Source organism: Calidris pugnax, unplaced genomic scaffold (assembly GCF_001431845.1).
Source record: "Calidris pugnax isolate Ruff unplaced genomic scaffold, ASM143184v1 scaffold276, whole genome shotgun sequence".
Lineage (NCBI taxonomy): Eukaryota > Metazoa > Chordata > Aves > Charadriiformes > Scolopacidae > Calidris > Calidris pugnax.
In genome coordinates this window covers 1,663,537-1,735,625 of record NW_015091112.1, presented here as the reverse complement: position 1 = coordinate 1,735,625, position 72,089 = coordinate 1,663,537, and the positions used below count along the sequence as shown (strand labels likewise).

The following is a 72,089-nucleotide window of genomic DNA, read 5'->3' as shown; positions in this document are numbered from 1 at the left end:
CTTCCTCCCTCATGGGAGGAATTTTCCCTCATGGCAAATTTAGGTGCCCATTCTACCCCCAGTGGTGTGTAAAGTCATTGCTTAGTCACAAGGTTAAGGTGAATTGTGGCTTTTCAGGCCAAGCATAGGGATCTGGCATTTTTACCCAGAGAGGCAATCAAAATCCTGGTGAAAACAAGTAAGCATGAAGCATTTCTGAACTTCATCTTTCCTTGCTTGCTTTGCTTCCTCTCTGACATACCAATGTGCCCACAACAATATCCTCATTTTCTTCCTGCTTCCTCATTACAGAAAATAAAGTTTCCCTTTCCTGCTCCCCGAGGCTATCTTTCCTTTGCAGCTCAACTTATTTTGTACTTTAATCTTCTGTGTGTGCTCTCAACCTTTTCAAAATTTTCCTGTTTATTTCTGAAAACTCTGAGAGCATAACCCTGTTGAAATAAATGGAAGATGCTTGGATGCATCAAAGTGCAGACTCTGGTACAGAACTAGCTAATTTGTAATAGCACCCAAATAGCTAAAAACTTCCTTCAGACAGAAAATTGTAAGAAAACTCAGAAAATAATTAAGCCTAAATTTCCATTTTTCTGCAGTTTTTATTCTGTAAAGTTCTACTGTTTCTAGTTCTCTTTACTGTAGGCATTTCTTTTTTTCAGCAAGCTTTTATCACAGAAATGCATTTCTGTTTCAGAAACAAAAATAAATGGGTATTTCTTCATGCCCTCAAAAAGAAAATATTGCCCCTGCTTGGAATATTTTGTGCCAAGTTTCTGTTCAGAGCACTTTTTCCAGGCTGAGTTATACAAGCCTCTGGAAACAAGTATTCTACTGCAAATGCTAATACAGCCTTAACTAGAGAAAAATTAATGGTACCTCAACAGTGTACCTGCTTAACTTCAACCCCTCTTCATCAGCCTACTCCAGGCAGTGTTTCCAGCACAGACTGACAATGGTCTCCCCATTACTTGCAGCACCACTATTCTGGCAACCTCAGCTGTATAATTCTCCTGAACACACCTCAGAGTCTACCCTGTTTATGTACTAAAATCATGAAGAGATTAACACAGCTTTTTCTGAAGAAGGGATTTCTCCTGAAGCAAGGCAGTGTGACAGCTCTCTGCTGTAAGACTGCTTCTCAGTTTCCCAGCTGTATGTTGGGTGCTGCACTCCTTGGTAAAGGACAAAAAGGATCACTTTTCTTTTCATAGCCACTTGAGAACAGGACATGAAATATTTTAGATTTAGTCATGGATAGAAATTTTTTACATGGGAATTTGAATAGGAATGTCAACTGAATAGAGAGTAAAACTCTACATGAACAGGGAAATCTTGGTCCAAAACATTTTTTTTCTCTTTCTCTTGCAATTCCCTCGTGATACTTCTTTAATCTTGTTTCCTTTCATCAATAGGGACTGAATTTTTCCATGTTTATCACACCTAAGATAATTAGTGACCTATGAAAACATCCTGTCTGCCAGAAGCAGACTTTCACTTGGAGAGAACCCCACTGTTATCAACCCCACGTGAAGGGAGATTTAGCAGCATCTGGCACAGCAGAAGTGTTAGTATGTACCTATTTAGACATAGGCCTTCATTCCCAGCATCTAGACCCAAATACCGAATATGCTGGATTTGTGGGATGTGTGGTTTTGCCTCTGTAGAAAAAGAAGAGGTAGTTTCAAAACTCAGTTCTGCAGCCAGATCAGCTCTCCACCATGAGATGGAAAAGCACAGAGTGACCAAGGTGCCAGCCTAGCTGCAGTTATTGTACCTGAGAACTTCAGAGAGGGGTCATCTAGCTGTGAAAGCCTAAACAGTGATGGTACCTAGCCCAGAACAAGAACTTGTTCTCTTCTCACTACCTCAAAGTATAAAAACAAACTGCTGCTCAACAGCACCGTGAAACCTGATCTAAGTCCTGGCCATGATGAAGCCAGCTGAAGCACAGAACTTAGGGTGCAACCTCTTAAGGCTGAGGCAGTTGCGTTCAGAGATGATTCCAGGTTATGGCATGACACAGGTGCCGATATTTAATCTTCAAAACTATTCAATATCTAGGGAAGTCCCTGGCACAGTTTTGGTCCAGAAAACCAGCTCTCTCCCCTACAATTCTTAGGCATGGCCCAGGAACCATTCCCACCAGACAACTTGTTTGCAGTTACTTTTTTTTTAGACTACAGGAGAGTTTGATAGTATGGACAGTGACAGACCATGCCAGCCTCCTTTAAGGCCAGAGAGCAACCCCTGACATTGGTTTACTAGCCAACTTATAACTTTTGACACCAATGCAGCCTATATTCATACTGATATTTTACTTCTAGACATCTTAATCCAGCAAAGCACTCAAGTAAATGATTTAGTTTAATCAAATTCCTAAGTCTCATGGACTGGGACATCTTTAAATTTAAGCATGTGTTTAAGTACTGAACTAAATAAGGATGCATTTATCTCTGTGCTTCAAGTTAAATATGAGCTTTGCAGAAAAAGTCTCTAAAAGAAAAGGCTCTTTTCCCATAACATACTAAATCCTACAATTATAGTACCAATTTCACAATATGTAGAAAGACCGTGCCAAGCACATATATTTATCAGGGTTTCAATTTCCTTGATGTGAGACATCTCAGGGACATTTTAGTGATTTGTTACAGTCATGCAACACTCAGGCAAGAACAAAGCCTTGATGAGCACTTTTCCTGGAAAAATAGCAAGAAGATATTTGAATCAGGATGAGATTACAGTATATTATGATGTTAAACCTAATTTTTAAAGAAAATATGCAACTTTTCATTTAATGTAATTCATTGTTCCTTTCAAGTGATACTCTGGAGAAGTGCTGCATATGCCTCTATTATGGATAAGAGAGTATAGAATTGCTTGATGAAGTTAAATCCAGTTTTGCCAATAAAAAAAAGCAAAACCAAAACCAAAACAAACAAAAAAAATCTGGTTTTGTGCTCACTGTAAAACTTGCCATGGCATCATCTGTTGCTGTTTAATTAAATTAGATGTCAATGATGACATGAATGGGGCAGAAGTGGAGAATCATGCTATACATGTTCTTGGGCTGCATCTGATGAGGAACACTTATATATACCAGGGAAAGAAATAAAGCCTCTAATCCTGCAAAAACAGAGGAAATTGCCAAGCTGTAAGCATTTTGAATCATACCATTGGCTTCAGTGGAGCCATCAAGGTATGCTCAGAAGTCTTTGCCAGTCTGAAAACTGGGATAAGTAGATATTCTAACCTGAAAAGCAGATGGAAGACCTTAAATCAGACATTTCCTCAACATCCTGAAAAAGGTTCAGGGTAACCTATCTCTGTTCCTTACAAGAACAATCCTTTTGTAAAAACTTTGCCCTAAAATACGAGCTTGGTAGAAACACAGGCACCATAAGAATTTAAGAGTCTAATGACAGTGTCTTTTCATGAAATGTCTTCCCCTGTGATGTCTGCAGTCAATACTTTCCACAACCAGATGGAAAGGGACATGTGAAAATCAGGTATCAAAGACTTCCCTTCCTAGGCTACAGCCAAAAGAGAGAAATAGGTACTAGAATTCATCTATCTCAGACAGCTACTTCGGGGTGAGGGCCCTTGCACACACCTGATGGCAGCTACTAGAGCTGGGGAATAGCCTGGGATAACTGTTTTTATACCTGAAAGCACACCTCTGAAGTAGGGTCAGACTCATCCCTCTGAGGCATCTCTATTAATTGTAACTGCAGTGAAAATGTTGAGAAATAATTTTTCAGGTGATGAGCAATAATCAGTTTGACTGTTCACTTTGTTTGTTGGGGGTTAAGATGGGTCATTAGGGCTCCAGGGTGGCAGTTGGGTGACTAGAGCATTCCAAACAAGGCAGTAGAGATCAGCCAACAGTCACTACAGGGAGGACTGAATTAAGCAAGTCCTGTAGAAAAGATGAAGGTCATTTTTCCCAACTGTTATTTATGTCCATTTGCACCCTAATTTAATGCAGTGCTTGGTTGTTTTTTTTTTGGCCTGTAATGGTCAGCTTTTCTATTTCACTTTAAATTGCAGAATTTGCTTAACCTTTCTTTATATGAATTTAACATCAGTTCGTTAATTACTGAAATTTCTCAGGTGTAGGCAACTTTACTATGCTACAAATAAACACCGTAAGTTAATATTTGTTTTCTTCCCTCATAAAGCTCCCTTGTTGCTGAAAACTGTTAATATTTTTCAAGATTATACCATGACCATATTTGTATAACAGCCTTTTATTGAGCTTGAAATTCTATACCAAATACTTATGTCTTTGAAAGACTGAAATCTTCAATAAAATATATTACTCTTAAATAGCAGAATTTTCCCTTTCTTTAATAAAAAGATATTCAGTATTAATGCATATTACAGGACCATTTTGTCAGGTGCCTGTTTCCTCACATTTAGTTTTGGAGGAAATGAAAAGGGTCTGTTTTAAGAGCAAATGTGGAGCTAAGACCTTGAGCAGCACCAGGACATGGCACCTCCTTCCTCACAAGGGAGGTGCAGGGTGCAGGGCATCTCAGGGCTTAGGAAGAGCAGGGCAGAGCAATTGTCAACCCTGAGCTGGCATGTAGTCCCTCACAGACTATTGGAGATCATTTACTGCTGCCCTGAGGCTATGCTAAATGCAACCAAATGTTTAAATATCTCAGAGACAGCTGACTAGATAATGGCCTCTATAGGACATAACCCAGTTCCTTTCTTCACCAACAGCTCATGCCAACAGCCCCTTTCTCACCAAGTTCTCTTTTGCTTTCACATTCAGTCTTCTCCCTTCTCCTCCGTGACCTTGGTAGCTCTCAACTCCTTGTCACACAGTGGTAGAATTGGGAGTTCAAGCCCTTCCAGTGCAAAGGCATGGGGTATGGTTTTCTCAGGTTTTCTCTGACCATTGCTGGGAAGCCCGAGGGAACCTTCCCACATCACACTAACACTGCCCCACGGCTATGAGATCTACCCCTGCTTCTGTGCTATCACTTCTCTTGCTCTTCATACTGGAGGTACCAGCATGAGTATTTCTCAGGCCCTTGATTAAATAGTTAGCTTAGAAGGACATGTTAATCCATGTATTTCATATTCATTCACGTTTTCCCCATCAAGTGCAAATGGAAAACTTTGGGGGTTGCCTTGAAGTCTCTGGTTGTATCCTGAAGTCATTGTCCCTGGTACCCTGTCTACAGGGAGCTTACTGGACTAAGATTCTGTCCTTCCCCATGGATATGGTTTCCTTTCAAAGGGAAGTGCAGGAGCAGAGAATACGACCTTGTTGGTCATGCTGAAGAGAGCACCTGACCCAAGCGTAGGTCAGTCCATCTTTGTTAGTCTGTTTTCTACAGATAGACTTATTTTCCATTTCTAAATCAATCACCATTTCCTCAGGTGAGTTTTTCAGCCAGTGGCCCCAAAAGGCACTGAAAAAAGGGCAGTGCTAGAAAACTGTCTCTGCTAGTTGTTGCTGAGGAAACTTTCCTTCATGAAAGTGAATAGTTGTCATCTCACATGGTGAAGTGGTAACTCTACCGTGTCTTTGAGCTGCAAAATATCTCCACTGCCATGGGTAATATCAAGTGCAAAAAACACACGCTGGTAGTATAATACTGAGGATGTTCAGCTGAATTGCAAGAAGTCATGAAATTACTTCAGTTGAAATACAATTTGTCATCAAAATTGTACAGCTCATGTTGCAAATCACTACAGTAATTTACCTAGAAATTCAGGACTACAAAATACTGCAACCTACACAACAGACACTCAGCTGTAGCAACATATCTGTGCTGGTCCCATGTCAAATGTCCTCTTGTCAATCCATGGTGCAGGTTCTTCTGGAAATTAAGATAATTATCCTGCACGTACAGCCAAGAATTTCAGGTCATCTAAGTCGGACAGAAAAATGAGGTACACCTCCTTACTTACTGAGGACTTTGTCTTCAAGATTCTGTGTCTTGCTTGAGGCTGTCACATAAGAAATGTTTAACTAACCAATTTACTGATATTGCCATAAGATTTTCATTCTTTCTTTTTCTTCTGTTTTCTGTTTTTATTTGATTTAACTGAATTGGTGTAAAGTACACAATTTTCTCCATTATTATTCTTCTGTCAGATTTATTTGAAGGGTAAACAGAAAATTTTTCCTTGATTATTAGACCATAGCTGCTTAGAATCACAGAATCATAGGTGCTGTCATTTCTACTTGTCCTTTTTATTTTCATGAGGGAGGATGCATATTTGTCCTTTTTATTTTCATGAGGGAGGATGCATATTTGACCCAAAGTAACAGTGATGTCCCAGAGAATTAAAGTGTTTTTTTCAGTTTTTTAAGGAATATTTGGTCCAGAAACTTCATAGGTTGCTATTATTAAGAAAAGATAGCCCAGAACTGTGGTATGAAATTCTCCTCTTCATTGCCACAGACAATTAGAGTCTCATTTCAACCATCAAGCTCTTAAATTTTGGTGAGTTCCAGGAAACGATGGTGGTGTATGCCTGACATGCCTGGTATCTTTGGGGAGCTATGCCAAAGGCTTGCTTCTGCAACTATATTTGCTATTAAAATTAGAGAAAAGGTCAATGTCAAATTTCACTTCCAGAAGATCTCTGGCCATAGAAAGTTTCTCTCCCTCCCAAACCAGGTCTGGTCTAGGAAATTTTAATGATAAAGAAAAGTTGATGACAAGAAAACTGTCTTTCTGTCTTTCTGAATTTCCCAATTCAGGTCTGACCTGCTGTCTGCAGAATCTCTTGTTTGTAGCTGGCCACTCTAAAGAAGCAGCAGTTACTGTTCTGGTAGATAAAACCACTTAGTTGAGGATACTGGGGTTTTTCTATTTTAGCCTATATTGGTACTTATACTGCCCTCCAGTGATAAAGATGGTTGTTCCAATCTGTTCTAGTCTTTTGTAGCAGCTTATTTCTAGTCTTTGCTCAATTTGTACTGAAAACTGCAGTTGTCATTCCAGAAATTTAGCCAGTTCTTGTCCAATAATAATGTTAACAATATAGTTGCAGTTATTTTTATTTGTAATTTTTTTAAAAAACTAAAAATAAAGATTATTATGAGATATAAGAGATAATATGGATTTAAATATGAAAAAAACCATAAACAAATAATTTTGGACCTACTAAACCATTACCAATTAATGAGGTTTTCAATTAATTCCTTTTTTAATGCAGATTGACATTTTGGTTTTAGCTCTGACAAAAAAATATGTCAGTTTTCATTGTTGTTATTCCTGCATATATAATTCCCACATACTCTCAACATTGTATCTGTGTGGATTTTGATGCTGTGTTGACTGATGGACGTTAGATGTGTTCTGAGTTGTTGGTTCTCTGCCATGCAGCTCAGAAATCAGTGTGTAGTGTAGAAGACAGGTGGTATCTTCATGGCAGCATAGGGAAAAATGACGCAGTGGTTGATAGAAGTTGAAGTTTCTTTGAGCTCATGGCATCATGCAGCAAAATCATGTATATGGTCCTGCAACTCAAAGGTTTGGCGTAGTTTCTTACAGCAAATTGAATGTTTCAGAAACATTACTGGTGGGGCTGCGATCCTAACTCATCATCTGTGATGAGCTGACCTGTATCCTGATTGTGGGCACATGTAGAAACGTTAGAGATTTAGAAGAAAATTTTACTTTGCCCATCTTATTCATGTTCACTTTTGGATTTCTAACTGTAATTTACATTTTGCTTGGGAATGCTGCAGTTGTGCTGGTGGCTATTTTTTCCATCTCTCCTTTAAAGGAATACAAGTAGTTAGAGCTCTTTCCTAAGACGCATCGCAGAGATATGACTGCAGCTCACGCAGACATATTTAAGAGTATGGGATGCAAACAGAACATTTCCAAGAAGCTGAGAAACTACCTGAGTGACTGGCTTGTGCAGAAATCCCTGTTGCTCTGATTATCAGCAGTAACTACACTATTGCTGTTAAAACCAAATTAAACTGGGGCTCCCACACAGGTTGCAGCAGTTTGGTTTTGTACAGTGATTGACAGGACAGGACAGGTCAGTGCTCCCGTGGTCTGACTGTGAAGGAGGTGGTGTGATCTTCCCTTGCTGAAGTCAATGAGAAGCAGCCACTGAATTTGTTAGGTCCAGACTAAGCAGCTTTTCAACTACAACAATGCAATGACCCAATGTGAGGTCTGCAAGATGCCACTATATGGAAAGAAATTGGTTTCTTGCATTTTATTAGTCCGGGGTGGTAATTTTACCAGTCTTTCTTAGTCTAGTCTTCCCTGCAAGAGTATTGAACAACAGCTTGAATAGGACTGCGTGACACCCAGGCAGAAAAATTGCTGTAGAGATCATACTCACTGAAAGAGTTAATATTTGAAAAGGTTTGCAAAGTATTGTCCAGGCTTTCTGGATTTAGGTCTGGTTTTCAGCAGCCAGTTCAGGAAATGATTTTATGTTAACAGATGATGTGCCTGAAGGTAGCACTGAGGAAGAGGCCCAGGGATGGAAAAATACAAGACTTAATACCACACTAGCAGTTTTTACATCCTTCAGACAATTGGACCTGCCCTCCTAATCACCTCAATCTGGGCCAGGTTAATTGGTGCCTTCCCAGCCGTGAGTCAGTCTCACACATTTTCTGCATCTTTGTTAATTAAGAGAATTTTCATGTTGCATAGTTGCTTTCAGTATTCAGAGCACTTTGCCATCGGCTAATTATAATCATTGAGTGATGGCTTTAGAATTTCATGTTTGTGATGGCATTTTATCACATTAAATTGGAATCCCATAACTCTTCTTGAGCTATGATAGACAAGGAGGCCATCTCTTTTCTGGATGTTATCCATCACGTAAGTTTGTGCTGATATTAGGCATCTACTAAACTTTCATTCAGAACAATTGCAATCTCTTTTACTCTGCAACTGAAGAGACTGGAAACCCAGTTAATTCCTGACAGAGGAAGACAAAAACGCTGGGTTCAAGATCCAGGGCACAAGCCCTTTCCTTTTATCCTATGGATGCTCTTGCTTTGTGTGATTTGGGAGAACTGGATACCAGAGTACTGGGGGATTTGAAGGAATGAGCCAAGGCAACATATTTTTCACATCATTGCTCCTCCATATCCAAATCCATGGCTTTTTAAGACCTTAATCACTGATGCAGTGTGGAAAATCTTCCGTCCCCTTGAGCCAAAGGAGCGAGTAGAGGATTTCAACCTCACAAAACAGTCATTGCTTCTTGCAATCAGCACTGCATCACAGCTCACAGCAGATTTTCCCCCGCGCTCTGTGAAAGCTCCTGCAGTTGCTCACAGGGGTTTCCCAGCACTGACGCTTCCCTGGAGTAACTCCTAATAGTTCTCAAAACTTGATGCCAAGGTCCTGAAACATCCTCTTTGGTGCATGGCCAATAGGTTTGCTGCTTATCACTTTAGCTGCAACCACTTAGCCCTTGATCCAAGTTTGACAAAAACAGAAGTAGCCAAATCAGGGCATAAAGTAGAATAAGCACCAGTGGCTAATATAAGCATAGTTTACTTAGACTCATCCTACGGTGTGCAAGGGAATATATTTGCTGAATTCAAAATCTGTGCAAACCTATAGCTTTGCAGAGAGTCTTTATACGCAGAGTAGTTCTGCTGTGATGAGAAGACAAGGCAGCTTTGCAAACATAGATGCAATGCTCTGTCAGCATGGCACTGTATCAAAGCTTGTCACTTCTGCTCAGAAATAAGGCTATCATGAGAGTAATATCACACCAACATGACTATGCCATTTTCAAAACCAGACTAGTACCTTTGCACAGACCCACTACAACTCACACTGATATCTCTAACCTGGCGTAGCTTTACAAGCATAAATATTCCCACTTTTGCTCACATCTTTCAAGCACAGGCTCACATCTCACTGGTGTCTGTGAGAGAGAAGCATGTGCTTATGAGCTTTGTTCATTTTGTTCACGCAGGATTTGAGGAGTTTATTGAACTGTAAGTAGCTGGATATTTAATTCCTTCTAAGGCAGGAATAAAGACCAGTTGCAAATGGGATTTGCTTTGTTCTTGGTTGAGGAAAAAACCTATAAAGCTAAAAATGAAATTTAGCAATGCAAAGAAGCAGTCATATCATAACCATGCTGCTGTTTCTTGGCTTCTTGTTAGAAGAGTAAATATTTCTGAGTACAGATGATAAAATTAAGGAAATAACTCAGAGAAAATTGCCTTCTTTTCAGTTCATATGATGGTGGAGACTGTTTTTCCTGATTTTCAGGCAATCTTGAAAATTTGTATCTAAGGGGTTTTCTTGCTCAGGAAATAATGTCAAAGATAATGATCGTGTAACTACCACTGTAAATTTGAAGCTTATGACTTATGCATGATCATATACATCAGACTTGCATTTCTTCTACTGCAGATTAGGTAATGCAGCTCATACTTCTCTGTCACTGTTCTGTTCTACTGTACAAACCACAGTCTCTTCTAAATAGTTAGCAAAATAGTGTACGTGTGGACCAGCTCCAATTTTGTGTGGCTTGTTTAGTTCTTTCCGTGCCAAAGGGACCATGAAATTTTGGGAAGCCAAAGTCATGGTAGTGTCAGCTCAAAGTCACGATACTTAAGGAATAAATATTTATGTTTGAAGGTAATGGTGTCAGCAGAGGTCAGCAGAAACACATTTGAACAAATCCTTGAAAAATACTGCCAAGCATCTGCTTTCTTAGGACTACTGAGTAAAATGTGCACCTGTGGCAATATAGAACTGCAATTTTAAAAAGCCTCTCCAGGCTCTATCATTTTCAGAATAGAGAGTTTCAGAGTTACGCAGCATTTTCTTTCAAAGATACTTGCAAATATCTCTCAACAAATGGCTGGAAGTTTTCAGTCCTAATAATTTTCTCAGAGTACATCTTAAAAGAGAATCCCCAAAGGGGTCCACAGCCCTCAGAATATTAGTAAATCTGCAACTGCATAAGGCAGGGGAAAACTCACTCTTTTCCTACATATATAATGTCTAACACCAGCCAACAAAAAGATGAATAGAAATGGAGAGGAGCAGATCTATTTTTAGAACCTTAAGTTCTTTTTCTTCCCCTTCCTGGCAATTATCCAGATTTTGGAGGTTGCAGTCATTTCTGTTGGCAGGAGAAATCGATAAAAAATTCAGCTGTTTCTTCAGTGTCCTCCTCTTTCACCTACAAGGCACGTGAAAGAGGCTGCCTCCAGGCAGGAGAAAGCAGCTTCTCTGGCTCACAGAAAGTCCCCTCTTTGCCACTGGTTCGAATCAAGAATTTTCCCATAGATATTTTTCAGAATCACACTCCCAGTCTGTCTGTAGTCTTGGTTATTTTTATATTTCCCCTTTCCCAGCCTTCCTACCTGTAGGATCAGGGTTCAAACACCCCTAACTGGTCAAGTTGCCACTTCCCATCTGGACCCTGCACCCTCTGAATAACATCACAGGCTTGTTATGGATGGAGATGCATAGGCTGCTTCAGCTCCCTGGCTCAGCAGGTGAGCTGCATACTTCATTTTACTGTCTCAGCCTTCTTTTTCCATTTTCCCTGAGGCATATCCTATGTGATGGGTTATGAAATATAGCCAGGGGTAAAAAAGGCAACACAAACCGCATCTCTTACAGTACGTGACATGATTAGTAATGGTTAAGCTCAGCTACAACATTGTCCTTGGCTTTTAGGTCAACAGAGAGCAGTTCTTGACCTCTGAGAGCTCTGAATGAAGCTAAATTTAAGGTTTGATATTTACAGACTGTTCAGATCAGAGTTGCATCTGGGAGGTACCGTGCTACATCCACCAGGCAAAATAATTAGTCTTTCATTGAAATCCTTTTCCTGCTATCAGCAATGATTTGGCTATTGCTGTAAATTAGGATTATAACTGTGATCATAAAAATGCAGTTACACTGGCACATAGTTCCTATCCATATTCAGCCACAGAGATGAGAGATGACTTTTTAAATGAAAAGGTATCCATTTCTGTCTACAGTGCACTGTAACATTAAAACTCTTCCCCAAATCTATTTGTACATGGATGGAATACAAATAAGGGTGACTGCATCATAATTTTTTCTGACATCCTTATAATGGAAAAGCCTCAGGTAAAGAGAATATAATTGGTAACAAATGGCAGCTTGGTAGCATATAATTTTTGTGTACTTCTCTATGTTATTGTTCTCTCATTTTTCAACCATTTAATTCACCCCCTGCTATTCAAACATAGGTGACCCTTTTTTTCCTTAACACCTCATTGGGACATATTACAGCAATGGCCTCTAAACTGTAATTTTGGCCATCCTGTTATAAATAGTTCATCTCCTTAGCATAAATTTGCACTTGTGTTCTCAATTAGCCAAGTTTCTATTTTTAATTCTTCTGAGGAATCCCCAGGGGAATTGCTCTCTTACTGCAGAAGTGTAAGGGATCTCCTGCTCATAAAGTCTAACAAGCAGTCCCTTGACAGCTGGTTCATGGAAATGTGATTCATGTGTTGACTTGCTAAAAATAGATGTGGCTGAACCAAAATAGAAGTTCCAATGTAACAGAAACCCCCTTGAAACACTGCCAAAAGTATAAGAAACCTCCATGAAGCACTAATGACCCAAGGTGGCCAACATCTACAAAAGTCAGGAAACAAGGCAGATTTTTTAAGAGAAACCTAAAGATTGTGCTTGGCTCCCATTGAGGCTCGCTGCTTAGGAGCTTTTAAAAATCTCGCAGAAATGTACTTTTATCATTCTAAAGTCTTTGAAAAGCCTGGATGTACAGCACCTTTGAGATTGCCTCGTTAGTGGAGCTCCCCAGACTGAGAGCTTCAAGAGGGCAGTTTTTCAGAGTTTGTACTTTCACCACTTTTGTACCCTGTAAGAGATACCTCATCAAGGACTTAAAAATCCTTAGATGTTCTTGAATATCCTGGCCATCCTAGTGTTAATGGGAGAGCCCACAAAATGTGAAATCACCTAGAAATAAAACTGAAATAGACCAAATAAGTTTCACTGCTTTTGAAGAGCACATTGCAGCAGGAACTGGGAAGCGCAGCCAGTTACAAATGCATTAATCTTTTAAAAATTCATTCATTATTAATAATGTAAGGTATATTGATGCAGGTAAAGTCAACTTAAAGAGGCTTTATTTTTAAAATCTTGCTACAATTCCTTTAATGTCTCAGCCCTCTACTGTCACCTAACAGGAAAGAAAGGCTCAATCCTAGATCCAGAGACTCGCAGGAATCAGTCACATTACGTAGAGCTCTACCCAAGCTGACCCACTTGCATGATCAGCTACTCAAAAACAGTAAATCTGTACTCTGGAAGATATATCCAAGCAAAAATTTAATCCTGATTACAGCTCAGTTTAAGTCCTCAAAATGAAAATTCTGAGGGAAAGGGACCGGACAGGTCTGTGGAAACTGCACATAAGTGGAGTGGGGGAAAGGAGCAAACGTAATAGAGAAGGAATTAAATTCTCTTTACAAAACTCCATCTTCTGTGAGCTAAAGCAGCGAACCCGTACAAAAAAAGGCTTTTTAATATTCAGGAAACACATTGACTTCCTCCCCTCCGTTCTGCAGGTGCCCTGCACTGTCCTGACACGCCTCAGGTCATCAGAAATCGTTTCAGAGATCTCACTGATGACTTAAGAGCACTCAGCATGCAGCTGTAATCTTTGGATTACACCTTAAAATTATGGAGGTGCTTATCTGAGAAACAAACCACATCCACACAGTCATTTAGGTCATTCCCAAGTGGAGACAATCTGGACCCAGGGATCTGATTTCACTCACCACACAGTTTCAGATTAGGTGCAAAACTCCACCCTCATATGATTTATGCCTCTGACTTCTGTTTTGTAGCTTGAGAGCAACTGGATCTGAATCCTTTATATGAGGAGCTGAAAACCATATAAATAAGAGCAGAATAAAGAATGTTAGGTCACTGAACACCTTTTTGCTGAATAAGCCAAGAAACAGAGTAAATCTTTCACTGTGTCCTGAAACTCAATAAAGTTTAAGCAGAGCAAAGCAAAACAAAACAGACCCTATTTTTTAATCAGATAAAGCAGACAGAAGAGAAAATCTACTTCTACAGCAACAGCCGCTATCAAGAATATATTTTTACAGGCATCTCTGGTATAATCAGCATCATAAACTAAAACCTTTGAAAAATGAGAGGACTGTGCAGACCGCGGGGATCTAAGAAACTTGGCAATACAATGAATACATCCACAGGGTTGTGATGAATGTCAGAGAGAAAAGTTAGAATGTGATGTACTGCTCTTGTGTTATTATGTCCAGATACCATTAATTTCTCTAAGATCAACAGGAATAAAAGAATTCAAAAATTTCTAGGTTGTGAGAAGAGCCAGATCTGAGCCTTTGGATGAGAGCACATCAGGAATTTCTTTCTTTTTATGTGATCTTAGTAGCTGTGAAAAATGATGAACTGACAGTCCTAGAAACATAATGCCTTGATGTACCCAGAGCAGAGATAAAGTGTGAAATGCCAGATAACGCAGTGAAGAGTGTATTGAGGAGGTGAAGGAAGATACAGTAGATAGCAGCAGAGTAGGAGAGTAGATAGCAATGGAATAAGAGGACATTGTTAAACTCTTAATCTGAATGAGCAGCTTCTTGAAGGAGTTGTGCAGAGTTGTGTTGAGTAAGTAAGTACACTGAATTATTTTGTCCTGTGAGAGATAATGCCTCTTTGAAAGATACTCATGTGCTTCTCAACGTGCCCATCTCTCTGCTTTTGCGCATTGTCCACATGTTATCTTTGCATGAACCCTTTTGCATGTCTGTAAGTAAAGTATGAACACCCTGCCTAACTCTGAAACAAGGTTCTCCTGGACAATGAAGAAACAAAGCTTTGCTTTGGTACCTGTTGAAAACTTTTTTGTCTGCCTAGAAGGATACAATTATTTATCTGCTGGCAGTGCAGCAACATCTCTTGCCCTGACAGGAGTGTGCAAAAGTCTTGCGTGTGTGTTTGCACACAGTCATGGCCACTTCTTCGTGTAAAAAGGCACTGGCTTTTTATTTGTTATAGGTATGTCTTACATCACATGCACTCAGCAGCATAACCTAAGAAATTTTCTCTGTGTAAAGTTTGAACAAAGGTCAAAGACTAAATACAGTGGCCAAAGGTAGGACTCCTTGCTTAAGCTGTTGTCAAGTCCTCAAGGCAGCAGTGGAGTTTCTGCTCGCATCAAGGCTTTTAAACATCAGCAGAGCTGGTAAGATTTCCTAAATTATATGCATTAACATGCCTCCCCAGCACCAGCTCAGCCCATTTGCTGATGGTTTTCTGTACCTTGTAAGAGTTATTGTCCAAAGGTCTATTCCTCCACCATGTACTGGTCCGGCTCTGAAACCAAAAGGCATATTTCATGGGGTGCCAATGTTGTGTATCTCTAAACCACCCTTAATTAAGGGATCACAGGAGCAGTGGATCCCAAAGGACTTGCGTTGATGCTGTGGGATGGGTAGTCCAGCTCCAAGACAGTCAGGATGCTGAAACTGTAATCCCTAAGAGGAGGCAATGTGCCACAACACAAAATTATAGTTTAATGCCCCAAGAACAAGAACTGAAAGAATCTAAGTTCAGCAAACTGAAACAAAATATTGCGAGGAGGAATATTAAAACGCTCCATCCCATTTCAAACACACCAAAATGGAACATTTATAAATCCACCTCTTTCGGGATTTAAGAATACAATTAATAATAATAATTAGTAAATTGTAAACAACAATATTATAGTAAAATCCAACTTTGCATCCTAATTTACAAGAAAAGCAAGTGTTGATAAAACAGCATTTTCCAAAGACTAGAAACTAGTTTGTGCTGAGCCATTAGTTATGCTGTAGAGCTCGCAGGGCTCTGCTGTCTAGGCTCTCTTGAAATCAAAAAACCACCCCAAATATTGCACCAAGACAGCTACAACCCTGGAGAGGGCAGATGGATAAAGACATGCAGAGGGAGATAGAAGATATAATGAGACAGTGCTGGTGATAGTTGCCCATGAAATCTCCCGCACTACCTGTGTGATTTCACTCCAGTACTGGTAAAATTTAAGTTAACAGTTTTACAGTGGATTTACTGTGGGGAAAAAAAAATGAGCACAGATTCAGCCTTCACATCTCCCTCTTACTTTCATAATCGACTTAGGTTTTCTTTTGTGACAAGTGGAATTAGACTATGCTCAACAAAAAAAAAAAAAAAAAAAAAAAGATACCATTTCTTCTCTGCTTGAAAGCCTGGGCAAAGAGTACCATGTGTCTTCCCATCTGTGCAGAAGTTTTGCTCATTGCTCTGGATCAAAATTTAAGGGAAGAGAGACACAAGGGATTTTATTTCAGAACATAGTGTTATACAGCACAAGCAAGAAAAGTTTCAGTGAAATTTTGCATCCCTATTCTTGTTTTCTGCTGCAGGGATTAATAATGGATGAGCAGCCTCATGTTTTATTGCCAAGTGTAAATAAATGATTCATTTATTTTATATATGTGTATATATATATATATATTTAAATAGCTGTTTGTAATCAAATGATAGATTCTACTAGCTTATGACCCAGAGTTTACTTTATGCTCCTTGAGGATGAAAATTTACAGTATGAATCAGCAAATGGTTCTGCTTTCTCAGCACATACATTGCAAAGTGCGGCATCTTATGCATCATTCAAACGGAATGCAATGCACACCGTAAAGGAGGAACTCCTTGTTTCCTGTTGCTGTGCTCCAGCATTTCCCCATATTAGTTACCACTGAGCATTAAAATGTCCCGTGTTTTAGTAAAGTTGTTTAGAGTATAGTCTCGTAAGGGTAGTCTGTTTAGTGTTTGCTGAACAGCCCTTTGTGAGGCTCTGGGCATGCTTTCATGCCATGACCATCATTAGACCATATGAATATCAAATGGTTTGAGTCCTGCAAAAGGTTAAGAAGGGATTAGTTGCTTGATAGCTTTCTAAACTCGAGTCCTTTTGGATACAGGCTCCCACTTTTGCTCATTCTGTCATGATTTGCATTTCACTTGCGTGCACTAAGGACTGCTCCACAACCTCCTGAAACTTTTGGAAGTGCTCCGTTTGGCTTCAGCAGCCTTTTGCATCAGCTACAGGAGTGGCCTGTTTCCAAAAGCGTTGGTATTACTTGACTGAAATATAAGTGACGACAGCCTGTTATACAGGGGTAGGTAGATTGAACAGCAATACAAGGACAAATGCTAACGTAATCTCCAGGGTAATATAATTTCCATCAATGTTATATTTTAAGTCCAAATCTTTCCCAATATCCGTTCTGTTACTAATGATATTTTGAGCACAAAGAGGAGATAATGCCACGCTTTCTGATCTATTTTATTTTGACCTTTCCTTGATCCTTTTGAATATCAGGATATAAATTAGGAAGGGAGACTGTGTTGCATTTATTACATGAAATCACCTTCTGAACTCAAAACTCCTCAATTTCATGTTTGAAATTGAACACCAGCACAATGAATCCCAAACTTCAATCTCATTAACATCAAAGGTTCCACTATGTAAGACCTGTCTGGCTTTTTTTTTAAGTATACAGTACTTCTAGTTATGAAACATACAGCATTTTGAAACATATGGAAGAGCTTGAAATGCATCCATATGATTAGCTAAACCACCTGCACATCACAGTGCTGATTCTTTTGCTGATGATTCGTTAGCAAAAAAAAATAGATCCCGATTTTGATTTAATTCTTGATGGAATCTTTCTCCTATCCAGCTTTATTTTCTTAGCTAAGACATATTCATCCTCCAGTAAATCATGTGATTAGGAATCTACGAGCAATTTCAAGGTGGCAGTTTCATGAAAAGAAAAGTTAAAATCAGGCTTCTCAGTATGTTTGGGCTACACAGTCTCACTGGCTTCTGCAGTTAAACTTTGACCTTGATCAGAGTTAACAAATAAATGTTGACTGCTTTTAAAACTTCCAACCCAAGAATATAAATGTGAACCAAGATTCCAAGATGAGATCCTGGGATTCTTCTGACCAAAATAAGGACATTTGTAGAGTCCACATTTTGCCAGGAGAGAGAAGTAGCCATTTCCTGGGCACCATCCGTTGTATCATAACAAAGGTGAAAAAAACTAGGACAAATTTATCATGCCCTGAAATATCCCGCTTCTCTCTGTTGACGAGGAAGGAAGCTTGGAAGGTCTAGTTCAGGCATAGATGTTCACATTGCAGAGGTGAGGTGAGGTGAATAAGTCCTCTGTGACTCTGAAGGGATTGCTTTGGAGTACGTCTCCTGTGAGGATGGCAGCCAAGAGACAGAACAGGGGGTACAGCCAAATAACTAGCGACACTTATTCCCAGGGAGTACCAGGAAAAACTACAAAGATCAGGATGAGGCACATATGAGACCTGCCTGAAGCCTAGCAACAAGAAGAATACTTTTATGATCACCAGTGGGCTTTGGAACAAGCCTGCTGAGAGAGGAATCTGAGAACTTGTTGACAGATACACCTCAGAAGAGGTATGGATACATACAGAGGAATCAGCAATGAAGGGTCCAACAAGAAGAGCTGCATTATTTCTATATTCATTGCTGATCCTGACATTGGGGTGACAACAATTAATTATTTTTAGTAGGGCTTCCACTAAAATACAGAATTAAAGCTGTATATTTATTTGTAGGAAGGGCAAAATCACAGAAAATTATCTAGACAGTGTCTAAAAGTTGGTAATTTAAAAATTACTATCTTAGACAGTGCAATATATTTACTCAGTGTAGTAATAAATTATGTGCAGTTTGCCAAGTAATTTACCCAGGCCTCTTTTCATCATTTCAGCTTCAAAATGCTTTAAATAAACTGTGACATTATGTAAATGACAGTGTATTTATTTAACTGTTTCTTTTAGACACTAATCATGCAAGCAAGAAAATACTGGGTATTTAAATGGACTATGCAAAATAAGATACAAAACCCCAGACTTTAGCCTCTATTCTATTAATTAGATATGAATGATACACTGTTCATAATTTTAATGAGGAGCATAAATTAATGTAGATATTGTATATTCATTTTTTCACATGAGGTTTCATTTCATGTCTCGGACACTTCTTTCCAGGGAAGCAGCTGCTTTGTAAACACACTTTGGGCTTTTTTCAACTACCCTCGCATGGCGGCGCATGGTTGAGTTAAGTAGTGATCACGTCATTTAATGCAGTTCTATAAACATGCCCAGGTTACAGCCTTGCACTTTTTAGTCAGATGGAAGCCCCACGGTGTTTGTTTGGAGATTCCTGGTTCATAGGCATGCCCACACCTCATAGACAGCACAACACACCAGCACAATGTTAGCAGCACTCTGGCACAAAGACTGTATGTAAAATTGCAAGCTTTACTGTGTAATCAATTTTAATGTTTTAATGTTAACCAATACTTGGATTTTTCCTTTTAAAAAGACAGAGTTATAATCATTAAATTTGATTATGTGCTCCCCTGCACACAGTTGTTTCGCTGAGTTCAGAACATTAAAATTCCATGTGTGGGTTTAGATCCAAGCCTGCTGCATTTCCACTGCTGCCAGTCAGAGTCACAGAAAATGGTTAATAATTCATCAAATATTAATATCATCCCTCCGAGTCATAAAAGGCTGCAATATACATCTATGATTTTTAAATAAAAGTTGATGACTATAGGCTTTTTTGTAATAGGTAACATAGTGGGGGGGGGGGGGGGAAGAGATAATCTGATGAATGCTGTTATTTATTTTAACTTTTATATTAGGTTCATAGAAAAAAAATATTCTCTCTGTAACCTACCAAAATTTATCAGCCTGTGAAATTTTATAATAAAGAAGAGACTGATTTTCTAATTAAAGATTTGCCAAATAAAGCAAGTAAGTGTGCATGTATTTTCTCTCTTTGGGGGACACTCACGTGAAATAAAATGGTCGAGCTGCAAAGTCCCGTGGGAATGCATATCCTTGCTGTGTGTAGATCCATCCTAATGTCCAGGGACTGAAAATGGTCATTGATGCATGTGTATAAAATAGAAGACAGGGTCGTTTCTCTCCATACTTAGCCTGGTATTAATTTCAAGCTTTGCCTACCCATTTTCAGATGCGTGTGCTCAAGGTTCTGAAAGCAGCAGAGCTGTGCCAGGGAATTATATCATTGTTACACTGATGTAAGACAGATGATGCTTATCCCTCTCCACTGACGACCTGGAGAGACTAGAGAGACAAGGTTTCTAACTTAAGTGCTTGAATTTTTGTTCTACATGAGATAAAATGAATCCAAGCTCTGAATTTCCATGGCTGAGGGGAAATTCCCTATGAAGCCCTACCCAAAACATATACATGCCACACAAGTTAAAATCATATGGGAGGGACCTGTTAACTCCAGCAAGATGCAGTGAATGCCCACTGCTTGGTAGGTCATAGAATCATAGAATGGTTAAGGTTGGAAGGGTCCTTGAAAGATCATCTAATTCCAACCCGCCTGCCACGGGCAGGGACACCTCCCACTAGACCAGGCTGCTCAAAACCCCCTCCAACCCGACCTTGAACACTTCCAGGGATGGGGCACCCAGAGTTCCAGTGTCTCACCACCCTCAGAATAAGGAATTTCTTCCCAATATCTGATCTAAATCCTCCCTCTTTCAGTTTAAAACCATTTAAACCCCTTGTCCCATCGCTACACCTCCTTCTCAGGGGGACACAGTAGCCCAGAGCGGGCAGTCTCATGCTGTGGATGGGCAGCTCTGGAGCCTGTCTTAATTCATCCAGCCCAGATCTGGTGCTAAGGTGATCCAAAGTGTTCCCTTGCCTGCAGGAGAATTGCAGAGGGTGTTCAGACCCCCGGCAGGAATTTGATGTATTTTCTCATCATTTTTTGTCCCCTCCATACAGTTTCCAAATAGCAGGGGGGGGTGGAACAAGATGATCTTTAAGGTCCTTTCCAACCCAAACCATTCTATCATTCTATGGAAAAAACAAAAAGACCCACCAAAAATAAAGATTACCAAAATAGAGGTGCAGTAAACTATCTCCACAATAAAATCTTTTCTGATCTCTTATAATTTAAAGCCAAATTGAATGTCTTGAAGACAAGATTCAAAACCACTAACAAAGCCCTTTTTTGTTCCTATTTATTAGAACGTCTCTTGCTGTTCTCGTTATCCTTGCAATCACTCAGTCCCTCTTTGAAGGTCACTATGGTCCATATAATACTGCTGAGAGCATGAATTCCACTGACTATAAATCATCTAAAACAAAATCCTATTCCAGAGTGTAAAATTTGCTTCTACTTGATTTTATTGACGATCTAGTTAGCCTTGTGCAGTAGATTTCTCTTTTGCTACACCTAAATCATCATTAATACGTGTGCTCTTATCATGTCTCCTCTTATAAGCAGATCCAATGCTCTGGCATTAACAACCCATATCAGAAATTCAGCCTCTTTTGGTAGGATCATGTTAATTAAAAAAGAAAAAAAAAAAAAGAAAAACCTGTTTCTTTCTTCACTTTCACAGGCATAGAAAATTCTCATTCTAGTCCTGTGACTCCTGCCATTGAAATGTAGTTTAAGTGCCTTTGATACACTTGCATTTGTGTCCTTTCAGAGAAAGATTAATCACAGTCTGATTTTTGTTTCACTTTCCTTTCCTCTATGCTCTGTTGTTTTTTTCATCTTTGAAACATGCAGGATCACCCTCATGCGAAAGGCAGCTCTTGGCAGACACAAATAGTCCATTAACCCCACTTTGGAAAGCCTACTACCTCCCATCTCTCTACCAGGGTGTCTGAGCAGTGGTCACAACAGATTTTCTGGGCCACAGTTTGTAACAGCAGCAATGTTGAAAAATCAGTTCTCTGATGTCCTCTCCAAATTGATACCTACAAGATAATTACAGCAGCCTTAAAATGTGAGATAATGTTAAAGAATCAGCATTATTTAAAACATTTTTATGTTACTTAAGTTTTAGTACTTCCCATTTTGCCTGTTTCATTTTCTTGCCCTCGTTTTCACCTCAAACAGATCAGTGTTGTGCAAAAAGGCCACCAATCTTCTTTGATTAATTTTTTTGTCTGGAGATTGAGAATAAAAGTGAGAATTTCTGCTGCAATCTCTGTAGTGACTGTAACCAGAGGAATTCTACCTGTGGGGAACAGGAGGATTTCTCAAAGGGTGGGATGAAGTCTTTTCTTAGGCAGCTGTGCTATTTAACTTGGAGGGGGGGAGCATCCAAACAGGGTCAGATTTTAATCATTTGTAGTTTTTTAAGTCAGTCGCTTTGCATCATGGTAAGTGAGGAAGGATTTTGCGGTGGTTGCAGTCCTGCTTCATCTTTAGTTATCTGGGTGGAGATAAGGCCAAGGGGCTGACAACAGGAACACAGCCACTGCTCAGACTGCCCTGCCAGCTGAGGCACTTTTTGAAATGCATGTTCTTCAAAAATGGGATGCTCTCCTCGTTCTGTGTTCTGCATTTATTAGTGTCTGTATTAGTAAATGCAGAGAAAAATTGATACAAAGCATTTGGTTCTAGTATACCAGATCCCACTCGCTTTGGTAATAAGGGTTGCAAATGAAAAACTGCTTCAATGAGATTGCTCAACACAGCTTTCCTCTGATGACTAAACTCTCTGGGATCTCCAAATGATCCTAAAATTCACGTTTTCCTTCTATGCACTATGTATAAATACAAATGTCTAATCAAGATATGCATTCTCCTCCTGGTACATACAGTAGAACAATCCTGAGGTAGTAAGAAATAGCTTTCTATTCTCTTAAAAATTCAGATTCTTCTCTAGTGGGTCTTTAAATCTTTGTTCCAGGAATTGATCATCCTGTTTTGACGTCAATGGCCAATACGGAGATTATTGAGTGCAGCAATTTTACAGCCAGCTCCTCTGTTTCCCTTCGTGTTTTACAATTAGCCGAAGTTTTAGCAAAATATCAGCTGGGAAGAAAGCCTCTTGTCATTTTAGATTCATCAGCTGCAGAAGCTACCAAGGAAGGTCAAAACCAAAAGCAAACATATGTCTTCATATTTACATTTAAAACAGGCAACCCAAACAGCAGAGAGCTCTTTGCATTTGTTAAGCACAAACAAAGCATCCTCTGTAGTGGAGTTTGAAGGTGACTGATAAATCAGCCAACAATATTTTACGTTAAGTGTTTACAAAAAGAAGTATTTAGGACAGAAAACACAACTTGTCCCCTGGGAATATGCTTACCCATGATTCCACCTTGAAAAAGGCTCCATATCAAGAAGAACAACAAGAAATCTGATTTAGCACCTTCATTTCTTTGTTTCTATTGGTTTTGTGCCAAACTTTCCTTATATTTTCTTTTCCCTTTGAAGGCAAACCTTCTTTCTAGATTGCTGGATTTTTTATTTGCTAACACATTTTCCTTGTGGCCCAATATGCAGAGCTGCACAGCTGATAAACCAGAGCAACCTGGTTATTTGCATATTGTTTTTCATATAAACCACCCCCAAGCTAAATTTCACAAGTTTTCCATTCACCTGAAAAATCTGCATAAAGCTTTTATAATCTGGGATCAGGCTTGCTGACATTCTGCAGTCATCCAAACTCTGATTGAAAATTGTTTTTATTTTTTCTCTCTGTAGTAGCAGAACTCATTGCCTGAACTGTTTGTATCACGAGTTACACGCCTGTACACTCTGGGCTGTATAAGATGGACTTAGGCTTCTGGCTGCAATGAAGGATTTTCAGGAAAAAATTTCAGGAATTTCAGGAAAAAAATTTCAAAATGTATTCTTCCCCTAACTATTGGTTCTTAAAATAGCTCAAAACCTTAACATTTCATCAGAAAGGTTTAAGATTACAAAGAATATACTTTTCATGGAGCAGAGGCACTGATGTTTGATCAGTTCTGGCTCTGAGGACCTTTCCTTTGTGTAGTGAACACAATCTGAAAAACTGTGGATAAAGTCGTAAATAATATGATGCAAAAGCTGTGTTGTACTAGCTTCCTGATGAACTCACTCTGTCCAATACCCAACACTTTTCATGGAGGGAATCTTTATTCTAATAGCAGTCCTTCAATACCCATTGAATTTTTCGTTTCATCTGTCCAATACCATCATATTAATGCCAGGGCCAGGCCTAGAATTTGGTTGTCTATACTAATAACCTATTAGAGCAGTCTTTGGTGTGTTTTTGGCCCAAATTTTGCAGTGCAGTGTCCAGTTTTATCCCTCTGCCCCTGGTAACCAGGAGTACAAGTCAAACTGGGGACATTCTAGTTGAGGATCACCAAGATGGTCAGGAGGCTGGAGATGTATATGACATACGCAGATCGGCTGTTGAGATTACTGAGACTACTAAAAAGCTATGGGGCAGATCTCATAGCACACTTTCACAGTCTAATTAGGGTTAGAGAATAAAGACAAAGGCAAAGTTTCCTCAGAGGTGCACAATGAAAGGACAAGTGACAATGAGCACAAAATTCTGCCAGGGAAGTTTTGGTGAGATACAAGGAAAATAAGTTTCACCATACGAGTAGTCAAATGTTGAAATGGGTTCCTCAGAGAAGTCGTGGAATTGCCATGCTCAGACTCATCTGGGCATTGAACTGCTCTCTGAAACCCAAGTGAAGATATCCCTATTTGAAAAGAGGTTTGGATTACCTGATTTCCAGAGGTCATCTTCCTCTTCCAACCTACATTAGTCTATAATCCTATGATTTTATATTTTAGTACCTTATTTTAATACTGTAGATCTGTTCAGACTATGGTCATTGACTTCTGCACCAGAGAACAAACCCTGACACTATTTAATTCTAGTACAGATGGAGCTTTTCTGCTCTAAAAATTGAACAGTGTGCCAGAAGTCTGTCATTTTCCTTCCTTGTCTTCTGTGATTATTCACAATGCCATACATATGACATTATATATATATATATATATATATATATATATATATAAAGTGTATATCGGCGTTAACAAGACTTGTGGGAAACAGGAAGACATTTTTACATTACTAGGCAAGCTAATTTTCACTTTTATTTCCTACTGAAAAATTTTAATAGCTATTAAAACACTGGTGGGTTATCAACACCTTTCTAGCTACCAACGCAAAGCACAGCACTATGAGGGCTGCTGTGGGGAAACTGAACTCTATCTCAGCCAGATCCAATACACAAATCTTTTCTATACTCCCTTCTGATACTGCTTTTCAGGACTAGATTGTATTGAGATCTCGTGCAGATGATTCATTGTCATACAGGCCACATGGTAAGGAAAACAGAGCTCCAAAGACCATACCAGAGAAGCAGTCTTCTTCATGGCACAATCAACTGAGGAGAAATCTAACAAAGCATCAGTGCAGGTTAATGAACAAACAATATGCAGCTATTTCATTGTTTTCAACTAAATTAGCTTTGGAGGTGGCCATGGTAAGCTTCCTCTCCTATGTTCCTCTCTGCTTTTAGTGAGACTGGTGTTAATTCTCATTGGTTTTTCTAGGAAGATGGGAAGAGAGCTGGATCTACCATGTCTATAAAGTCTTTGATGTTTGAAGGATCAGTAAGATCTTTCATATATATGTGAAAAGACTCACATCCAAGTTACCACTTAAGTCTTTTTCTTCATAATTAAGACCTGGATCACTGAAGTAGTTAATATATACAATAACCTTTGTACTGTGCCTCTACCCCAGAGGAACAATGACTGTGATTCATAAGGTTCATTACGGGCTACATTTGGCACATTGTCAACAGCACTACCTTTTAAAGAGTAGGGAATAAGGGTAATGGAATGGAAAATTTCCTTTTATCCCATTGCTGGGTCAGTCTGGGTGTATCCCATGTATTAGCTTGCAACAAAAAGGCAGAGTGTGTGTTTTCAAGTCACATGCCCTTTGGGAATTTCTAAAGGGAATACTACCAACATAAAGGAAAAGGAAACAAAGTAAAGTGTGTTAAGCAACTTGAAAGAATTAGTTCTTTTATTTTCTTTCCTTTTTCTTTTTAGTTGGCCTTTCCAAGTTTTTAGTAAAAGCGTAATGTAGTCAGAGGCTGTCTTCCTTTTTAATGCTAAATATGTAGGTTGAAAAGTACATATTGTCTGGAATTCAGGGTTACAGATGAAAACCATTCCCCTTCCTCTGACAATGCAATCAGTGTCTGGCATTAGAAATTGGGTTGATTTCAGAAGGTTTTACAAATTGCCTATGCAAACCCCACCAAAACCAAAAGTTTTTTTATTCAATCCTAATTTGTCATTCATCCAAGCCAGCATTGCCATATTCCAGACATTATCTACTTTTATCTCAGATCTGAAAATGTCTTTCCCCCAAATTCCCTGTCTATATCATGCTAGAAAATTAAACATCTGTGCTAGTTACAACATCACACAGTTATAGCAGTAAGATAAATATCTCACTTAGTATAATTCTTAATTGTTATTAGGTGAAACTTTCATATTCAAACTGCCTGCTAGAAGTCATATTGACTATGAAAGAGAAGAGAAGAGAAGAGAAGAGAAGAGAAGAGAAGAGAAGAGAAGAGAAGAGAAGAGAAGAGAAGAGAAGAGAAGAGAAGAGAAGAGAAGAGAAGAGAAGAGAAGAGAAGAGAAGAGAAGAGAAGAGAAGAGAAGAGAAAAGAGAATTTCACTTGGAAGGGACCTTCAATGATCATCTAGTCCAACTGCCTATATTGCTGGATGTAAAATCAAGAAAGCAACAACTAATTGTTATTCTTCATGTCTTACACACCCACTTTTCCTCCAAGATAATTGGAAGAAGGTCCTAGACTAGGCAGGCTTGGACACTGTGATCAATTGTTTCTTTCAAGGAGCCAGTAGCTTCAGACAGAAAGCTTAGATCCTTTGTGAGAATGGGATTTACTGTAAATAAATATTTACAGCAACCTGACATTCTAGACAGACTGCCCATTTACAATTGCTGCATCAGTAAAACTGGAGCTGGAGACTAATATGAACATGCCAGTTGTTGGATAGTCCTGCCAACAAGTTAATTTCAAGAACTTGTCATTTGCACAAAAGAAGTGGGGATGAACAATGATGATTTATTAAACTCAGTGGCAGAACGCATTTGAAAAAAAAACCCATTTGAGCAGTCTCCATCCATCAACACTTTTGTTTGAGGAACCATGTATTACACATCATGAAAAATGGGAGCCAAGTGCTTGCTTTTGGTTATTTTCCCTTTTGTTTCATTGCTACAGGCAGAAACAAGGTTACCCTATGGAAATCATCATGCCTTAGTATTTGAAAAACACTATTCCCTTATCTTCTCTTAAGCTTTGTGGTAAATTCTCTGCCACCCCGTCTCTCTAAAATAACGTTCATGGCCTCAGGAATGTCTTTATCTAATTCCTGCTGCATGCTAGGTTGTATTCCATTCAGCTGGGCTGATCTATATGCATTTGGATTTTCCAGCTAATTACTTTGCTCTATTTGTATCATTAGTTTTATTGTTGCTGTTTTTAAGAGGCTTTTCCTGCCTAACTAATTTCTGGATTTTTTTTTTTGTTTTCCTGAAATACAGAGTTACAAGAGAAGGCAGCAAACCTCTTGTGTTCCTAATCATAATCCCCAGTTTCTGAAACCTTTAGGCTTTCTCATTACCACTCCTAGCAAAAAGCATTTAAAGGACGTATTTCCCTTCTTGATGTCATGTAGAAAAAACAGGTTTTCCACATATATAAATTCCTACACACAGGGTGTTTGCAAGTTAGCCCTGGAATTTCAAATGTGGAATATGAAGCACAGAGGACTTGATGCCATGAGGAATCTTCTTCCCCCAGGAGCAATACCCTGTCAACAGGTTTTGGACAGGAGCAGGTTGTCTGTACCCAGGCACCTTCTCAGCACTCATCAGCCACTGCCCAACAGAGCCACATTCTCACTTGCTCATATGGCTTGCAGAAAAACATGGGTTTTTTCTTGCCCAAGTGCAAGGAAAAGACTCATCTCCCTTTGTGTAAGTTGCAGAGGCAATCAGCTATCTCCATCTGTCCTTCAACATCTCACTTGCAGGAGCTCATGAGGTTAAGGTGAGGACCACAGACAGACCATCTGCCTTTGCCCTCTTCTGTATGAGGACCATTGTGTGTCACCCAGTCACACCTATATGACAGACAGTAATTGGCATATACGGCTAAACTGTATTTTCATAGAATCATAGTATCGTAGAATATCTCAAGTTGGAAGGGACCCAGAAGTACCATCAAGTCCAACTCCTGCTCCACAGGACTTCTTAAAGCCAAACCATTTTCTTTAGAGGCACTTTAGGTTTGGACCTTTAGTTAGGCAAAACTATAAAGGATTGAACTAAAGACATCAAGGAATGGGGAATCCAACCTTTCCCTCCAGAATATGTTTCAATTCTTAATCAAGATTGGTGCTAAAATATATTATCCTGGTTTCTTTTATTTATTTATTTATTTATGTTCTGTATTTATACACTACAAACCGATTCTCCTCTGAAACATCTGCCAGGCTCAGTGACTGGAGGCAGTAATCACAGTGACTTTGCTCTGGGATGGAGGAAGAGTGCTCACATTCAGCTGCTGCTGAAAAAACTGCTTTGTTGCCACTCTCTATTAAAATTAGCAGCCATCTGCCATTGCTTAACCTGCTGGAGTGTCTTGATGTCTCCTCACGCCACAGCGAGGAGGCAGCTCAGACTTGCTGATGAAAGCTGGCTGTCCCCAGGACAGCAGTCTTCTCTATTTACAGTGGATCCAGCTCCAGCCCAAAAAGGTGTTAGAGGCTTACTCTGGCTTTGTGGGCATTGCAGCAGAGATGCAGAAATGGCATTCTGAGAGCAGAAATGGCATGTTCGGAGAAACCTTGCAAGCATCCACTGGGAACTGACTTCATTTGGATTTTACCCCAGATTTCTAGCGATCGTAGGGCAGGCAAGCTAAAGGGACTAATGTTAATGATTACACGCACATTAAATGTGGGTGTTTTGATTCAGATTTTGATGCCATCTAGATGGCTGCACCTTGAATACCAACCTGTTTGAATGAACACAATTTTCACTGTGGTTTGCCTCTAAGTTTATTGATTCTTCCTTTGCTTCTGGCGTACATGTGGACCCTAGGAACAGGAGAGGAGGAAAGAAATCTATTTGTGATTAGCAAAGAGGTTTTTCTCCGGACAATAACTTTCCATAGCACTTTCATAGGCTTGAGAGTCTATATTTTTTTTCTTTCAGCAACACTGCTTTACCAAGTACGCCCCTTTTATTAATACAGATCTGCTGGAGGTGTCACAGTCTCCTACCTTCTGCTGAACCTGACCTTGGAGGAGCACCAGGCTCATCTGGTATATGGAAGCAGAAAAACACCCTGTCCTTCCTTAGCTTCCCCACTACTTCCTTCTCAGCCAGTTGTCATCCTTTAGCAAGCAAAGAGGCTTTACATGGAGGTACACAGATATAATAAATTGATCTCTCTGAAGATGAATTACACCTTTCTTTTTTTTTTCTTCTTTATGGGCGCCTTCAGGACTGAAATCCAAATAAACAGCTCTTCATAAGATATCCGCTGTCACTTTTCATTTGTCTAAAGCATTTTTTTCCCATTGGAGTTGCTTTCAGCATCTATCCAAAGCCAAAAGAATGCTACTTGCTGATATAAACAGGCTGGCAATATTTAAGCAAAACATATAAGCTATTCGACAAAAACAAGGTTGACAGCAACATTTCCAAAATGAGACTATAATGTAATAAAAACATTATCCTGCCTTGTGTCTGCACAGAGAATAATTAATGAAACATTGCAACAAATGAGGACTGGAAGAATTTTCCAGAGACGGGAAAAATGAAAGTGGAGCTACAGAAGAACAAAGCAAAGCCTTCTGAAAAGGCCATGTTTGACTACAAGGATTTATGGCTTCTCTCCTTATCTCAGTGGCCCCTCTGTGAAGGCATTCCCCATGCCAAACCTGGACAATTTGTCAGCTGTCCACTAAACTCTTTTTCTTCAAAAGGCTTATCCCCAGTTAAATGCCTATTGTATTTCCATGGAATGCTGTGTCCCTGTTTCAAATACCAGAGCTTAATGCATCCCTGAAAGCGTCCCTGCTACTGATGTTAGCAGTAATAAACATGGCAGGCTGAGGATATATTCCCAGCAGGGCTTTGACAGTGCTTAATATAAGTCTCTGCATGCCTACCTTTAAGGAAATAAATGTGTTACTTGATGATGTCTCTTTCTATTCAGCCATTCAGGTGAAAATCTTTCTCTTGCTGTCGTTCCTCAGCGAGATACAGCTTTTCTGTAAATAGCACTGCAGGCTGATTTCTTGCTTCTGTTCCTTCAGATCTTGAAGCAAAAGCACTGGGAGCAACAGGCTCTGGCTGTGGCACCACACGTGGGTGAGGTTTACAATATTTGACATTTATTATGCTACACCTTGCCTTAGTGCCACCACAGCCCTTTCTGTTATTAATCCCAGTAGTATCCCTGGAGTTTGTCTGAACTCAATCCCTTTGTACCGATGGAAGAAGAATGTGTGATAAGAAACTGCACAGTTACCCAATGGCATAGCCACTGGGTCCAATCTAGCAATATAAATGAGTCAAACTGATACTTGAAATTGAGAAAAGCCTTTGGTTCCCTCACAAGACGGAGGCAACAGAAGCCAACCAAAAAAAGGGAGTGCTGGAGCCCAGCCAGAATTTTAGTGTGCTGCAGTCTTTGAGACTTTGAGTCTTTGAGAGTCATTGTGACCTTAGAAAAGTTAGCACGGCCATGAAGATGTCCCACCCTTCAAGCTGTGCACAAGGAAAGCACAAAACAGATATAAAGCCAGCTTAGTATACTTCTGTTTCTGCTCAGCAGGGTTAAGTCCCAGTATATCCAATATTATGCCTGCAATCACATGTTCAGTACTCTGTTCCTCTGTCCGTGTAGTGCCACAGGAACGGTACCTCAGCAGAAAGGAGGAGGGTGGTGAGTGTGCAGGTCCTGCACGTGCACCAGTGCCCCAATGGTAGACCAAGAAGAAGGAGAGCTTGGAGTGACCAGTGGATAAGCACCTGCATTTCACTCTTTTAAGCCTCAAGCCCAGTTCAGCACACCATGGAACCTGACATCATCATTTTCTCTCTCTGTTTCCAAAATGCTACATGTCTCACTGTCTGCTCAAAGATGACTGTGATTCATTAGAGCATTAATGTTAACCAATTTCTATGCAAAACTCCATATGACTATAATCCAGTGCGTATTTCGCACCTTCTGGAAGACTATACATTGGATGAGAATGGAACAGGAATAGAAAACTTCAAAGTCTCATCTTCAAACCCTATCTCATTTAAAACTGGCAGTTTTATCTCTGCATCATTCCTGATGCCTTCATCCTTTATTCTATTTCCTTAGCATAAAAAGAAAATTTTTATTTTTTCCATTATCCCCAGATCTACCTTACTGCAAGTGCGGTACAGAGCAGCAAACTGCTTTCAGCTAGAGTATCATTTTCCCTTTTTTTCCTCTCTGTTCACTTCAAAGTCTCATCTTCAAACCCTATCTCATTTAAAACTGGCAGTTTTATCTCTGCATCATTCCTGATGCCTTCATCCTTTATTCTATTTCCTTAGCATAAAAAGAAAATTTTTATTTTTTCCATTATCCCCAGATCTACCTTACTGCAAGTGCGGTACAGAGCAGCAAACTGCTTTCAGCTAGAGTATCATTTTCCCTTTTTTTCCTCTCTGTTCATCTTTTTTTTTTTTTTTTTCCTTCTGATCTTATTCTTCGCATAGCAGAGATTCATGTTGGTTCCTGAGATAGGCACAAAACAACATCCTATGGCTATTGATTCATTAAAAACCCTAAACACCTTTCCACGCATTCCACTAAGGGAATTCAAAACCCACAGAATTATTCCAGGGTAAATTCTAAGTATTGCAAGATTCATCACTATTTAAATGAATTAATCCCTTGCTAAAAGAATTGTCCTTATGAAATAATTTTAGCAAAGACTGATTTTATAATTTAAGATAGTGGTCATTGAGAGTGAATTTAGTAAAGACATTCAGAGACACAGAAACTGAGGCTCACAATCATAACAAAAGACATGGGTTTGGGGTAGCTATTTCAAGGTTACACTAATTCCGTGGGCAAGAATCCTTGTTGCAAGAAGGTGATCCTTAGATATATGAGAAGAAAGTAAGAATATTGAAAAGATATGGTTGTGAGTCTCAGTTTCTACTTCTCACTGTCTTCAGAAGGGCAACTCACTTTGGCTAAACAATTAAGTAATAATTGAGTCAGAGGAAAATTAGGAGAAGCTAACTGCTTAGGTATGTGGTAAAGAGTGTTTGAAATACAGCAGACCCTGACTGAAATCCCTTCTCCAAATGGGAGTGAAGAGACACTTGATCCTCTGTTGTCCACTTGTTCTGTGTGCACCCTGCACCGCTTGCTATTCAAAAGCTATACAAAAGATTTCCAAGGTCTTAATAGAAAATGGGAAAAACGTCATGATTACAATTGGTATATAGGTGAGGAATTTAGGCAAAGAGCAGAATTTTACTAAAGCCTGATATTCGACTCCTACTGGAGGTATGTAGCCTTTAAGTCCACCACAGCTCTACTTCTGACAGGCAAATATCTGTCATTTGCTTTAAAAGGTTTAAAAATGTTCTTCTAAAATCAAAAATGTATCATTCCAAGTGGAAAAATTATGCACACAGTTTTCCACAAAATACCTTTCCAGTTTTCCACAGCAGCGTACATCCCAACATTTTAAGACAAAATTCTGAAAAGTTATTTATAGCTAGCATAGCTGGAATCAAAAGTTCTCCCTATCTATCAGCACAAAATCAAAGTTAAAAAGGAGTCAAATTATAAAAAACAATGCTCCAGAGGAATGAGATCAATAAGCAACCCACTTCAAACTTTGTCCATCTGAGTCATGTCACTTTCTGACTTTGTTGTTCTATTTAACAGTTAAAAGGAAAGAAAATGAATTGAGGGGAAAAATCTAAACCAAAACTTAAATTGTGGTGCCTACCCTGAAATATTCTAAAAGGGGTCTGCCTTCTACATGGTAAATATACGTCTTTTTTGAACACTGGGTTCCTAAAAGTGCCTTCACTATTCCACCATGCTTTCTACCCACTGAGCCCTTGGGAACATTACAGTAAAACTAAAGATGGGCTCAGAAAAACTTGTTTTCCCATTACATAATAATTTTAGGAGCCCTTTTCTGGCCTGACCAGATTCCCCCGTACCACAACCTGGCACCCTCAGGGACTGCAGCTACTGCTACTGAGGGAGAGCTCTCATGTGGAGAGGGCTTTAAAACTCAGGGTTGGCCCAAAACACCGACTCTGTGAGATCAAGTTTTGCTCCAACACCACGTCATAGAAATACTCATGGTTCTCAGTATTTTACTCCCAAAAATCAAGCTCAGATAAAGAGCGAATCTCAGTCTAAAACAACAATGAAACCAACATTTTACATTGAGATTTAAACCCCTGTTTGATTGCTAACTGCAAACCCTGGCTGTTTTAACATTCACACGTAAGTTTTACATGCACCAAAACCTCTTCTTTTTTTTAAATCCTGATTAGATTCTTTTATTTTTGGCTTCCACTGCAGAAAAAGCTTACCATAAGCAGAAAGCTCCTCACTAATCTCCAAATCTCCATGGAGAGCACATCTGTTATGATGCTCTCTCTGGTCTTATGGTTTTCCTACTGATCTAAAAATAATTTTTTTGCTCATTTTTTTTTTTTTACAAAACCTCCTGTTTCTTTTTCAGAGTAACGGCTACGAAATAAAGGCAAAAAAAAAAAATCTGTTCTTTTTATCTGGCTTTCAAGAAAGCTAATAGAAATAACCCCTGATTCACTCAAAGAACTATTTTTATGCCATTTATAAGCATGACCTTCAAAGAAAGACAAAACACCTTCTTCGGTGCCTTGAAATACTTGTCATTGGATCTAAACCTGCATCAATGAAATCAAAGCACAGCGCTCTCACTTTCAGTGGACTCGTGGGATGAGGGGAGGAGAATCCCTCTCCAGGGCCATGAAAGGAACTCTGTTCAAGCATCCTTGAACACTTTGTCAGGTATCGTGCTTTATGTCACTTCTGTAGGACCAGGCCCTGCCAGGAAGAGCTCCTGTGGCTCCTACAGAAAAGGCACTTTGTGCCTTTGCCTTTGTATGACCACGGAGTGCCTCCGTGCAGTCGGCCAGCGGCCCAAATTCTGCTGCAGGATGAGTGCCCCCCTGCCGCTTAATGATGTGCTGCCAGGACAACGCACGTCCTTGCCTTTGCCTCAAGGCTGCTGCCTTACACCAGAACGTTTCGTTTGGTGCCTTCCAAATTCTGCATTCTGAAAAAAATTGTAGATCGCTTCCTTTCAGCCTTTCCACACTATCTGTGATCCGTAGAGTACCCCATCAGACTTCTCCCTCTTCCGAGGTGAGTCCATTGGGAAAAGAAGTGGAGAAAGTGTTTTGTTCTTTATTTAGAGAATCCTTTTAGTCAGGGTGGCAGAGACAAGGACAAGCAACTTCTTACCATCAGTCTTTGAGTGCTTCTCATTACACCAAAAGGGGCCTCACCTTCTCTCTGCAGCCACTCCAGTCACAGCAAAGCACTGGAATACAGACAAGTGCAGGTTGTAGCTTGCACTGAAAGGACACCAAAAGCAGCCATGGTGTGAAAGCATACAACTTTGTAATCAAAACCCAGAGACAAAACAACAGGTAACAGCATTGATCCATTCTCTTGCTTTATTTGAAAGCACATTCAGATAACAAAGTGCAGAAAATAAAGTCTGCCCGTGATGCCATCAGTCTGGTTGTGTGTTTAGGGGAATAAAAAGGGGTAGAGAAAAATGAAAATAACCGATCTTTTGTTCCAATACAATGACAGCAAAGTGTCCCCCGGTGTTAAGTGCAGCCAGTATGTTGGATTCTTTACTGCTTCATAACACAGTGTTATATATTAACAACATATTAACTCAGAAACACCACTTGAGAACTTACATAGTTATTTACAGGTTCACTCCATAAATTTTCTCTTACATTGTTGATTGCAGTTCCAGGACATTGCACTGACACACAAGGCATTGGAAACCTTTATGGACACTGACAACTGAATTTCTTACTGTGAGTTACAAGACTGTAGTGTTTTATGAACTGTCCCACCGCTCTGACCTCTGAGGTTCATCAATAACCATACTCAGATCTCCCATGACACTTTGAGCTCCAGTACACCAAAAAAACCCAGTAGTAATAAGTATTCCAGAAAGTTCTGTATTAATTTCTTACAGCCATATACGGCTTTGAATGTTGATTGCAACACCAACATGCTATTACTGATACCAGCCGTTTAGTCCAGTGGGCCACTGGGAAGGTAAAGTGCATTTTAAAAAGAATATAGTGAAGCAGAACATGGAAGAAGCCAAAATCACTCAGCAACAGGAACAAGGTGGCATTCAGCCTTCCTCACCTTTATGCTACTGGCCAAGTTAAAGCCTTTACTGCAGTAGGTACCTCCTCTCAGCCAGAGGGACCCTTTCAACTCAAGGTCTAGTTGTTTAAGTCAGAGCTGGAGAAATAGCCCCTAGAAAGTCATCAATACAACTGGCATTTCTTGGGTCTGGTGTGCTCCCATAAAGTTGAAAAAGCACTTTCTCCTTTTATTTCTATCATCATTTCAGAGCATGGCCATTCCGCTGATTTCAGAGGGGTTGCTCCTGATTTATCTCATCTCTAATCGAGAGAAGCTCAGCCCTTGCTGACTTTCCCTTGTCCCTGTGGACCTGGACCCGCTATTGTAGGTGGTGTAAATCAGGTGCAACTCCAGCGAGGCTGGTAAGGCTGCTGTGGTGGAAAACGTGCTAGACAAATAGGAAATGCAAGGTCTGCTTTTACATTATAAACTGGAAATAGATGTAGACCATGGATTTCTAAAGAGGTGTGTGCCTATTTCAGCAGGAAGGAATCTGATCCCCCAAACTAAGAAGGAGAAAGCTAGCTAATAAGTGCCTGTGATTTATTGCTCTACATTGCCAAGCGTAGATCAGTATCAGGACATTAAATGTGAATAGAATTCTACTGCCAACAAACTGAAACAATAAATACAGCGTATACACTGAAAATTACACTTGAAATAATCTCTTAATAGGATGCACCTTCAGTAACAGGAATGTCTTTCTATACAATGAATACACCTAGGCTTTGAGATGACAATCACATTTCAGTTATTTTGGGTCAGTACCACTAAAAATCTATGGATATCTTTGTAAATTTAACTCTATCAGAAATATAATTCCTAAGAATGAAAATATAGATCACAAACCACTAACAAATGTTTTTCTAAAGGCAATTTTCTCATGTAATTTCCCTGTGGTTATTTGGTATATTTTAATTTAATCACTTTGAGATTCCAGATTTATTACTGTATTCTTGAAAGCTTAATAGCATAACTGAAAATATTTTATTCCAGGAAATTGTCTACGGCAGAAATTACAGAACTTTATTTCAACTTGAACTGCAAGTGCTGCAAAACAATGCCTCCCTGAAAAGCTCATCTAGTAACTGAGAAAGCAAAGCTACTTCTTTCATAACAAAGTTTAACTTGTCATCTAGACATGCCACTGCATTGCACCAACTTTGGATTTTAAAAGAGCTTCATTAGAAGTGGAGTTTCACTGTATGACATGTCTTTTGAAGCAGGTTTCAGTGTATACAATCTAGCTGTCTTTACAGCAAGGTCAGCACTCATTTCCCCAGCAATAACAATAGGTCCTAAGGTGAGATATTACCAACATTTACATAGGGAGATTTTTCAGCAAATCAAATATTGGGACTAAAAATGATCATTCAGAAGTATTTCCAGATGTAAATAATTTCTGCTAGTGGGTTAGCTAATATGTTCTTGAATATCTGATATGTCACGCCCTAACTTATCCTTTGGGTCCTCTTCCAAAACTTGATTGTTCCTCTAGGTCAGAATGTCTCATCTCAGCTTTTCTTGCCTTAGCTTCCAGCTTTGATTTTTCATTCTATCACCTTCTGAGACTGTGAATAATTCCCCTCCTTGATTTACATTATTATTGCCTTAAAACTATTTATAGACTGATATAATTTACTCTCAGACCTTTCTGCTTCTAGGCTACTTAACTTAACCCTGTCATTTTCTCCTCTTAGCTTCGATTTCTTATCATGATTGCTTTTTTTTCCCCTGTTACATTTTCCTTTAGTTTCTCTAAAGCTTTCCTTAGCTTCAAGGACCAGAACTGCAGGTAGACAGGCAGGTTCTTCACACACTGATCAATCTAAGATAATGGCTTGCAATTCAGGATAAAGGATGGTCAGATGCTTTAGAGGAACACTTTTAGCTGTTGCAAATAACTTCCATGAATGCAAAACTGTAAGGCAAGATCTCTTTCTTGATATCTTTTACAAGATTGGTACAGAAAGAGCCAGATTTTTCACACCAGCTTCTGTGTCACCCTTTTTACAAACTGAGACGACCTTCGCATCTCTATTTTCATATCTATTTTCTACACATATCTATTTACTATATGTTTAATCTTTTTCATTAATGCAGGATTATATTGGTGCAATGTAAACATTATTCATCATTTAAAATGTGTACTGCACCACACTTTGTAGCAACCATATATGACTAAAATATGTTCTGTGCAACAGTCAGGTTTTGGCTAGTGATCTGTTTATTTGATATTTCATGAATTTCTTTGGTATTTATGCAAAGATTAAGCAATCTATTCCCAAAATTCCCTTTAGGTGTTAGGTCCAAAATACAGAACAGTCTATCTTAGTGATTCAGGGGACCTACTAAATCTCTGCTATTTACTAGTATTTTTCATCCAGATGTTGCAGTTGGCTGATTTGATACTGAATGCCTCTCTAACAAACTAGGTAGCAATTTTCTAGGGTCTTCTTCTCTACACACCTGAGACACTAAACTACAGTCAGTGACTGATAAAGGCTCATTGCACATAATTAGTGAAGAATCCTTTAAGTTCAGAAGTAAAGGAAGCTCGAAGCCCTGTAACTAAGCTTTGCACTTCAAAAGATCCTTAGGTCCAAGATCCACTCCACCAGCTACAAAGTGAAAGAGAAACATAACCAGGGAAGTGAAGATGATGCTGGGCAATTGCAAAAATAGCCCTAGTGCTGAATGCACCATGGGCTACGTAAGGGGAATACAAGTCATCCTGAAAAGCAAACCATGTAAATGAGAGAAAGGTCAGTATGGGATGCACAATGGCTCAAGAACATACGTAAACATGGTGATGATAATAAAGACCTCTTCCCTTCATTGCAACGCTCTCAGCTCAGCAACAGTTCTCCAGAAACTCTAGTTTCAGGTGGCTAAATGTTCTACTTTGGGGCTGGAGAACTACAAAGACTTGTGAAACTTCAAAAGATGTGGATGTGGAAGAAACCAGCCAGTCATCCATCTCTCTTGGGAAAGGGGAGGGAGAAAAATGGGTGCTGCAGTGAACATTATTAAGAGCTTCTTACCCGGGGCAAAACTCGTCCAGGAGCATCCTGAGCCAGGAAATGTAACTAAAAAGATGTCAAAGGAGCTTTCCTGAGGGATGCAGACTGATGTGTCTGAAAGTTTCCTGATGGGAAGAAGCAGTAGAAACACAATCATAAAATGAATAATGTAGAATTACAGAAGAACTAAATGCCTGGTAAATTAAAAGCCATTCAGATTTATTTTTATGACCAAGACCACCCTGCACACTCGAGGTGTGTCACCTTCCAAAAGCCATTTTCCATACACAGTCATCCAAGAGGAAAGTTCCACTAAAGAATCCAAATCACCAGCATCGTGCCTGTCAAGTTATTAATCATAGTCTCTTCATACGAAGAAGCATCAATATTCTCTCCCTTTGGATGCCACGAAGCCAAAAATCTTCTGGCTGGGATCTTGCACTGTACACCATAAATATTTTTAATAAACCGCTTGTTGGGATGGAGCTTTTTTTCATTGTTGTTGAAGGTGTAGAAATAAATTTTGCTACAACTGCTTTCACTTCATGGACAAACACTGCTGTCTTTCAAAAGCTCACAACCATAACTTTCATTTTTAGTGCTTAACTCTTTTCAACTTTTTCTGCCATAGAAGTTTCCTTAATTCCCCTATTTCATGTGTCTCTTCAAGCATTTTAAGTCTTGATAGTTCTACATTGCCAAGAGATTTCCAAGTCTGTAGGAGAAGGTTTATTGGCATTCTTCATCTAGGACTGAAAATGACCAAATTAAAAGTCTCCATATCCACATGCTTCGCATAATTTTACTATCTGAAACCTTGAAATACAGACTAGTGGCTTAATCTCACTGGGACAATCTTACTGTCCAGGTCAGCTCATTATCTAAATTGAGTCTTAACCTGTGTCAATTATTTCCTTCAAGCTACTGACAGCGAATTCAGATAATATTTTGCTTCTTGGCAGCTCAGTCTGAATGTGCACATAGGATATATAACAAAAGATTTTCATTCATAGCTATTATTCTTGATGACACTATTTTCATTGAAAAACATTTGGTTTAATGTTAATACATAAAATAAGGAACTTTGTTAATATAACAAGGAGGCTAAAATATTGAAAATGCCATAAAGGAATCTTCCTTCAGAATCGTATTCCTTATTCATCACACTGAGTATTTTGTTGTTGCTTTGACTAAGCTCAGGTCACAAAACAACAGAAGTTTGACTATTGCAAAACATTGAGTAGATTTCTTGAAAAGAAACTGAGACATTCCTGTTCTTTTGATGACCTTAGACCAAGGTTATGTGTCTCAGTCTTACATAATCATCAATTATCAGACTCAGTATATGGAGAGGACAAAGTTCTGTCCTGAGCATCAGTGGCAAATGATTACTTTTTGAAACAACAGGCTTCAACTCGATTCAAAGCTGACCTTGAAAATTTGAATCCACAATAAGGCCCCTTATTCATCTGCCACCGTGATCCCAAACAGAGCACGAACTCATTGTATGATCTGCTTTATACAAATAAGGTCCTCCAGTTTTCTTTTATCGTTGAATCAGATGGGATCCATGGGCTCTTAGGTTTGGATTCTGCATTTAAATTGCAGCACTGCATGCTTGAGTGTTTATGTCTTGCTTGATTCAGAAAAACATCTTTCACTTGAACACATGCTCAGCGTAAACATGTCTCCAACTCCTGGTCAAATTGGAGTCCTATTGTTTCTTACAGAGCAAGATACTATTCAGTTGCAGTTAAACTGTGTCTTCAAACAAATACAATTATAGCACTGAATAGAAAATTAATATATTTAAATAAATCATATGAAACATGTTTATCATGATTCCAGAAGTTCATATTTTGAGTTTACTAAACCTCTGACCTATTTAGATAACATACATTCTTTAAGAATATAAAATTCAGCCCAACCACAAGTATGTGTCAATTTCTGGGATGAAGCAGCAGCAATTCTGAAGAAAGTACATAATTTTAAAGGTAAAGAGAAGAGCTTCCCCAGTTGTAACTGCAGGAAGGATTCAGGGTGAATTGATCCCCCCTGAAATCTGGCCAGACTAGTGGGTAACTCCTTCAGTCTTACCAGCAGCTCTGCATTTACAGGGCCACAGCATATCTGCCTCACATCAGACCTTAGTTATGATAAACATCTATAGATATCAACCAAAGTTTGCCTAGATGAAGAAAGGATTAAAAGCTGTAGGAAAATGGAGGGAAGATTGGTAATGACTTCATAACCACATCTGGAAATACTGTGAAGGATGCCTTTTGCTCTGGATCAATTCTTGAGGGCAACTTGCAAGCATAGTCAAGATATAAAATTCTATAGAGGTCTATGGAGGTGAAAGAACTCAATTTCATGAAAAAAAAATAGCATAAAATACTGTATAGGGGACATGGCAGTTCCTTGTACCTCTCTCAGTTCTCCTAGTGTTTATTCAAACTTATTTTGCTAAAACATTACAGAGGAGGAAACGGTGCTTTCATCTCTCAGCTTAGGAAATTCAACAAAATTCAACTTCTGCTACATTGTCTGGATACCATTGAAGAAAATAGCAACTGTTTGCTCTGCAGAATGGGAGTGCTGGGACATGCCAATAAGCACCAGATTACTTTAAACCTTTATGATATTATTGTATAACACTAGATTAACATCATTACAGATCAGCTACAGAAGAAGTTCAGTTCGGTATGGCAGGGAATACAGGTTAAACACAACTGTGAAATAACAGTATGATAAAAAGCACCATTAAATGTTAAACAGGAAAAATACTGAAACTCTTTCATAAATATTTTTGCTGTTTTTTTTTTTCCTTAAAGGAACAATTTAGAATAAAACTTTAACCCCTGTAACTTTCTCTTTTTTGTTGTTTTAATGAACAACACAAATGATCATGGAAGAATCTTTGATTTACAATTAACTTATTGTTATAGTATCATATTCTTTCCAAAGAAATGACATTCAAACAACAAAGTTATTATTTTAAACATTAATAATCTGCTTATACTGGACTGCTAATTTTTGGTATGTAGTGATGCTTCTACTTTAAGGTAAATCCAAAAAAGAAAAAAAAGATGATGGGAATACTTATTATTCAGATCCAATGCAACTACTGCTGCCTTACTCTGCAGGTCTTTTCAAGGCACGTTGTTTTTCTATTGAGTGCATCAGGAACTTACAAGCTTTGTTTTAGTAGGACTGTTGTTCTCCTAAATTGTTCCTAATCCTCATCCTTCTAGGATTTAGTGTTTAAAAAAAGGAGTCAACTGCACCTGAAAAAGACTTCTCTGCTACCTATGCTGTAACCTTTCTCATGAATTCACTAGTTTTGACTCTGGTTTCATGCTTAGGATTGAGGAAGGATTTGTCATTTTATATGTAATAATGATCTCCTAAAGAACAGTGAAAAGTACAATACAAGGTGAAAAAAGTCAGCTACCATTCAAAAAGTCAAACCTGTCTGCTCATTGCAGTCATTTAATTCTCAGTATTTTTGGCCAGAGAATGGTAAAAATACATGCAAACTATCGGTTTGCTCAGTTTGCCTTGCATAGGGCTGACTTTATTTGGGTTTTGCTTATCTATTAATCTGTCATTCATGATTCAAAATTGTTTAAATGAAATCGCATTTGAACAAGAGAATTTTCCCCTCTCATTCACAAAGTCTGACCATCAGTGGTGTATGTGTGGCACTTCTCTTCTTGTCTTGACTAAAACCAAAATATTTCTGAATACTGAAAGACTGAAGTCAAAGTGGTCTTAAGGCAGCTTGTAGCCACATAAGTTGGAGAGATACTCACAAGGGATAATCAGGGGGCTAATGTTTCTCCAATAGGTGTTTTGGAGCCCTGATAAGTGAAGCTCTGATTTTTCCTCTAAGGAATCCTTTCTCTCATGCTCCAGTTCTCCAGTGACTGCAGTAGGAATCCAGGGAGATTAGCTTTAGCAAATTAAAACTGGCCTTTGTGAATATGTCCCTTTCCATGAAAGAAAATGTTGTCCACACTATCACTTTTGTTAGTGCTACAAAAAAAAAAAAAAAAGTATTTTAAAGGCTCTGAAGTGAATAAAATTTTTTTTATACATATGAATCTTCTCTGTTCCTTCTTCCTTTGAGTACTTAAAGCATTTTCCCAGCTCTAATTGCACTATTTTGATCAGAATGGACAGTACTACATTGTACATAGGACCAGGGAGTAAAATGAAACTGTCATCATGTTTTCATTTATTTACAGAAGGAGGAACTTGAGACAGCATGATTGTTTGTCATCAGGTTTTCATCTGCTGTATGTGAAATGAGCCTTCATACTTCCAGTTGGGTTTCGTTCATCGCCGTCGAGTCTCTGTGTGCAGAAATGGTATACATCCTGTGGGAAAGAGAAAACACAACAATCATTTTGTTCGTACCAAGCTGACAATTAAGTTCCTCATTCTGGGAAGTGATTTTTCCAGATCATTTTCTTCATTGCACAGGCCTAGGAAAGCCAACTTGTGTTCAGCACAAGGGACTATGTGAAACCTCCTTTGGAGTGATAACCTGGACATTAAACACAAATCCATTCTCCAAAGATTCACTGAAGGCTGCTTCAGATATGTCTCCCATTTGCATAAAACTGCAGACAGGTTTTTGATAAATTCTAAGTTCAGCACCTCAAACACTTACAAGGTGTATAAACTCTATGTTCTGCAGATGAGATAAATCCGAGCGTAAGATTACAGAATAATCTGCTAAGGGAAGCTGTGGAAGCTCAAGATATTGACTCACTCTCTGAACAATACATCAATAAATGCCGGAATTGGTGGAGGAATAATATGAATGATGAAATGAGCCTTCATGCCCCTAATAAGTACATGCTAAGGCACACAAGTTCTAGACTTTAGAAGCAAATTACTCTACTGAAAACCTATGGATTCATAGTCGTATGTGGTAGGGCATTTGTGGCCCTTATATTAGTCTACACTGTTGGAGTAACATCCATCACTATCTCATTGTTGTTCAATCACAGAATTAAGATACTCTTCTGGCATAACACAGAATTAGAAATATTTTTCCTCCAGTTAGTGTTTTCAGAAACCCCACTGGTGGTCAGCACAGATTGTGCCAGAAAGTTGTAAATGCAAGACAGGCCTTTTAATGAGACTTTATTACACGTTGATTTGTTTGTTTTGTGTATGTGTGTGTGTGAGTGGTACCTACAGGGTGATGAAGGAACAATTGTCTCTCCCTGTTACTTCTGTAATGAATTAACACAATTGTCTCCCATTTACTTCACTGGCCATCGAGACCTTCTGGAGGTGACCCATATGATGACATGAATAAAATTAACAGGAGGACAGGACTGATCCAAAAACCAATAGGACTTTTTCCGATTATATCAATGGAGTTGCAGCTAGACCTAAAAGTAAGAATCAGCTCCTTGCTTCTCTTTTTACACCATATCAAGAAAGACCCTGAATAGGTCACGGTCAAAAAAAAAAGAAATAAGATTTGAAGAGCTGTGACTCTTGGTAGATCTTATTTTGGTATATTTTGGGAACATAGTATACTTAAAGATATCTGATTTCTGAAAGAAGAAATTACCTTGATTTCTTCAAAGAGCTCTTCTTCTGCAGTGTCTTCAAACCACCTGACCGGCAGCAGGCAAACTTACAATCAATGACCTGGTAAATAATTGGGTTGTACATGGCTGCTGACTTTGCAAGCAAAGTTGGTACCACTGAAAATTGAATGGGAACTGAATCTGGCTGTCCAAAAGCCGACCACACAGAGACCACAGCGTAGGGGATCCAAGCAATGAGGAACCCTGCACAGATCAACATTGCCACCTTGTGAGAGGAAAAGAAAAAGGAGAGAAAGAGGTTATTGTAGCAGAGTTAAGACTCTGACGGCACAGAGCTAGGCTGAATGCAAGGAAACACGCCAAGGAATGGAAAGGAAAAATGGTAACTCCAGATAAACATGCAATATGAACAAAAACTGTCACTCATTTCTCCTCTCTCTATCTAGTGCCTGGTTTATTTTCACCTGACGCAGAGCAGTTAATGAGTCTGTTATCACAGAACTTTAAAAATGCTGTAAGTTCTGGCTAAACATGAGGAAACTAAATGAGGTATCAGAAAATAATAATTATTTGACATTAAATTTAAATCATTTAAGGAGAAGAGCCCTTTCAAAACACAGAGACTCTCTTTTTTAGGATAATATATAGCATAGAGCTGTGAAAATTTGGGAAAATCTTAGCAAGGTATTTGAAATGAATGCAGATTAAACTGGAAACATTTTCTACAGGGTTTCTCTTTTAGTTCTTTTTCTTGCTTTTTTGAGGAGCCTCTCACTTCTATAGCCTCTTCCAACCAAATATGCCTCAGATTGTCAAAAAGAAACCCAGTCTCTTCTCCATTCCAGACTGAAACAAGCATGCACTGGGAAAAGAAAACAAAAAAAATTATTAAGCACAAGTCTTCCAGATTCTGGGTTCTTTGAAATCAGATTCCAAAGTTCATAAAAATCAAAGTCTTTGAAGAAGTTTCCAGGTCTGAATTAGGTCCTGATGGCACGTGGAAGTGGGGGACTGTAGAAAAGAGTGTTTCTGTAGGTGAGTTGTTTAGGAAGGTGTGCTCCTGCCTATATCTACTGTGGGTCCTTCTCCTGAATCACTCAGTACCAGTCACTAAGGCAAAAGCAATGGAAATTAGGAAAAGAAGATAAAAGATCTAATGCAGGGCTTCTTCCTCCCTTGTAGGCTCTGCTGATGTCCCACAGAGAAGGTATCAAAACCTAGTGGGACCAATAACCTGCCATGAGGATGGTCACTGACAACAGGAGGAAGGAGAAGAGTTTTGATAAACTAGATCTATCTTCTGCTGCACTCAGGAGGGGTTCTGTCTTCCACTGGAAAAAAAATGCCAACCATTTTGAATCAAAACAAACATGGAAAAAGTGAGCATAAAGTCATTCAATAAGGCACGAACTCTCAAATCTCTGGGTATACCCACTCCAGCAGATAAAACTATGACTGTATTTACATGGATAAGCTGGAATTGAAGCTACTGGGAATTTAACTAGAATGAGAACACTAGTATAATGTCTAGTTTGCTTTCTCCTAACCCATAGCATGGATTTGTACTCCATTAGAATCTGTAGGTGCTGAAAAAAGCAAATTTCTACAAAGCATTTACGTTACATCCCTGGTAAATTGGAAAATTACTTCTTTATAAATAATGAAGTGTAGCCATAGGAATCTTTAGTATAAATATTAAAAGAAAAACTGCTTGGTGCCAAAATTTGTGATTTATATACTTTATCTGAACCAGCCTAACTGCACACAGTCACAGCCTGATATAGCTTCAAATGACATCATGCAATAGCACATACTGAAGAACATATGCCATTATACTGCTGTCATTGACAGATTATTACTGATAGTAGTATACGTGTACTCATTTGGAATAAGGCATTTAGCAAGATTACAACAACTAAAAAAAATCATCAGAAAACACAAGGGTTTGGGATATTGCATATTTTTTTGTGGAGCCCTTGGTTCTCCCTTTTGATAGTAATATTTTCGGGAAAACTTCATTCTTCTATGTTGTGGTTTTTGTTGTTGTTGTCTGTCTCTGAAGAAACAGTGCATGTGAGCCAAGGATCTCAAACACAGCCTGTTTGTTATAAATTTGGCTATGAAGTTAAATGGGTTATAATGGAGACTCATTTTCCGTATTTATATCTATCCCAACGTTAAGTTCTCCACTGTAGAACTGAGACAGAAGGGGCAACTTCTGCTTTGACTCAAATCACATTAAAGTTTTATGTGATCCCTCCAATATGACACAAATAAATATGCAACCTAATCAAAAGTTTTCATTGTTCTTCAAAGGAAAGGTCCCAAATAACTGCAAAACAGTACTGCTCTGAAACAACCCTTTTTAAAGGCAAGTACAGTTTTACCAGCTGTATTGGCCACACTGACCACACAGGTGGCTAACTGAAATTCTCCAATATGTTTAGACATAATGTCACTTATTTCTGTGTATTATACAGCTTCCAGTTCAACTTCCCAAAATTCCATCAGCCAAGCAAAGGATGCTACTTCTCTGTCTCTTGGCGTGGCTTACAGAGGCTGGTGTACTTTTTACAGCAAAGGAATCTGAGTTTGTTGAGTACAAGTTTTAATTTTGGGAGATTTCCTGGCACAATAACCAGTATCAGCAAGGATCATGGCTGTCACCATTGCCAAATAGAAAACAGATTCAATCAGAAAAGGAAAATAGGGTACAGTCTGAAATGGAAAATTCATTTTCTCACTTGAGTGCGTTTTTATCAGCAGCTCGTGGCTGAACCTAAATGATAAATGATTTGCATAAAAACAATTGCAATGTCACAGGAGTGACTTTGGTTTATATCTTCATTAACAGAGGAATGTAAGCTGTCTGAAAGTTTTATGTCCCTGCTACAATTATCTGCTTTTTATCTGGTTTTCTGTTATAATTCCTGGGCACCTCAAACTCCTTAAGATAATTCTTCACAGCTGCTTCTGAAAGCAAAGGGAGCTTTTTGAATGGGAGCAGGGCCACAGGGAGATGATGTGACTTGTGTAAGGTCACTGAATCACAATCTCAGGGACTCGAGTGCCTAAACAAAATTATGTTTCAACAGCAACGGAGGAGAAGGCTAAAGGAGCCACCTTCAGAGCACTGTAATGTCTCTCAGCGTAGCAGAGCATATGGTTGAAGTTCTCTAAGCCTGCTTTTACAACCAGACAAAGCCAACTGAGTTAAATCTTTCCACCTACCTTGGTCAGCTTCATTTCAAGTATGTGGCTGTTCTGAATCCTGGTGTCGTAGTGAGCAACCTCTTTGGTGGATGATTTGACTTTTAAAATGATTTTGACATACGAAAACACAATCACTGCGGTTGGGAACAGGAGGCAGAAGAACAGAATACTCAGAATAAAAGCCTGTCCAGCCACTGAAGCCTGTGCCAGCCACCAGTCCAGCGTGCAGGAGGTCCCAAATGGCTCAGGGGCGTAGCTGCCCACACCAGCAAAAGGCACCGTAGCCCAGAATGTAGCATAGGCCCAGATTATTGCCAGACAGATGAATGCATGGTGTCTCTTAAGCCAGGTACCTGGAAGATAATTTAAGAGTTAAAGCCTCAGGTCCACATGTATTTGGTACAATTGAACATGTCATTCTACACATGTAATAGGAGTTTTCCTGGCTGTTTGACAACAGCTCTGTAGGGTCTATCATTCAGAGGGATGGAGCACCTCTCTTATGGAGACAGGCTGAGAGAATTGGGATTGTTCATCTTAGAGAAGAGAAGGCTCCAAGGAGACCTAATAGCAGCCTTTCAGTATCTAAAAGGGGCCTAGAGGAAAGCTGAGGAGTGACTCTTCATCAGGGAGTGTAGTGATAGGATGCAGGGTAATGGTTTTAGACTGAAAGAGGGGAGATTTAGATGAGATATTAGGAAGAAATTCTTTACTGTGAGGGTGGTGAGGCCCTGGAACAGGTTGCCCAGAGAAGCTGTGCATGCTCAATCCCTGGAGGTGGTCACGGCCAGGCTGGATGGGGCTTTGAGCACCCTGCTCTAGTGGGAGGTGTCCCTGCCCAGGGCAGGAGGTTGGAACAAGATCATCTTTAATGTCCCTTCCAACCCTAACTATTCCATGGTTCTATGACTAAGTGTTTAACTCAACCTTTTGTTATTCAGTATGAAGGCTCACTACCTACAACTGTATAATGTAACTTACATTATTTCCTATTCCTCTTGTCGTATATTAACTGATTAAAGTATGATCTCAGGACAGTTGTCAACATAAATTATTAACTCAAGTTACTGAAATTACAGAGGAAATAACATATCCAAGATTTATTTTCACCTTGTCATTCTTTTCCAGTACAGTAAATCACCACGTGCGTACTGACAGAAGTATTTGTAATAGGTGTTTTCATGTATCCTTGCCCATTTTTTTATTTAATGTTCATGGCATGCCTGGAGTTGTGGAGTGGAATATTGTCTCTTCACTCATCTTCTGTACAACTCTAACTCATCTAGAAAAAGTTTCCGTTTACAAGCTTTCCATCATCACATATGTTCAATATGTTGGATTCATATAGAACTAACAAATTTAAACCTATGATTTATGCAGAAATTCAGACTATGGCATTATAACCATTCCTTCCACCTTGAATCTGTTTTCACTCCCCGTCCACTGACATTGAGAATCTTTCTTCAGGGTTTAAGAATGACTTGGAAAAAAAAAACTAAAGCAAAGAAATAACTGTAATTTGGATGTTCCCCACCTGATTTTATGTTTCCAGATCACTGGAAGGAAAATGAGCACTGACTGGCAAATTATGTACTCGAGCACAATGGCTGAGAGACAGAAAGGTGGTTTGTTGTGTTCAGGCATGGGAAAAAAAAGCAACAATAGCTTGAGTACTAAAAGAGTAACATTATTTTCACTGCTGCTATCAAACCATAGCAACCTATTATCAAAAAAACCCATCCTAAAATCCAAAACAAAAAAAAAAAAACAGTTGCTGCTTTTGGAGCAAAATGAAGGTGTAGGTATATTTTAGGTGCTCCATATTCCTAATGACTGATTTAGGCTTTATGCACAAAATGGCTAAGTTAACCACCTGGAGTGAACATTCTAAATTTATTGCTCTCCATCCTTTTGTATGGACAATCATGATCAAATAGCCCTTGAGAAAAAAGACATTGAAGTGTTCTGTCTCTCTTGAACTAAGATGTCATACTAAATACCAGAGCTCATGGCATGAATGGAGCTGGCCATGAAATATTTACTTCAGCTCACCAAGTCTGTGAAAAATTGTCTGTGATTTGGATTGCCACTGAATTATTTTGATAAGACTTTTATAGGAAGAACTGAAATGCTACTTAATGTGAATAGTGCATTTAAAACTCTGCTAAGGACACCTTCCCTGCACTCACATTTAAGGAAAAAGTATGGACATACTAGAATCTATGATAAAAGATCTTAATGCAGTACCACAGCTTTTAATTGAGAGCATGCTCAGCTATTGGACAGGCCAGCACACTTATACTTTCTAGCTGCAAACATTTTCTATAACTTAACATTACATGATTAATATTACATGTCATTATAATGAAATCTATTGTATGTCCCTCAAATCACAAGGGCAAGGTGTTTCTTATATATAAAGTCACCTTGAGTATTCCCTGTGTTTTGTTGTGGAGTTAACTGCTTCCAATGAAAGAAAAAACATCTTTTCTAAACTGTGACAACATCATTTAACTGGAAAGAATGAAGCATATAACACATTATATTCAAGAGATATAAGATATTGATAGATATGGTGATAACAGCTTTCATGGCCAAACTCATTTCGTCCTCTCAGGTTCCATCTCCACGTTAGAGAGAAGATACCACATTAGGACTTTATTACTGCATATCCAAATCTTTTAGCAATAGCAATAACTTGCCATATATCTTACAGTAATTTAGGCATCTAATAAGGAATACCTCTGTCTGGTGGTCCATAAGACCTTGCAATATGTGCAATACTGGCATCTGTTAATGTTAATAGGCCTTGATAGACACAAAGCAATTTATCTGTGATTGATTTACTAAAACTCATGGCTTAAGCAGACAACAGAGGGACAACAGCAAAGGTGATATGTCCAGCAATACATCTTTAGCTGGGATTACTTGGATCATGTAAATATGCTTCTTTTATCTCTGTATTCCCCTCTACATTTAACAAAAGCATTCTGATGAGTTTAAGTATTATTTCAGTCTAGAAAACTATATCATTTAATATAGTTTTCTTTCTTACCGTAAGACAAGTGGCAGATTTTTAGGTACCTATCCAGGCTGACAGCTGTCATGGTAATAAGGCTCCCACAGCCAAAGAAGAAACCGGCCCATCCATACCAGCGGCAGCCCATCCATCCAAACACCCAGCGGTGAGAAAAGAAGGAAATGATACTAAAGGGTTTTCCTACAACTGCAAAAGGAGAAAAGAATGTCAGCTGACTGATAAAATCCATCACTGATAAAACCACACGTTTTCAGTAAAGCTAACTCTCCACTTTGTCCAAAGTTAATACCAGTAAAAATGCTCTGCAAGGTGAAGAGAGGGCTTTAGGCACAACAGATGTGATGGCTTGCATGCCCTCCATCCACAGGACTGAGCCTGAGACAGCTGTAGCTAGATCTCATCACATCTGTGCTATGGTAGGATAAGCCAAGCATGCAGAATGGCTGGAAACAGGTATTGCCCACCATGTGAACCAGAAGTTAATCCATACTCTGGTACTGAGCATATACAAGCTCTTCCCATTATGAAAACTTCAGAATATGTGTGAAGTCCACACACAAACACATTTAAAAAGTGCGGGTGATGAGTCTGGGCAGGCACAGACCTAGTTAGGTTACATCCCTATAATCAACTGGGGGTCTTCAAACACAGGATAAAGAAATGTGCCTTCAAAGAGGACTTCTGCAAACCTACCAAGGCCCAACAGTAGGATGCAGACTGTGGTAAAATGTTAGGTTAGAAGGGAAGATGGTGCTATGGTTGCAGCATGGACTTGAGCTGCAGAAGTGGTTTCAGCTCCTGTCCGTACCACACTCTTCCTTGGTAACTCTCAGCAAATTGCCTGGCCACAGATATTAAACAGTTTTAAATATCCCCAAACAGAAGGGAAATACCTAACTATTTCGGAGACTCTGTCCTAGCAGCACCTTAGTTCATTTCTTCATTTGTAAAAGTGGGTGGTGCATTATGGAAGAAGTGAAGTTAGATCATACGTTCTTCCATTCTCACCTTAAAGCAGATTAACATTATTCATATTCCTTGAAAATATCATTAAAATGAGAAAGTTTGGAATCTGTAATTTTCTGCATTGGAAATCTCCACTTCCTGATTTTATTTTATTTTTTGTCTCAAACTGGACAAACAAAAAAATCAACTTTAATGGAACAGAAAACTCAAAACTTTATAATCTAGGAGTATCAGCATGTTTTTTGAATCCTTCATTTCTGCTTACCAGACTGACCTGAAATGCTCCAAGACCTGAACAGTTCAATTGCAACATTCAAACAACATTAAATATTTAACTCCACCTTCCTGTGACTGTACTCCTGCACAGGAGTTGCCAGAGCACCTCGAGGAGTTGAAAGCATCTCAGCTGCCCTGAGCTAGTTTTCCTGGCTGAACCCCGCTCTCTGTAATGTCATGGCAGCTCAGTGAATTCATTTACAAAGAAGAAAAAATGATCTTGCAAATTGTAATTCCCACAAGGTAACTTATTTATAGAAGTTAAGACAGACATCTCAATTTTGTTGAAGTGATCCGTAGAAAAATATTTTGGATTGTGCCCCAAAATATTCCATTTCAGATCAAACCGATGCAAAACTAAACATTCTGTTTTCATTCTTAACAGAAAATTAAAACATTTCTACCAAAACAAAATCTTGCAGAAAATAGCCTTCGCTCCATTTTCTATGCCAAAAGCATCATGACTGAAAACTGTTCAAAATGAGACTTATTTCTAAACAAGTTATTGTGGGACTCTTTTCCTTTAGCCCAAGCCTGTAAAGGGAAATTTTGCCTGAGCCTTAAAGTTGTGTTCAGGTCAGTGTATCATGTGCTTTCCTTCGAGTAGAATAAATGTACTTCAATTTTTCAAGCAATAGCTGACCCCAGTGATTAAGGTTTCAAGAAAAACATGAAATATGGCAAGGTCTAGGATATATGCTAAGAGTCAGCAACTTTACCCATGTAAATCATTGCCAGCTCTAAAGGCCAACACATTTATTTGAACAAAATCAAATTTCTCTTCAGCAGCACAAGACTCAGAGCACGGTATCAGTGCAAAATGAGCACGATGGAGTTTTGAACAAGTGGCTGGTGCCACCCTGTGGAAATCTGCAGGAAGCCATTGCAGAACCTGCTTCTTGAACAAGGTGCCAAGGCAGGTGTCTGAAATATAAAGATTTTGGGAAAATGTCCCATCTTCACTCCAATTGGTGCAGCAGACAGAACACATCACATATGTCGAGTCAACATTTTTCCATAAAAAAAAAAAAAAAAAAAAAGGAAAGAGAAGGGAGAAAAAGCACACACGGCTGTGCCAATCACAATTATTTTTAATGACAAAACTTAAACACAAAGATAGATTAAGATCCCTATGGAAGACAAGGTGAACAAGCAGTATGTTGGTGACAGACCTTAACAGAGAAACTAGTAGACCTCATGCTAAGGGGGCTCCCAAACAAGCTGTAGTTCATATGGTATGTATGGTATGTAAACAGGAGATACCTGTCTACATTCCAAATGTATATAGCTACATATGTATAGCATGTAATCCATATATAGCTGGGGAGGTCCTCCTGAAACACTCTGTCTCATCGGAGTTACTCCGGAGTCAGTTATGAGCCTTATAAAATGGGACAGACTCTTAGGAGACAAAGGAGGTGGGAGTATCATAGAGGAGGCAAAACTGATCTTTTTCTTTTTTCTTCACCTCTAAGTGCTGCAAGATGTAAATAGTGTCTTCATTACAGATATGCCAAAGAAATCCTTGGAATTTCTTTGTGTGGTAGCAGAGCAGAGATATTTACGGTAACATCTTTCTTCTACTGAATTCATAAATATTTTCTTCAGAAAACCATGTTTATTGAGCACCAAGAGGCATCAGAATTACTGGAAGTTGAGGGAGTGAGCAGCTCCTTGGCCGTGTGCAGTGAGAGCACTACGAGCTTCGAGTTTAGGAGGCTGGGAGCTATCATTTGATGTTGTTCAGTACTATTTTAGGCATTTGGATGAAAGCAAGAGCATTTGGCAGAGACAAGGGGAGGAAATGGGTGCACAGAACTGGGGACAGGGGTCCCGGTGTATGCAACACATAGGGAAAGATGACATTGGGAGCATGGGAACATACTATCATTTATATTGCACTGGGGACATCTCATGGTCAGCTGAGTCACATCAGGGCTTTATACCCATTGGATTGTCTGCCATCCAAAAAGTCCTTTTCTAAAGGACATCCAGTCCTCTCCCTGCATTCGCATGTAGCCATAAGCAGCCAAATGAGACTCATGTCGAGAGCCAAAGGAATGATCTCCAAAGGCTTTTGACTCTGAAACTTTGTTCAAACTTTTCCGAGACTCCCTTCTTTCATGACAGAGCATCCAGCCTGCAGGATTGAAATAAAAATCCCTCCAGTTGGCTGATACTGTTCTTACTCTATAGATTGACACAAATGTTTATTTTCCTGATACAGAAATAAAAAAGGACAGTCACTAGACAGAAAATTACTAGCTTTGATAGGCTGATGGCCACTGGGATTTTCCAATTCTTTCCCCTTATGCCCCTCCCCAGTCATATCTGGCTCAAGATGTATTTTTGAGGTACCTGGATCCCTCCTGTTGCACCCTATGACAAGAAAATATAATTTTCTTCAACCATAATACCAAGGTATTTTGTGGTTGTTATGCCAGGAAGCACATGGGAGCCGTCTTTGAAGGCCTCCCCAGTGCTGGGGTGAACAGGAATTTTGCCTGATCGATAAATCCAGCCTTATTTTTTCCCCTCTACTTTTCATTTCTTTCCATCAGGCTGTTCAGGAATGTTGTTTTCTATCCTTCTCTCTTATTTATATGCAAATAATGGAGAAAAAGGCATTTTGGGCTCCCTGTGACTTCGGGAGGACTCTCTTGCTGCTGCCAGAAAGAATGGTGGGATAGTAAAAATGAGTGAAAATAAGACATGAAATTACCTGAAATGCCCAGATCACACACTGCTAAATTAACAGTCATTATCTCAGCAGGTCTCAACTTCTTTTTTCGCTTTGAGGACATAAAAATAACATACCCATTTCCCAGAGTTGAAAGAATCCCTATAAAAATAAAAACAAACAATCAAATTAGAATTCCACTCAAAACCAGCATTATTCCACCTTCCTTGTGATATTCTCTGATATTTTCAACCTGAACTTGTGGTCCCAAGGCTAGACAATTTTACTCTGAAACACGATCATCTCAACCTCATTATGCAGTTCATAGAGACGTCTACTGCAGACATCTCCCTCCCACAATAAATGCTATTTTCCCCTGTGCAGCAGGGCATTTGCCTTCACCATCTGAGCCCGCACAACTATCAGCTAAATGCACATATCAGAAATCCCATCATTCCTCAGTTCTCATCAACCCCTTTTTTTCACAAACCTTTATACAGCCACAAGAAATTCAGCTGTTTGTAATCACAACGACCCCAGCCTCTGGCCAACCATAATTTTACTAAATACTATAATCAGACTTTGAGAGATAAATTTCTAAAATAACATAAATTAAGATCTTAATATTATATCTTAAATTTTACAATAAAAATTTATTTCTACCATGAGAAAGAAAAATTATTAAATATATCTGATAACTTCCAGGTGGAATTCAGTGCATGAGGAGGGATCCTGTTCATGTTGCCATATCACCACCTGCAGGGACCAACACTGCAATGGTTAATCAGCCATGGAGCTAATTACATTGGTACCAAAAATTGCAGGGTTTCCAGTTTCCTTAAAGAACTCATGTTTGAAAGAGTTTGAGCCTGGAGTGATGGTTTTGCAGTGGAAACACAGGACAGCACACAACATCCCTCTCAGGAAGCGCAAATCACCCCCAATGGTGAACACCTCCATAGCCCATGGAGGCTCAGACTTTGAGAGATAAATTTCTAAAATAACATAAATTAAGATCTTAATATTATATCTTAAATTTTACAATAAAAATTTATTTCTACCATGAGAAAGAAAAATTATTAAATATATCTGATAACTTCCAGGTGGAATTCAGTGCATGAGGAGGGATCCTGTTCATGTTGCCATATCACCACCTGCAGGGACCAACACTGCAATGGTTAATCAGCCATGGAGCTAATTACATTGGTACCAAAAATTGCAGGGTTTCCAGTTTCCTTAAAGAACTCATGTTTGAAAGAGTTTGAGCCTGGAGTGATGGTTTTGCAGTGGAAACACAGGACAGCACACAACATCCCTCTCAGGAAGCGCAAATCACCCCCAATGGTGAACACCTCCATAGCCCATGGAGGCCTCACACTGGGGCAGAGGAGACAAGTAAGAAAGAGGAGATGCAGAAGAAAAGAGCGAAGAGCAAAGAGTGGCAGAGACTCCAACCTCCTCTGCCACCATTGACTCACCAAAGGGACATACAAAGGCAATGAGGGAGAAGGACAGATGTTGGAGTGAAGTTCAGCCTGGGAAAGGGGGAGGAAAGATGTTTTCCTTAAGTATTTTATGTTTGTCATCTTTGTTTCTCATTACCCAAATCAGAAAATAACTGTTTTCTGTTAAGTTAAATTCCCCACAATGAGTCTGTTTTGCCCGCAACAGTAACTGGTGAATGATCTCCTTGTCTTTACCTCCATGTTGTCATTATCTCCACTACTTTTATTCTTCCTGTTTCCTCCCTGTCCCATTGCAGGGGCTGTAAGCATGCAACTGCCCTGGGTCGTCAGCTGCTGCCCAAGGCCAACCCTCCACACTACTACAAAAAAGTCATAAATAGCTCAACTTTCCTCTGTTGATGAGGCAGGAAAGTCACTCTTCATGGTGGTGCAAACTCAACTGTATTCCATGTTATAAAAAGACCCCAGCACTCCCCCCCCACCTCAGCAACCCTGCCCACTTCAAATATTGTATCTTTGAACACCACATAATTTTCATCAGAGTCTGCTGGGAGGCCAGACCTCAGGAATTAAACCTCATAAATTAAATGGGTATTTCTTCTGGCCCATCAATGGAATGACTCCCTTTCAAGGGTGCCATGTCCCCAGAGTTCCAAGAAACCCAACCTGGGGACATCCATGCAGCAGAGAGAAAAATGTTTCCCAGGGGCTAAAACCAGACTACTTCTCAAGAAATATGAGTAACTGTGGAAACAAAGTTTACCAAACTCAGGAGAAAACTACTTTAATTTCTAAAGTTTCAGTGATAAATGCAACACTTGTCTAATTGGAAACAATTCATATTTTTATACTGACATTATTGGTTTCTATATTATTTTAAAAAATAAACAGGACAGCAGCTGGCTTATCATTGAATCTTAGGTGTTCTCGGCAAATTTTACTTATTGTTGGGGAATGAAATTTAAAGAACATCCTATTACTATGGCTCTGAAAATTTAATCTGAATTATTAGTAGATACAGGTATTCATATGAATTATTTTCTTCCTTGCAGCTAAGTGAATGAATCTTAGTGTTGCTGAGCGTTTTTGATATATCTTAATCGCTTTCTCTCTTAATGCCATTTTCTCTCTAGTGATACTTAAGATACCTAGAGTGTCAGCATTTAATTTGAAATACCTTTCAAAAGCACCTAACGTTTTCCCCACAACTTTTTCAACTAACTGACAGTCCAGAGAGATATCTTCATCAGACAAGTCTCTGAAGAAACTGCTCATTATTAATAGCAATGTTTCAGAGAGCCCCAGCCCACTCACCTCCTAATCCTACGGCTGGAAGGCATCCAGCGATAATTTAAGTTGCCTTTTGTCTATACCTGCATCTGACAACTGCTTATCTGAATTCTTTTTTAACTTCTTGGTGATAGAAACTTTATAATCTCCTCAGAAGCACCTAATGCTTCATTTTTCCTACTAGTAAAAAGATTTTCCTGACAGCTAGCCAAAGTCCTTGCTGGTGCAAGCTCCCAGCTCTGGTAGGTGCTGGCAGGCTGTGTGTCTGGGCAGAGCCTTGGTTTGGAAATGGCGGGGGAAAAGACTTTACAGATATAACATAAAGATTGTTTTCCAGAAGCAAACAGTCCAGGACATAACTGTCCAGGGCACCATAACTATTACACATATGCACACAAAGAGTCAAGGATGTGATAACTGGAAAAGTGACACCTACAGAGAAAGAGCCAACCTGGAGCGAAAGGTGAAAGTGTATAAAAGTAGTAATCTGAACAAATAAGACTCCTTTTCTCCAAAAGCACTAAACCATCAGAAGAAAAAAAAAAAAAAAAAGGAAAAGGTAGTTTAGGATTTTGTTTTCAATTAAGCTGTTTGTTAACAGGCTGAGGAAGCGTGCAGCAACAGTCTGCAAATCAATAGTTACTTGCCACAGGCTTTCAAAGGAGCTGACAGCCAGCAGGTCTCTGCTCAGTAGTTAGTCACCCTGCTGGGCTGTACAGTAAATCGATCAAGTCAGTGATGAAAAAGCTAGCGGGGGAAGTGGCAAAGTGAAGAGAATTTGATTCTTATAACCATGTGTGCTGTTACGTATTTTTTTTCCCAGACAATTAAAAAACTTACCTATGGAAATGAACTAGTTAGGACAAAAGAGCACACATTCACAGAGAATTTATCACAGGTTGGTCAAGACCCCTGATTTTCTTTAGAGACAAAACCCCATATTTTTGTATTTTCAAACAGCAATACTTCAGCTGTACAACCAGCCTGATCCTAAAAGCTCTGCTGAGTTTCCTGATAGGATCCCAGCATTGTTTGCTTACTGTGCAGCTTCTTCCCCTCTTTGAAATAAGTTTTAAACTCACTTGCACTTTATATGCTTCAAGCACAGAAAGATGCCCAGTAGCAATCCCCACCTCCCAGCTTCCCACCTTTCCACAGCCACCGTGTCTTTCCATCTAGTTCCAATCTCTGCTACCAGGATGTCCAGGCAGGACATCCCTAGGAGGGGTCACCATGTCTTGGAAGTGATCTGCAAAGGGACAGGGGATATGGTTCCAGGGCAGAAGGTGACAATGGAACAAATTTGGCCTGAACCACAAGCCACAAGAAAAAAACCATAGATAACCCCTCACTGGGGATGGGACCTGAATGCTCTGGCTCTGTTTTCTGTCTTACCCAGTTTCTTTGCAGTAAATGAATTTGCTGTAATGAAAGCTGCCAAGGTAATGCAAAACAAACACATGAAAAAATAGTTTAAACCCAGACCAAAATGCAGGATATGGTGTCTAAAGTGGAGTTACACATATACACAGCAGGGCTATGGCTTGAAATTTCCTGGCTTGGGCCACTGGGCACAATGAGTCCACCACAGGTTGTTTGATGTCCAGCCCACAGCAATGGGAAGGTGGGAATCTTACTGATAAATCTAATATCAAAGTGATTATCAGCCTTTTTTAAACTATAATTTCAGTCTCTTCACACTGCACACGTGTGTGCCTTCATGGTTAGCTTTTGGTTTTTCACTGGAAATTCATGATTTCTGTTCCTTGTCTTAATTTGCTTATATCTATGTTTTTCAAGACATTTCAAACCTGGCAGAGGTATTTCTTTGGAATTTAATAAGCCTACACGAAATACAGCCGGTGTACATTGGAAGGATTCATTTCAATTTTTCAGACATGTTTCCTGGGCTTAAAACTAGGTTTGCTTAACCGAGTGGAAAAAAAGAACCGAGGGGGGTTATTCTGGACAGTTCAGTGAAGACATCTGTCTGCGTAGTAGCAGAAAAAAATATATATACATGAAAAGCTAAAGTACATATGAAACAGTGCATGAATACCGAGGACAGCACAGAGATACAGCTTCACCTGCCCTTTCCACTGCTCTGAACTCCTTTTTCCATAAAGACATAAGCAGAAGACAAATGAGAAATAAACATTATTAAAGCCTTTGTGAGACCTTCACTGCAGAAAAGATTAGATTACTTAAAGCAGTCAGGGGAAAGGCAATAAGAGGGAGTAGGTAGGAGGGATGTAAAATAAGGAATGAGAAAGATGAAGGTGGGAGTGAAAGAGCTTTGTATTTTGTGCAGGACTGATGGAACAAGAGAATGAATCAAAACCAAAATAAATGTCAAGGAATAGACTGTATATATGCTGTATTCAGCCTGGTGTGCAGTGGTCTGACACCCGGAGCACCATTACATGGCCTTGGCTCAGCTTTACTGAGGAAACAGCTGCTGAGCTGTGAGAAACTGCATAAACTAAAGCCACAAAACATAAGGAAACCTAAACCGTAGAAAGCAGTGTAGGCGTTGAGGCAACAGTTAGAATCTCAAGTACTTGTGAGCAGAAATATTGACACAAAAAAAGATATAACCTGCCCTTGTTTCCAAAGCAAAGATGGCAAATCACCAAAAACGAGGACCAGTTTATTCCTAGAAGCATCAGAGACCAGTATTTCCCAGGTGAATGACAACTCCCTGGCGTATAAATAGTTAGGGTGGAAATCAGTCCCAGCTATCATCTGCGTGCACTAACCAGTAAATAATTGCATTTATTCTGCTTGCAACGTCACTCTGCACATGGTAAGAGAATTCAGAACAAAAGGGAAGGGAGGGTGTTAGGCAGAAAATACGGTTCAATAGAGTATGTAACAGAGGACAGCTGATGCCAGGAGCTGAGCAAGATTCAAATGAGCACATCTGAGGATGTTCTCTTTGCCATGTAGGCAAATGAGAGAGGCTTTGAAAACAGGCCATAAAACCCATATGACATAAGGGCAAAAGCCAGTTCTGGTCAGGAATGATTAAAGTGCAAGGTAGTAGCTGATGAGCAGAAAAAAAATCTTCAATTTTTGGTGGAAGATCCACTTCCAGTCACTTTTGGCTACGCAGAGCAGCATTGTCTGTTGACACTAACTGTTGACACCATATTTCTAACACATTCTCTCCTCTCCCTCATGGATTTTTCCTTCTGGTATGAGGAAATAAGTAATTGCACATCTAATGCACAGCAGCTTCTGCCTTCTTTGTGAGTGCCTCAAGGATGCAGTGACATGGTCCTATTTGAAAGACAAATTAAAAAATCATTACCAATTACTGTCAAATAAAACCCAGCTACGATGTCAGCTTCTCTAGAAAGCTTTGATGCAAAGGGATCTTCCTTCTGGAGATAGTGAGGGAGGTATTCTTCTTGGGAGGAACTGTTGTGATCTGATGCCATCCCATTCATGTCCAGTTCAGCGTCTGAAAAAGAAAAGAACAGAGTTTGCAGAGTCTGCCACCAGAAAAGGCAAAGGTATTTTTGTTCATACACGAGATACATCCTCCTGTCTTCGTTTCTGTGCTGCCGCCTCCCAGGGCATTTCAGGATCCAATTCAAAATTGCATAAAGCATTGTGCCGTGATTTATTTCATGACTTACTCTATCCCAGAATGCCATTACTCATACAGCACTCATCACACTAATCCATCTGAGCAGTCTCTAGGTACCAGTGTGTTGCAGCATTCAGTCCAGGGCTTCTGAAGTGCCTTCCCCAAATACCTTAAGGAGCTTCATGTTTCCAGCTGGGTATAAGAGTGACCCAAGACCGACAATATGGAAAAACCAACCAGGGCAATTGTTTGTGTCTGAATAGCTTTATTGTTCAGTGTGTTTAATGCATACTGAACCTGTTGTCTTTATCTATATGTGCTGTTCTCGTAATCCCAAGAAACTGGGAATTATCAGTAAGACAGTCCTAGCAATTTCTACGTATCCTGGGGGGCACTGTGGTTACAGATGGTAGCTCTGCAAATTTTTGCAGTGAAAAGTTACTCCCATAAATTGTCCTTACAGTCATTTAGTGGTGGTTTCTAATGTAAATAACTTTACATGCTTATCATTATAACCAGTAATTGGCTATTACAGTTATGAAGAAACAGCAAGAGTATTAAATAATAGACCCAACTGGTCAAGCCTGTTGAATTTTCTCTTAATTTCCTTTTGTGTGGAAATGGGTTATTGAGGTCAAATGTGTTAAGATCAATAAAGCGAATGCTGATATGGGAAAACTAGAATCTGGCAGATATTCATGAGGGTACCCCTCCAGTACAACTGAAGAAGTTAAGTGAGACACTCTAGCATAGACAAAAACGTTTCTGCAATCTTTGAAACCACCCAGACAAGAGCTGTTTAGGACATTCCCTCATCCCAGTTCGTCCTGCCAGTGCTCAGTGGGGCAGGAGTGGTGTGCAAGAACTTAGCACTTGACTTTTACAGCCATGCAGAATATGTGCTCAAAATTGATCACTGCTCCAGATGGCAGAGCAACCATTTAGGTTTGGACTAGGCACCATGGTACAGCAGCCTGGAAAAGGTCTAAAGAGACCACCTTGTACAAAAAGGTAGACCAAGGCATGAATCAGGGAAACAAAATAATCAGACTGATCACCTTCTCCACCGAATCATAGCCACAGGTCCTGATTCAGATTCCACCTTGCCTTTAAAAGGATCCTGGTGCCTTTTTGTCCCCCAGCTTACATGGTCCTACAGCTCTCACATCGATGCAGCCTTTGAACCATGTGGGTGGTTGAAGTGATGCAAATGGAAAAGCACATCTGAGAGCTGTCAGCACAATTTGGACATGATATAAGTAAGTATCGGAGTGTTTAAGGGCATGTTCCTTTCCCGAGCCACACTAAAATTTCCCACTCAAGTCAATATTAGGTGGCTCACAGGGACTATATTGTCCAACTTACAAGCATGTGAAAAAGAAGGTAGCATTGAATAGGAAATTTCAACAGCTGTCTACATTAAGCCCAGCCAGAAGCCCATTCACTTGGCTTTTTAACCTGCTTTAGGAGGAAAAGTGCAGGTTTCCCAAACAAATCACAGCTGTGGGGCAGGAAGAAGCCTTCTTTGATCAAACTGGACCACTGCAAAATGGCAGATTTTACTGCTTCATTTAATATAAGTTGCTTGCCTGCTTGCAAATGTTAACGTTATGACAGACTAGAACTATCTGATTGCTGAAAAAGAAGAAAACCACTTGTCTTGGCTTTAAGTAGAGAGAGCACATTATTTCTTGAAAATTTTTAGCAAAAAGAAAAGGGAGATTAAAATCTAACTTCCACAAAGGCACACAAACTTTCATCACTATTTTAAATCATGTCTGGCAAATTAAGAATAAAAGAAGTTTAAGATGTCAAAAGATAAAAAACAACTTTGCTTGATTTACACAAAATGCATTCCAGTGAGATATAATACAGGATTTTAATAACAGAAGATGACTTTAGAAGATTTTTATCATCCTGATTAGGCAGGAATTAATTGGTTCCCCAAATAAACTCCGTTCAGGAATCAAATCTCACTTTTAGGTTGTAAAAAACAGAAAAAGATGTAATTAAAAGTCAGAATAATTATTCCTCTTATAATTCCAAATCAAGATTAACCATAATCCTGAGCAGCATCTAGTGCCTAAATGTTGAGTAAAAAAGGTAAGTAGAGGGATAACCTTTGAGCTATTAGGTAAAGCCAAGCAAATGTAGGGAATGTGCATTTTCCCAGATGAATTATTTCAGGAACCAAGCTTTGAACTGCTAACTCTATTGGTTTTGCTCATACATTAGCTTTTTGAGATACCACAGGGTTAAATGCCTGATAAAGGTCATAAAGGTTCTGATCCACAGCCCCTAAGAGTTAATGAGACAGGGGCAGGAACTATAAAATGTTATTTTAGTATAAACTTTAGTGTATAACTGATACATACTTGTACCAATCTTCTTTTCTTTCAAGTTCCTGTGAACTCCTAAAACATACTGGGAAGCCGCAGAGGTGGGCTGTACCCACCCAGATTCAAATTATGCCTTCTTCCATGTGGCTCAGCTAAATATTGGCAGATATTGGCAAAATTGAAGTCCCTAATCTAAATTAGTAAGAAAAGAATCATTACACCTATGTTGGCCTGCCAAAAATGGATGCATTCAGTTTATGGAAAACAGCCAAACCAGTATGAAATGGGGAAAGTATTTTTGTAATTTTTGAGGCAAATGAGGGACATATTAATGCCAAGCACTTTAAAAAAGAAAATTTAAAAAAAAAAAACAACCTACAAGTGGCTTGTAGCTCAGAGAAAAAAGTTACTTAGTATGAGAAAGAGCAGTATGCAGTATGTACCATAGAAATAGCAGAAACACAGCTGCAATCGGGTGCTGCAAAGATATTCCTCTGCGAAAGATACTGCAGCAGCAAAACTTTGATGCACTTGAAAAGAGAGCACAAGGAATGAAATATTATATTCAAAGTTATGGACCACATATAAGTGTTGCAATCATTTGTAGAAGCAGATGAATTTACCAAGGGATAAATGGTGGAGTGAAACAGAAGATGACTGTGGACCCAGTGTCACCTCATACGAAGAATTAGTAGGGCTCATTTTAGAAGAACTAATACAGCTAAAAAGATAACATTATCAATTGTGTTAATTAAGAAAATAACTTTCTGCCCTCTCATAACATATTAAAACAATAGAACTATGAATAATTTTATCTGAGTCCATAAAAGACAAAAGCTAAAAGGATACATTAGTGCCAGAGGGTATTGTTATCTTTTTAAGAGGAAAAAAGGGAATGATCTTTTTCTTTAATTTGTCCGATGATATCTATTTCTCAGAGTCTCCACAGCAAAGTTAGTCAGGTCTCAGTGTCTGCTGGGTCCAAGTCATACTGTCAAGTGTCACTTTTATTCTAAACTTTCCCTGTGTATTTTGAGGAGCATCACCTCGTCCTCCTGCACCCACCCTGACTGCTACGTGGGACCACGAGTCCAACACACCTGGTGACAAACGCTGCTTCGTCCTTTAAATACCTCCTTCTCAGTACTCAGTTTTCTCCAGTTTGATGACAACTGTCAAAACTCATTTCTGTGACACACATCCTTCGCCAAGTACTTCCCAACAGTCCAACTAACTGCTGTATTTAGGAATGTAAATAACAGCGACCAGAAAAATTATCTCAAAACAACTGCAGAGCACCACCCTTTTCTTTCTTTTTTTTTTTTTTCTAATGTCCTAACGTAGTTAAAGATATTGCAGAGCACCACCCTTTTCTTTCTTTTTTTTTTCTTTTTTTTCTAATGTCCTAATGTAGTAAAAGAGACTCCTTCAAAGAATGTCTTGATTCAAGCTCAGTTTAGGGCAAAAATCTGAAGACTTAAACTATGGACTGGGAATCTGTCTTTTCTCCTTGGAAGACTTACTTAACCACCAGGCTGCTGGTTATTCTAGGGTAGATTCTTTCACACCTGTTGAAGAGGAATCATCACTTTGAATTCACTAAGTTAAAGTTTAAACTAACATTTCCTGCACTTTAGGCGTGCACTGTGCTTCGTCACATCAGACTGCTGCTTCAGTGCTAATCACAACAGAAATCAGTAAAATTGCAATGTCTCATATCTCCTGCAAGAGGGAATCAGAGAGCTTCTGGAACATCAACTTTTTGGATATTGATGCTAGGAAAATACTTTATGCCTACCTATCATAGAAGATCTGCTCAACCACATAACATGACATCACATCACAACGCTGGAAAGGCATGGCTAGGAAAAAAGCTACACTCAGATTTATGTGACCCCCATCCCAGCCTAAACACCCCAAGGTGCTTAAGGGTGAGGTGAAACCTAAATTTTTACTTAAAGCCCTGGTTAAGTGACTCTATTTCCTTTCAGTCTTAAAAGTAGTAAGACTCACTACTGAATTTTGAAACAATGCATTAATTGCAAAAAACGGGACAATAATAAATTAACAAGTGGTTATGGGAATGTCTGCAGCTACTTTTACATTATAAGCAGTACAGACCTACAGCAGTGAATCTATAGAGCAACACAGTTGCTGCTGAGGACATTCATTTTTCCAAGCTCTAGCGCTCAGAAAAAACTACTAACCAACAAAAAGGCAAATACATGAAAAAAAAACCAAAAGAGTGAATGATAAGACAAGCCTTTTTATAATGAGTCTTTGATTCTGATTAATAAGCATAGATTATAATCCAAACTCTTAAAAGATGTTTTGCAACATGAGTACTTCATCTAGCATTGTAGGCACATTTGTCCAGGCACTGGAAAAAAAAGCAGTTATCAAAGACTGGTTTCTCCTTGCTGCCTTGCAGGACCAGAGGATTCCACTTTGCAGTAGGTGTCCAATCACCTAAGTGTGGGAACAGAGAGCACCAAGCCACAACCTACCCTCTAGCTCATCCACGGACCATCCTTCCAGCACATCCCGTGCTGAAAGCCCCCCAGCGCCTGTGAAAATAGATTTGAAACTGTTACAAGAGAAATCGATCCGCTGCTTCCTATTAGAAATGGACTCATTCCTGTGTTGCAGACATTCATATTTAATTAATACAAACAATTCCTCTTTTAAATAATATATTTTTTAAAATGGAACTGTTCCACTATAGCCAACCTCAGGAGATCCAAAATCCTGACTCAGACACTATAAAAAAGCAATATCAAGCCTCAGAACTTTTAAGACAAAAAAAAAAAAAAAAAGTTATTTAGGCATTTTTTTACTTGGCCTAATCAATGTCATTTGGTCAGCCCTATCTCAGTTTTGCTTCCCACTCTCTCCTCATCTCCTGCTGGGGTGTTTGACCATGTCCTTTGTGGCTTGGCCAGGCTCTTCTTACCCTGAGGAACTGAGGAAGAACATGTTATCCCCATCTCTTGCAGGAAAGGAGCAGACCACAGAATAGCTGCAACCTTCCTGGACCCTTCCTCCTATAGGGAGGGCACTGAATGAGTAGGGAGAAAAATCTCAGTTGTTCCTGCAGAGCACTTAGCTCCTGAAGTTTTTCCTAAGATTTGCACAAATCCAGGGAATTTCCACCTTCAGCATATTTGCAAGAGGTGAATGACTGCAACAAGAATGGACCTGACCATTACCTGTCTTTTACTGGGTACCGACATTTGGCCTCAGGGTTTTGTAGACCTCTCAGTGGCTGGCACACTGCAAACAGAGCACGAGATTTTTCGTGCCCCAAGTGAGCTTAAGGTCACATCTGCCTCTACAACAACATCTGGAGAAGACGGGAGCTTCATAGTAACTGCTACCTCAGCAGCTGCAAACCACTAATGCAGTCTGTCCAGGCTGTGTTTTTGTCCATTTGTATTTCACCACACACCATGACTTTGCCATTGTCCTTCTTTTCTATCCTAGTCCACCTCTCTTCCCATTTTCTGAAGGAGACTCTTACAGTCCCCTATCCTCCCAAGGTAGCAAAAAGGTCTGGGGGACCAAGAACAGAACAATCCCCTAGGTCCTGCAAGGTCTCGTCCCTTCTTCTATTTGATGGGCAATTTTCAGCAAATTGCTAAACCTCTTCTCCCAGAAGGAAACAGAGTGAATTTGCATCTACAGCAGAGGTGGGCCAATGTGTGCTCTCAAGTCAGTGATACGAGCAAGAATAATGTGTTCTGCTGATTTGGAAAATTATTATAAACCACAAGCTGTCCTAAGAGATGTAAAGGCATGCAATGCTTTTATGAAGTAAGAATGAATTTTTTAGCTCCAGTAACAACAGACTATGATTTTGCAAGTGATGTCATACCCGGATACCTGAAGACTTCCCCCCCCCTCCAAGATAGTGTCTTTGGAATACAACTGTTTTATTTACAACAAGGAAATCAAAACTGAAATTTGAGATTCATCTCAGCAGCCTGTATGTTTTCAATTTTTGATGTGAAAAATCACAAGCATTATGTTTTCAAAGTGCTACATTTATACAATTATCCTTCAATATCTAAAGGGCACATAATAGCATCCACAAGCATGAAGTCATCTGAATTTTGCAATTTATTTGTGGGTTTGTTTTCCTATAGCTCAACAAAACAACAAATAATACTCTCTGTGGTGTAACGCCTGCTAATATCTCCGACAGCAGCCAGATATATGCTGGTGTCCAGGAACAGAATCTGAAGGTGCTAGGGCATGCAGATCGTGGAAAATTCCTTTCTTCTGAAAACAACAATATATTGGAGCAAGATGGCTAGAGCGTAAGACCTCACAACAGTCACCTCTGATTAGGAAGATAAATCTCTTAACTATTCACTCTGGCTGCTAATAAAACCCCCTGTGTGTGGTTTTCAAGCCAGAACCATGACGCTCAATGATGCTCTTAAACTGAAAGAGGGGAGATTTAGATTAGATATTAGGAAGAAATTCTTTACTGTGAGGGTGGTGAGGCACTGTTGCCCAGAGAAGCTGTGAATGCTCCATCCCTGGAGGTGTTCAAGGCCAGGCTGGATGGGGCTTTGAGCAACCTGCTCTAGTGGGAAGTGTCCCTGCCCATGGCAGGTGGGTTGGAACTCAATGATCTTTAATGTCCCTTCCAAATCTAACCACTCTGTGATTCAGTGATAATCCTGGGAGACTGGGTGGTGTTTCCAAGAGACCCAGGTGACTGGGGCTTTGCACCCTGCAGAAAGCAGACACTGAGAAATGAAATGGTGGCATCCAATCATTAGAATCATAGAATCATAGAATGGTTTGGGTTGGAAGGGACCTTAAAGATCATCTAGTTCCAACCCCCCTGCCATGGGGAGGGACACCTCCCACTAGATCAGGTTGCTCAAAGCCCCATCCAGCCTTGTCTTGAACACTTCCATGGATGGGGCATTCACGACTTCCCTGGGCAACGTGTGCCAGTGCTCCACCACCCTCACTGTAAAGAATTTCTTTTGGGTATCTAATCTAAATCTCCCCTCTTCCAATTTAAAACTGTTAGCCCTTGTCCTGTCACTACACCTCCTGACAAGAAGTCCCTCTCCTGCTCCCCTATAGGCTCCCTTTGGTTATTGAAAGGCTGCTATAAGGGCACAACCCTTACGACTGAAAAACAGGCTGGAGAGGATGTCAAGCAAACACTCCTCACCTGATTTCAAGGCAGGATAAATTCTGGTTATGTTGTTACAGATGATTGTACAGCCTGGTCTTAGCAATGGAAATTTCACAGCCTCCCTAGGTAATTTTTTCCTGAGGCTAATTAAAATTTTCAAAGAAAGAAACTTAAGGCCACTCACTTATACAACTCACACTGTTAGAAGAGAGAGACTCATTTTAAACCCAAAATCCTTAATATCTGACACAGGCAGATCCTTTTGAGAGAAATAATATTAGGGATTAATTTCACTATTTCAGGAGTGTAATTAGTTTAGATTCAATAATCTGCTGAATTCAGCCTTCATAAAAGACTTGTTGATGCAAAATAGATTATGAGTGGGGTTGTACACAAGGAAGAACAATTCAAGTGCCCTGAAGAGGCAACACACATATGGAGAAGTGCACTTGTACAGCAAGAAGTGTCACTGCTTCGGCAAAAAACGGGCATCAACAGTGCTTTTTAGGGTTCCCAAAAAAATTGAAAGTCACCACAATATTATACCACAAAATATAAATTAATTACAAGGGATACAAATGCAGCAAGAAGAGAAGAAATCATTAAGGAATTTGGAAGAACGTGAATTCAGATTTTATTTTATCTGGAGAATAGAGGGTGATTAAGAATCGTTGATAGAAACTTGATTGGGGGAAAAAATTTAAATGAAGAGCCATACGAATGTTTGATAAACAACAGTACAGATTTCTTTCTACTTAGGCTTTAGTTCATAAAATCTACCTAACTCCAAAGCATCGTATACACCAACACCACAAGAACACGCCCCGCAGCGCAGTGTGCCCGAGCCAGTGCCCACAGCAGAGGACATTCCCAGTGCCCTTGTTGAAGGGCATGGGAAATCAGCACCTGACACGCATTCACAGCTTGCCCAAGAAGAACACTTTATAATATGGGCCCTCCTTGGATTAAAAAATTCACCTCCAGCTTCAAGCCCTCATTGCAAAGTTCCTCAACTTCAAGAGACAACATATTAGGGGGAACAGATCTGTGTTCCCACTGTGTCCACAAGGAGCCCTCTGGCACACCAGAAATTCCTCGTATCCATGTTTGAGTTCACCCTGCTTCCAAATTTCAGAGCACACACCTCTCCTCTTGTCTGGGTAGACAGCACTATATTTTCTTGCAATAGTTTTCCTGGGAGTCCTGGTGATGAACAAGTCTTCAGGGCTGGGAACCTGCTGCAGCGGAGCACCGCTGACTTACTTGTGCCAAATGTCTGGCTCTACCCCGCTCCTAATCTTGCAGAGGGAATTAGCGTGGTCTATAGGCTTGAGCCAAAACATAGAAAAAGAAAAGTGAGCAGACTTCACAAGACGTGAAGAGGCTGCAAAGGTTTTATTGAATATGAGCATTTCTATGGTACCTAGGGCACAGCAGCGCTAAAGCAGGTTTCACAAGCCTGCTTTCCTTAGGTTGACTTGTGAAAAAAAGTATGAACCGCTCAAATAGAGGAGCTACATAACCAGACTGCCTAGAAGAAAAGTAGTCACGGTTAAGGCATGGCTCAGAGATGACACAAACAGGGGTAAGTAATCCAGCAAATACAATTTTAACCAAGAAAACAGTGCCCCGATAGCTGCACCACAGGAGAACAAGCAACAAGGAAAAGCTATGAAAACAAGACTGGGTAAAGAAAAACAGAAAGGCAATGCCAACTCACAAGATACAGCTCCTGCAATTTTGTTTTTGGCTCCTGGAACACTTTTAGGTGGAGGTTTCCTGTTGCAGAGCCAATCTTATTCCTCTGCTTCCCCATCTCCATCCATTTGTCCATTAAACAAGTGTCCTGGAGACACACAAAAGCCCGATCCTCTCCCAAAGAGAAAGAAGTCGCTTCCTGGTGGACCAGCTTATGAAATCTCATCTGTTCCTTTCTCAAGTAAAACAGTAAGTCCTGGAGTAAATACATGCACAACTATTTTCCAGCTCATAAACTTAATTAGAGTGGCTCAGTGATTTACGTGCAGTCGTATAACGAGTCAGAGGCTGGGAATGTAACTTGGAAATGCCGACTCCCTTTCCCTCACTCTCTCTGCTGGATCTCTCTCCTACCATAGGCTGAGACTGATATTAAAACTGTCTTTTTGCTGCCTGTTCGTCTCTGCAAACCCCGGTGCACTGGGGCACACAGAGAGGGTGTCTGCATCCACCCCATCCTGCTCGGCAAAGAAACACTCTCCAACAGCATGCAAAACACTAGGATTTGCTGATGCCCGGCTCTCAGGTGAGTACTTCGGGGCTAATTTGCAATTAAATGCAGTTTAGAGTTCTGCTAAATGGTTTTTCTTTAGTGTAAAGTGCCACCAGGACACCGTGCTTACAATTTACACCTCCAGGCAATTCCCTTCTCTCTATGAATAAGCAAAGCTGTGGGGAAGGAACACGAACACAGTTTCTGCCAGTACTTGTATGAGAGTATTTTGGGACATTCATTTTAATCTCTTTCTTAGAAATCCACCAGTAATCAGTATCAAATCAATATGAATCAGATAATCAGTATCAAACCAATCAATCAATACTTTATGGTCCAGATGTTGCCCAAACACACAAATCATCAGTTCTCTTCCAAATTCATTCTGTAATAAAGATAATGTCAGATCTGTACAGGTCTCCAAAAAGACAAAAGGAAAACTACTGTTCAAAAAGGACAATATTTATCAAAATGCCATTGTGCTGACCAGGCATGTTACATCATGAAATTATCCCTGGTTATATCACACATGCCTAGAGATCCTGATGCCATCAGAAGGAGTGGAGGAGAGAAAGACATAAAGAACACACCAGAGTCACTCAAAACTTTCAAAAAATTTTTCTGACTTTCTCAGATACCTTTCAGAAGGCTACACCCTAAAATCTTTATTCCTGTGATGGAACATTTTATTCCACAGGGAGGACAAGAAAAGCAGAATGGCAATCAAGAGGATTCTCTGTGAAACTATCAGTGAAACTAGTATGAAGATGGACCTAAGTTAAGAATACAGTGGAAATACACAGTGTAAGCACTTAGATGTGCACGTATGCATGCAATTTTGCACCTGTATTTTTTGCATGTACACACCCATACTTTCAGGATCTTGCAAGAACAGGAGGAGAAATGGGACTTACCTTATTCATGAACTCTGTATAGAGCATCCCCCCTAGAGCTCCACAGCTGCTTTTATTTTAATGTCTGGATTGGAGCAATCTGTAAAAGCATAAATCCACAGCGCTCTTGGCGTCTCAAGTTTTAGAATTCAAGAGGGAGAGGGGAAAATCACGCTGTTCCTCAGTAAAAGGCAACCTCTTTGCTTCCCCCCCTTCCCAACCCGGGCTCCCAGCCTCTGGATGCTGCACTGTTCCTCCCTCTCTCCCTCTTCCCAGCGGTGCTGCTGTCGATCATCCACTTTACCCCATGAAAATCCCTCTCTGGAGCATCCTGCCCCTGCCTCCCTGCCGATCAGCCTCCCAAAGCAGCAGTGACCCCTCAGAGGGATACCCCTGGGAGGGCACCGCTGGCAAAGGAAGGGGCGTAAAGCCAGACCTGCCAAATTCTGCCCAACCACATGTCACATGCTGCTGGATCCCTCCTGCCAGCACAGCTGTAATCCTCTTTATTGCCCGCGCCACAAAACCGAGAATGCTTTTAAACTTGGAGGTTTACGTGTTTTTTCTCATCAAGTGATTCTTACTTTCTGGTAAGAAAGGGGAAAAAAAAATAATCTGCAGTCCTAAAAGGTGTTTTCACGCAGTTAATAAACAGCATCTTTTAGCATTGTATTTCACTCGTGTTCACCAGCACTAGCAGTCACCTACAAAACTGGGCTGGACAGTAAGAAGAGGTGTATGTATATGTATACCCTCAACTCAGTAAATTTTTACATGAACTGAAGACGTGACTTTCAATCCCCACGGAAGTAAAATAAAATTTAAAGTTGGCAAAAGAATTTTACAAATCTGAAATACAAGACTCGGTCTCAG

The 72,089-nt window shown here is 39.6% G+C and overlaps 1 protein-coding gene across 1 annotated transcript; it reads right to left on the bottom strand.

Annotated features, from left to right (window-relative positions):
- Positions 1-42,774: 42,774 nt before the first annotated feature.
- OPN5 (opsin 5) lies at positions 42,775-60,453 on the bottom strand. Its single transcript, XM_014958191.1, has 6 exons — positions 60,291-60,453; positions 54,264-54,383; positions 50,315-50,485; positions 47,278-47,612; positions 44,067-44,311; positions 42,775-42,852 (listed from the first exon to the last, which is right to left on the bottom strand). The coding sequence occupies exons 1-6, from the start codon at positions 60,427-60,429 to the stop codon at positions 42,789-42,791; spliced, it is 1,074 nt and encodes a 357-aa protein (XP_014813677.1). The 5' UTR covers positions 60,430-60,453; the 3' UTR covers positions 42,775-42,788.
- Positions 60,454-72,089: the final 11,636 nt, after the last annotated feature.

Coding starts and splice junctions, on each gene's coding strand:
- OPN5 (XM_014958191.1), bottom strand. CDS start 60,429: ATGAATGGGATGGCATCAGATCACAACAGTTCCTCCCAAGAAGAATAC. Junction 54,384..60,290: donor GTTTTATTTGACAGTAATTG/GTAATGATTTTT, acceptor TTATTTTTATAG/GGATTCTTTCAACTCTGGGA. Junction 47,613..50,314: donor AATCTGCCACTTGTCTTACG/GTAAGAAAGAAA, acceptor ATTATCTTCCAG/GTACCTGGCTTAAGAGACAC.